Raw genomic sequence first — 72089 nt, 5'->3', positions numbered from 1 at the left:
TAGAGCTAGTTCCACCCATGCCACTACCTTCCTCTAGATCCTTTTGCACTACCCCGCTATTAGAGACTCTATTACTCCTCCCTGTTCTAAGCTTACAATTCTTCCCCCCACGCTTAACTTGTACCTTCCTACACAGTCTTACTGGTCTATGGTGGGGTGATGAGAGTGATGTCTCTTCCTCTATTAAGTCAGGTACTAATTCTGGGTGATCTACAGTCTGGTCTGCATGTACCTGTGCTTCAATAGTTACGACAGCCCCACTGCCCCCTTCCTGTCTATCTGTGGCAGCTACAAACACCAAGGGAGAGGGCAACTCTGCAGATAAGACAGAATCGTTACCTCACCCTAGAGAAGCTCTACGGGTATTATTAATTTGGTTCACCTTTTGAACAAGATAGTTCTCCATGGAACCTGCCCCCATGATGGGTTTATTCGTCTTAACCTTGGCCATCAACCGTAGCAATAATCCTTGAAACAGAGCAGGTTTACCGGGGATTGTACCAAGCGGCTAGCTTCTAGTAACGCATAAAATTAGGCACGATACAAATCACAATATAGTGAATGAACAAGTTCCACAGTGCATAAATACAGGGTCCGTGGCCCAGCCCTGTCTCCTCTGGCCTCTGAGGGCCACAGAGGGCCCGCCCTTTGCCCGGGCTTAGCCCGGCGCCGCCCGCGCGCGTCCCGCGACGCGGAGGGAGCCGCGATCTTTTAAGCGCCTCCGGGCGTGTTGGCGGCGTCAGCGGCCGCAAGGAAGCCTGGGGGCTGTAGTCTCCCCCCGCTCTCGGCCGCGAGGTGCAGTGGCGGCGGCGGGGGAGACACACAGCAAGAAGAGGCCCAGGGACAGCGACAGCAACGTTGAAGTGGCAGGGCAGCAGGAGATTCCCCCAGCAGGTAGGCAAGCTTCCAAATTTTTATGTATGTACGACTTGTTCAGTTGACCTACACGACATGCACATAGTATCCACTATTGCAATCCCGATGTCTCACAAAGGAATCCTGACCTAGCCCCCCTCCTACAAATTCTTGACAGGGAACGTACGGGGACTGGGTGACCCTCGCAAATGCCAGCACATCCTTCTTACCTGGACCGACACAAAGTGCACTGCGCTATGCACCAGGAGACACATCTAGGCCCCACTGCCCCCGCTTCATTCGCATCTCGTTGGGCGGTACTTTTCCTCATACTTCACTTACGCCCGTGGCACGGTTATTTTAGTCAAACGCACACTCCCCTATATCCCCATTTGGTCTTACGCCGACCCGCCGGGCCGATACAGCATCATATGGGGCAGGCTAGCTGCCCAATCCATAACGCTTGTTTCCTGCTATAGGCCGAACACTGATGACCCTGAATTTTTTCGGGTCCTTTGGGGCAAGATACTGGACTCTGGCTCAACGCATATGGTGTGGGGAGGAGACTTTAATGTCACCCTCGACCCGTCACTAGACCGCTCGCATCCACAACCCCATCACTATTCTAATGCACATCACACCCTTAACCACATCATCAAAGACCACGGCCTTATAGATGCCTGGGGCACCCTTCACCCACACGATAGAGAGGGCTCCTGCTTCTCCACTGCCCACTCCTGGTCGCGCATTGATAACTGGCTTCTCACTAGAGGGTTAATCCCGTGGCTTTCACACGCTTCTCACCTCCCTCGCACATATTCCGATCATTCACCGGTGCTTATCACACTTGTACCCCCTCACGAAGAATCGCCATACCTGTCATGGCGCTTGTCCCCACAGGCCCTGCTGGACCCTGTTTCCAAAACTGAACTTGAACAAAAGATCACTGATTTCTTCCCTCACAATGAAAACTCAGTGTCGCAATACTCCAAGGTATGGGAGGCTTTCAAGGTCACTGTATGCAGATTCTGCATTGCCAAAAGCAGAGGTGTCCTGAAGGACATTCGCTCCACACTCCGTAAGTTAGAGACAGAGCTCAAACAACCTGAAACACAGCTGCAATCCACATCCACCCCTGAATTACAAGCGCGTTTGAGGGACCTGCTCAATGACTACCAAGAGATGGCAGAGAGGGAGTGCAAGTTCAGGGGGAAATACCACCAGGCTTGCCGGTATGGGGAGGGAGAAAGACCAGGCCAGGCGCTCGCAGCCTTGATCCGCCCGCCTAGATTCTCTAACACTGACCTCCAAATTGTAGATGAGGATGGCCAGCTGCATAGAAACACCCAGGATATAATCGCCGTCTTCAAGCGCTTTTATAAAGCCATGTACACCTCACATAGAACGCAAACCGTCGATTTCACCCCCTTCTTTGAGGACACCACGATTGCTTGGCTTGGGGACACCCAGAGGAAATTTATCCTCGCGCATCACAAGGATGAAGAGATTATAACCGCTATAATGCAGCTACAATCTGGCAAGGCCCCTGGCCCAGACAGCCTCCCAGCTGAATTTTATAAAACTTAACGCCATATATGTATCCCTGTACTGCAGCACGTCTTTGAGGAGGTGAGCAGTCTAAATATCGAGTTTTAAATTTCGAACTACAAGTATATCGAGTTGGAAATATCGTAGGTAAAGAATATCGAAGTCAAGAATATCGATGGACAGAATATCGACCCCAAGGTAAGTATTATCGAAGTTAATTATATCGAAGTCATTAATATAGATGTAAGTAATATCGTAATCAAAAATTTCGATGTCAAGAATATCGATATTTTATTAGTGTAATGTATTTTAATATGTATTTTATTTGTATGTTAAAGACTATTGTAATGTATTTTAATATATTTAAAAATAAATGTTTAGAGATTAATAATTATGTAAAATATAATTTAGCGTTTTAGTATCAGAGCGGGTTGTGGGTTTATAGGGGAATAGGGTGGGAAGTAATTTAATTATAATTAATTAATTAATATGTATTGTTTCATTGGTATTTATGATTAATTAATTGTTAATTAATTACTAATTGTTAATTAAATATATTAATTGATTAATTAATTGTTAATTAATTATTAATTGTAAATTAATTTTATTAATTGGTTAATTATATAAGTTATAATTAGTTTAATATTAATATTTTTTATTGGTATTGTTAATTAATTAATTGTTAATTACTAATTAATTGGTGATTTAATTTCATTGAGTGATTAATTGATGATTAAATTAATTATGTGAATTTTTATGTGTAGTGGGTTGTGGGTTTATAGGGGAATAGGGTGGGATGTAATTAAATTCAAATAATTACTGATAATTTTTATTTATTTGTAATTAATAATAATTAATTGTTAATTAATTATTAATTGGTATTTAATTGTTATTAGTACGTTAAATATAGTAAATATAAATAATTTATTATTCCATGTTATTTGTTGTTATTGCTAATTAATGTATTGTTAATTAATAATTAATTTGTGAATAATTGTAATTTGGTAGTTAATATGTATAAATTTGTAAATAATAAGTATATTAATTATAAAGAATGTATTATGAATTGTAAATAATAGATACACTGATATTTAAATGTATTGTGTATTTTGTATGTGTAGTGTGTTGTGTGTTAAAGGGGGAATAGTGTGGGATGTAATTTAAAGTTATTTATATAAATAATTATTTTAAATAATTGGTATTTGATAATACATATTTTGTAAATTAATTATTAATATGCTATTTTTTTATAACTAATTATTTAATTGGTTATTATGTTTATAGAATCCCTATGCTATCCAGTGCTTTCCCAACTGTTTTACTATCTGGAGTTGGAATAGTAATTTTTAACCCTACGCTATCCAGCGCTTTCCCTACTGTTTCACTTACTGGAGTGGGAATAGTAATTTGTACCCCTACGCTATCCAGCGTTTTCACTACTGTTGCACTCTCTGGAGTGGGAATAGTAATTTTTACTCCTACGCTATCCAACGCTTTCCCTTCTGTTGGACTCACTGGAGTGGGAATAGTAATTTTTACCCTTACGCTATCCAACGCTTTCCCTACTATTGCACTCTCTAGAGTTGGAATAGTAATTTTTACCCCTACGCTATCCAACGCTTTCCCTACTGTTGCACTCTTTGGAGTTGGAATAGTAATTTTTACCCCTACGCTATCCAGCGCTTTCCCTACTGTTTCACTTACTGGAGTGGGAATAGTAATTTGTACCCCTACGCTATCCAACGCTTTCCCTACTGTTGCACTCTCTGGAGTTGGAATAGTAATTTTTACCCCGACGCTATCCAGCGCTTTTCCTACTGTTGCACTCTCTGGAGTTGGAATAGTAATTTTTACCCCTACGCTATCCAGCGCTTTCCCTACTGTTTCACTTACTGGAGTGGGAATAGTAATTTTTACCCCTACGCTATCCAGCGCTTTTCCTACTGTTTCACTTACTGGAGTGGGAATAGTAATTTGTACCCCTACGCTATCCAGCGTTTTCACTACTGTTGCACTCTCTGGAGTGGGAATAGTAATTTTTACCCCTACGCTATCCAACGCTTTCCCTACTGTTGGACTCACTGGAGTGGGAATAGTAATTTTTACTCCTACGCTATCCAACATTTTCCCTACTATTGCACTCTCTGGAGTTGGAATAGTAATTATTTTCCCTACGCTATCCAACACTTTCCCTACTGTTGCACTCTCTGGAGTGGGAATAGTAATTTTTACCCTTACGCTATCCAACGCTTTCCCTACTATTGCACTCTCTGGAGTTGGAATAGTAATTTTTACCCCTACGCTATCCAACGCTTTCCCTACTGTTGCACTCTTTGGAGTTGGAATAGTACTTTTTACCCCTACGCTATCCAGCGCTTTCCCTACTGTTTCACTTACTGGAGTGGGAATAGTAATTTGTACCCCTACGCTATCCAACGCTTTCCCTACTGTTGCACTCTCTGGAGTTGGAATAGTAATTTTTACCCCTACGCTATCCAACGCTTTCCCTACTGTTGCACTCTTTGGAGTTGGAATAGTAATTTTTACCCCTACGCTATCCAACGCTTTCCCTACTGTTGCACTCTTTGGATTTGGAATAGTAATTTTTACCCCTACGCTATCCAGCGCTTTACCTACTGTTTCACTTACTGGAGTGGGAATAGTAATTTGTACCCCTACGCTATCCAACGCTTTCCCTACTGTTGCACTCTCTGGAGTTGGAATAGTAATTTTTACCCCTACGCTATCCAGCGCTTTTCCTACTGTTGCACTCTCTGGAGTTGGAATAGTAATTATTTTCCCTACGCTATCCAACACTTTCCCTACTGTTGCACTCTCTAGAGCGGGAATAGTAATTTTTACCCTTACGCTATCCAACGCTTTCCCTACTATTGCACTCTCTGGAGTTGGAATAGTAATTTTTACCCCTACGCTATCCAACGCTTTCCCTACTGTTGCACTCTTTGGAGTTGGAATAGTAATTTTTACCCCTACGCTATCCAGCGCTTTCCGTACTGTTTCACTTACTGGAGTGGGAATAGTAATTTGTACCCCTACGCTATCCAACGCTTTCCCTACTGTTGCACTCTCTGGAGTTGGAATAGTAATTTTTACCCCTACGCTATCCAACGCTTTCCCTACTGTTGCACTCTTTGGAGTTGGAATAGTAATTTTTACCCCTACGCTATCCAACGCTTTCCCTACTGTTGCACTCTTTGGAGTTGGAATAGTAATTTTTACCCCTACGCTATCCAGCGCTTTACCTACTGTTTCACTTACTGGAGTGGGAATAGTAATTTGTACCCCTACGCTATCCAACGCTTTCCCTACTGTTGCACTCTCTGGAGTTGGAATAGTAATTTTTACCCCTACGCTATCCAGCGCTTTTCCTACTGTTGCACTCTCTGGAGTTGGAATAGTAATTTTTACCTTTACGCTATCCAACGCTTTCCCTACTATTGCACTCTCTGGAGTTGGAATAGTAATTTTAACCCTACGCTATCCAACGCTTTCCCTACTGTTGCACTCTTTGGAGTTGGAATAGTAATTTTTACCCCTACGCTATCCAGCGCTTTTCCTACTGTTGCACTCTCTGGAGTTGGAATAGTAATTTTTACCTTTACGCTATCCAACGCTTTCCCTACTATTGCACTCTCTGGAGTTGGAATAGTAATTTTAACCCTACGCTATCCAACGCTTTCCCTACTGTTGCACTCTTTGGAGTTGGAATAGTAATTTTTACCCCTACGGTATCCAACATTTTACATTCTGTTTTTGTTGGAGTTGGACTAGTAGTTTTATTGTGTCTGATATTTCATATGTTTTGTATTATTTTTGCTATTGTAATATATCATTAATAATAAAAATTATTCACATTAAAAATATTGATTATTATTTGCTATATGTAAATATTAAATATTTATTAATGTTATTTTTTATGTGTATAGATGTATTGGTAATTTTTAAAAACATTTAATAATTTATATGTTACAGAAATTATTAGTAAAATTAATTATTAAGTAAGTATATATATTATATATTATATGTATATGTTTAATTAAAGTTTTATTAAATTATATATATTAATTATACATTTTAAATATTATACAATATATTTAATTATGTTTATTTAATTTCTAAGTATAATTTGGTTTATTTTACATATATTTTTAAAGTAAAAAAAAAACGATATTTTTAATAACGATATTTTTGACATCGATATTTAATATTCGATATTTTTGTACTTACCATGTTGTAGATAGGATGTCGATATTCTTGACATCGATATTTTTGTTGCGATATATTTGTAGGTCGATTTTCTGTCTGTCGAAATTATGTCATACAACCCTTTGAGGAGGCTCACAAAACTGGCATACTGCCCAAAACAATGCGAGAGGCGCTGATAACATCCTTACAGAAGCCGGGTGAACCGACTACGCAATGCGATTCATACAGGCCCCTCTCCCTCATAAACGTGGATGCTAAAATCCTTGCAAAGCTGATCGCCAACCGCATTAGCCCCATCATGACTGCCCTGGTCCTCCCTGACCAGTCGCGGTTTGTACCAACCAGAGGCACATCCCACAACTTGCGCACTCTATTCGCTGTCCTACAGGACATTGACCCTGACATGAACGCGGTGGCTGTCTTCCTTGACGCCACTAAAGCGTTTGATTCCCTTGAATGGGATTACCTTGCGTTTGTCCTACAGCGTATGGGATTTCCCGCTCCCTTCTTAGCTTGGATTAATCTGCTATATACAGGACTGCAGGCTAGCGTTGTGGTTAATGGCGCTAGATCTGCCCCCTACGCAATAGCCAGAGGCACTAGACAGGGATGCCCCCTTTCCCCCTCCTCTTTGCCCTGGCTATTGAGCCCCTAGCCGCCAAAGTACGCCAGCACTTCCAGGACCATGCCCTCATATACCCCAAGAGGCAAATACTAATCTCCTTATACGAGGACGACCTCACGCTCTACCTCTGCAATCCGGAGGACAGTCTCAACCCCATTCTCACTGATACCACTACGCTGTTTATACCAGACTACCCCCTCACCTGGTGTGAAGATACCATCACATATCTCGGAATAGTTATTACTCGTAATCGGAATGACTTGATGGCAGCCAATTATGAGCGAGCACTAGACCTCCTTACGGACAATATCACCAGGTGGATTGCCATGCCAATCTCCCTGGCTGGGAGAGCCTCCCTTATTAAAATGGTGATCTTACCCAAATTGCTTTATCTTTTCATTAACATTCCCTACGCCCCTAGCAGACACTTCTTTAAAGCCCTAAAAACCCAACTCATCTGTCTCACCTGGGGAGGGAAACAAGCTAGACTGTGCTGGGAAACTCTCACTAGGCCCTTCAGTGCCGGGGAATTTGAAATACCAGACCTGGAGCTATACTTCAGCTGTGTTCAGGCCCACTTCGCAGCATACTGGATAAACCCCCCTCCTTATATGCCTCATTTGGCAGTCGAAGACGGTTATATGACACCGACCCCCTGCTCCGCCTACCTAAGCGCACCCGCCATCCCGAGACGCCTAGCCTCCACCAAGATACACTGCACCCCCAGCGCTTTGAGAGATCTGGGCTGCCGCCTCTATGCAACTATCCTATACTCCCTCCTACTACCCCTCCAAGGTAGGTTGGACCTCCCTGTCACACAAGAGGGAGGCTGCCGCCTACTCCTCCGGAAACTCTCCATTCAGACCTGGGGCAAACTCTATGTCAATGGAACATTCTGCACCAGTGAGGAATTCTTTGATGCTACCCTACCCACCCCCCGGAGCGATTTTTCTACATTAGGCTGCGACAAGATATCAAGGCCCTCACCCTGTGCTTCCCACAAGAACCCCCCACTATAGCACCACTACATGCCCTCCTACAGCAAACCATCCCCACACACGTTGTTTCATTGCTATACCGCACTACCCAAAGAGACTGTACGCACGGTCCCCCCCGGCTAGGTCCCGATGGAAAGAAGAACTCGGTTCCCCCCTTACCGACGACCAGTGGTTCTTCTGCTGCCATCAGACTGGCAACATTTCTGCAAGTAGCAGATTACGTATCATTCACTACAAATACATTCACCGTCTATATTACACGCCTGCATGATTGAAGCGCCTCCGTCTCCGCGACACTGACCGATGTGACCGTTGCGGATATGAAGGAGCAGACTTTCATCACTTGGCTTGGGATTGACCTCCCATCCGATGCTACTGGTCGAAGGTGTTGGTAGCGCCCGATCGAATGACTGGACTATGTGTTCCCGAAGACCCCCTGATTACGCTTCTGGGCTACACTGAGGCGCTGGTCGCTTCAGTGCGGAGATACATCTCCCTGGCGCTCCTCCTCACTAAGAGGCGAATCGCCTGCAGATCGGGTAGAGGTAGAGCTCCCAAATTCAAAAACTGGCTGCAATGCCTTATATATTGTCAAGACCAATTACATGTCTATGCCGAGCTATTGTCACCTTCCTCCCGTCCACGCAACATATGATCTCCCCTCCAGACATACCTTCTAGAGCAGACTGCTTCCGACGACGCAGACGGATGGAACTAACACATGAGGCGTGACTTGTAATATGTACGATCTCACTTTTCCCAGGGGACAAGACCTAGGGGGATAGTAACAATGGGATTGATAACGTTTTATTTATGGTGCTCATAATACTTTAAAGTTGTCAGAATGGTCAACCTGTAATGTCAAAGACACTAAGGTGCCAATTCCGATCCGGTAAAAAAATTCCCCGTCCGACTCGTATCCGGATTTTTTTCCGTCCGAATCGTCAAAGTAGCGTACAAACTGCCAAGTACGATTCGAACGGAAAAAAGTCCATACGAATCGCATTGGGAAGATTTCCCCACACGTCCTCGGGTCGGGAAAAGTCACCGACACGTCCCCGGTCGAAAAACCCACCGTGCGGAAAAATAAAGTCCGACTGCGCAAGTACGATCCCTCCCGTCCTCCCCATTTCACAACCGTACGCAAAAAACACCGTCCGAACCGAACTCCCATAGCAACCATGGAGACATGTGCCCGCATACGTGCCGAACACCCCACCACCCCCCCGCCCGCATATGTACGCACCGAACCCCCACCCCAGCAGTGCATGTACGCCCCGAACCCCCACCCGTGTATGTACGCCCCGAACCACCACCCGTGTATGTACGCACCGAACCCCCACCCTAGCAGTGTATGTACGCCCCGAACCCCCACCCGTGTATGTACGGACCGTACCCACACCCGTGGAAGTACGGCCCGTACCCACACCCCACCAGGGAATGTACGCCCCGAACCCCCACCCCAGCAGTGTATGTACGCCCCGAACCCCCACCCCAGCAGTGTATGTACGCCCCGAACCCCCACCCGTGTATGTACGCCCCGAACACCCCCCCTTCGTGTATGTACGCCCCGAACCCTCACCCCAGCAGTGTATGTACGCCCCGAACCCCCACCCGTGTATGTACGCACCGAACCCCCACCCATGTATGTACACACCGAACCCCCACCCCAGCAGTGTATGTCCGCCCCGAACCCCCACCCGTGTATGTACGCACCGAACCACCACCCGTGTATGTACGGACCGTACCCACACCCGTGGAAGTACGGCCCGTACCCCCACCCCAGCAGTGTATGTACGCCCCGAACCCCCACCCGTGTATGTACGCACCGAACCACCACCCGTGTATGTACGCACCGAACCCCCACCCCAGCAGTGTATGTATGCCCCGAACCCCCACCCGTGTATGTACGCCCCGAACCCCCACCCGTGTATGTACGCACCAAACCACCACCCGTGTATGTACGCACCAAACCCCCACCCCAGCAGTGTATGTACGCCCCGAACCCCCACCCGTGTATGTACGCACCGAACCACCACCCGTGTATGTATGGACCGTACCCACACCCGTGGAAGTACGGCCCGTACCCCCACCCCAGCAGTGTATGTACGCCCCGAACCCCCACCCGTGTATGTACGCCCCGAACCCCCACCCGTGTATGTACGCCCCGAACACCCACCCGTGTATGTACGCCCCGAACCCCCACCCCAGCAGTGTATGTACGCCCCGAACCCCCACCCGTGTATGTACGCACCGAACCCCCACCCGTGTATGTACGCACCGAACCCCCACCCCAGCAGTGTATGTACGCCCCGAACCCCCACCCGTGTATGTATGCACCGAACCACCACCCGTGTATGTACGGACCGTACCCACACCCGTGGAAGTACGGCCCGTACCCCCACCCCAGCAGTGTATGTACGCCCCGAACCCCCACCCGTGTATGTACGCACCGAACCACCACCCGTGTATATACGCCCCGAACCCCCACCCCAGCAGTGTATGTACGCCCCGAACCCCCACCCGTGTATGTACGCCCCGACCCACCACCCGTGTATGTACGCACAGAACCCCCACCCCAGCAGTGTATGTACGCACCGAACCCCCACCCGTGTATGTATGCACCGAACCACCACCCGTGTATGTACGCCCCGAACCCCCACCCGTGTATGTACGCACCGAACCCCCACCCGTGGAAGTACGGCCCGTACCCACACCCCACCAGGGAATGTACGGACCGTACCCCCACCAGTGCATGTACGGACCATACTGACGCCAAAAACACACGTACTGAACCAGGACAAACCATATTTACACAAGGAGAGTCAATTAGAGTTTCCCCACACCACCAAACATGCCCAACAACCCCACAAACATCACATACACTGACCTGCAACTGCCAAACTGCCAAACAGAGGCCCAAAACACGACCACTCCTCATAACACACCCACACAAAATTCAAACACAGCCACACCCACAAATGGACCAATAAAAATGGACCACACACACAAACCATGAGCCTTTGCAACAGACCCACTGCTGCCAGAGCCCACAGACGACCCACACCACCATACTTGAACCTCACACTTGCATACCTTCACACAACCACCTACACAAACACCCCCTCATCACATTCACACACACACACCTCCACTACCACACTCACACACCCACAACCATCCACACCCACACCCCCACAACCATCCACACCCACACCCCACGCCATGTCCACAACCAAGAATCCAAAGTTCACAAAGGAGGAGCTGGAGATCCTTGTCGACGAAATCCTCAGAGTCGAGCCACAGCTCTTTGGAACATTGGTCAGACAGACCAGCATATCCGAAAAATCGGCCATGTGGCAGAGGATTGTCGATTCTGTGAATGCTGTTGGGTCCACCAGAAGGACCAGGCATGAGTGCCAATCCAGGTGGTACGATCTGCAGAGGACGGTCAAGAGGAAGATGACTGACAATCACAACCAGGGGAACATCACTGGAGGAGGGCCGCCCCCCAGACCGGTACAATACCATCCCTGGGAGGAGAAGGTGATGTCCACGCTGGCGGTGGAGGGACTACACGGACTACCAGGACTCCCAGACCCTGGTGAGTACACAAACAACTCACCTCACATGGGGGGGATGCCATACACAATCAATCATGCACGCCACCCCCCCCCAAGCCACCACCGGACACAACCACACTCCACAAACACACACATGCCACTAGCGCCTCCATGCCCCATGCACCAATCAGGGCCATGCCAAGTCACAGGCCACACAAAACACCAACACAACACAGGATGTGGCCGATGCTGGGAGTGGGGGCATCAAAACTAACATTGAGCAACTCACAAGCACACAACAATACCCTCAGCCCATATGGCCCAGGGCACAGCCATACAAACTGTGTGTACCCACACAGTACTGTCTTGCCTGCAAACGGTGGCCGCCTTGCAGGATGACATGGGTCTGAAGGCACAATTTGCACATAACAGCAGACAATGAAGATGCATCGCTCTGATAGAGTCTCAGCACACACCGCCACAGCAGCAGCCTACACTCAGGCACACTGCCCAATGGGTGCCCGGAGAACAGGAACTAACTCACATGAACAAGCCAATGGCCATTCAAAGACCGGCTAACTGTGTGTGCCCAGGAAGCTGGCCTGAGGTGACAGAGGGTGACAAATAGAGGGAGGGAGAGGGGGAATGAGAGGGAAGGAGACAGAGGGGGACACAGGGAGACAGACAGAGGGAGGGAGTAGGGTGACAGAGGGAGACCGACAGAGGGAGGAGGGTGACAGAGGGAGGGAGGAAGGGAGACACAGGGAGACTAAATCACCCTTGGGTGGTGTGGCCATGTCCACTCGTCAGCCGGTGGACTGTGTGCATGCAGACAAGGTCTGGCAGTGCCTCAACCCCCCCTACCGTAGATGAAGACCGGTCCATGTGTCAATTTGTGCACGAGTCCATCCGTGCTGCAGGCACAGACCTAACCACACACCCAGTATACCCACCCACTGTGTCGGTAAGAACCCTGTCACAAATGCTTCAGTCACCTACCTGCATCATCAAATTGCCTTGGCAAAACACCATTTGGCCACGTACAGTGCAACACGTAAGGCGCCTCTGCATGGCTCGCTACGCCCGCACACCACACTGCTGACTGTGTACCCAAATAGATGCATCAACTAAGATTGTGTCACACATGCGTAAAGCCCTGACAGCTGTGGCCAAGGGACATACCCATGCACAAGTGCACTGTTGAGAGGAATGCAAGACAGATCCAACTACCCAGAGGAAGAGTGCCAAATCAGAAATGCATGAAACATGGATGCCACATGTAACACTGTTAACATTGTCTCTCTCACACACAGGTCAACGTCGTCGATCACCCCCCAACACTGGGGGGGAAGTCTCACAGGACCAGGACCCCACCGCCAGCGACGACTCTCACCACTCCGTGGATGACCCAGACCAACCTGGCCCCTCTGGTGTCCAACCACCTGCAGCACCTGCGTCAGGTACAACTGTGCCAACCACCACCCCCATTCCTGCCACATCCCAGGAGACGTCCAGGAGCCCTGCCCGCACACGACCACCCAGCCAGTCTGCCCAGGAGGGACACGGTCCTCCGGGCACCCAGGAGGAGGCAGGCGGCAACGCAGATGCCATCCCTCAGGGGTCCCGGAGACCCGATGCGCCCACAACGGCAGGCCAGGTGCACGTGGGCAGGGGTGGCGGGAGTGGAGGACGGCGGAGGCGCGAACCTGACCAGGGAGCTCAGGACCCGGTAGTGTCCCAGGTCAGCAACATCCTGGATACATACCGGCGTGACACCAGGGGCATGGACCAGATTGCGTCCACCCTCAATGACATCAAGGGGACCCTCGAGGAGATGAAGACCCTGCAGGCCCAGCAACATGCCTGTCAACTGCAACACCAAGGAAGGATGGAGGATAGACAGGCTGAGCTCGTGGCGGTGCAAACCCAAATGACCGGTGTACTCCGTCGGATTGCCGACAACATGGGCAACCCTCCCTGTGGCACCAGGCGAAGGCCATTACCAGACACAGGGAGGGATCAGGAGGAGGAGGATTCATCCGACGGAGCGTCACAGACATCGTCACGGCCTGCTTCCGAGGGTCCCCGCAGGAAGGTGGGTCGTCCACGAAAAAGACTGTGAGAGTCAGCAGAACATCACCATCTCCCAGGTCACCTGGCCTGGCACCTGGCCCTCTGGCCCAATAGCAGCACATGACATTCTCTGCCACATGGATTTGCTGGTCACTGTCTGACCTATGTTGACGAAGACTGTGGCATGGACTCTGATAATTTGCTACGGCAAGGATACCAACTCCCCCAGTGAACTTTGGATTCTACACTCCCGCAGTGCACCTCTTGTCATCCACACAAACCCGTACCCCACCACAAATAAATTAATCACAATTACAAGATGATGCCGTGATTCTGCATTATTACAATACATGTGTGTGTCGTATAATCAAAGCATGCCTGATCTCAGAATTAACTCCAACCATCCAAACCGTGGGGTCTCAGTCTTGCCCAGGACACACATGGGTCCCAATGTATCATCTGATACAGACATGGAGTACCATACTCACCTGTGCTGGGCCCAACCAGCTGAGTGGTTCCCGCACAACTGTGGCTACAGACACATTTAGGGGAGCAACAGTCATGCGCAGAGGTCAGGGATCATGTGGAGTGACCTGGCTTGCCGCTCCCAGGTATGTCTAGACATGTGTCCCTACCATGTCCTGCATGCTTGCGTCAGGCGGATGTTGAGAATGGTGGCTAGGCCAAGGTTGGATGCATGGAGATGCCAGAATGCAGTTTTGGATCACAGTGCCACATGGTTGTGTTGGGGTTGTGGGCTGCATCATGAGTGTGGGCGTGGATCGAGAAGGTCATCCTGTAGCTGGCTGTGAATCATTCCCCCCATCCCGTTTGGACGTTGATGTGGCCTGGTTGCCCGATGCAGTAGCAGAGCTGTGCAGATGCACTCCGGATATGAACAAGTATCATGGGAGTTGTAAGGCACATGTCCGTAGACTGCAGGGTAGGATTAGACACGGATGTTGTAGTTGCCCTGGGGGGTGGTCTCTCTTGCCTTGAGGTGGATGGAACTGTGCATCTTGTGCATAATACAGATTCCAATCCCTGACAAACCGCTAGCATCTTGCTACTCTACACATAGACACATATGCACCACCTCTGAAAACTATGCCAGACATGCCGCATGCACAGTGGCAACAGGCCACCATTGACAGAGAAGAGGCACCTTGGAGACAGAGGGAGAAATTTATTAGTCATGTATGTTGGAATGACAATGATACTCTGTCAACACATACACAGGTCATGTGGATGAACATGTGGGAGCAACACTGGCACCCCCCATTGCAACACAGATGCTGGTATTCCATTGAACTGGCACACAAGTGACGGATAACAGCTAAACACCCCCTGCTGCCACGGAGAGGCTGCTATACACCATTGAGGCCCTGATGGGGCAATCACACACCATGTCAACCCGGTGCAACCTGTATGTTTCCGAGGCCAGTGTTACACACATTGATGGCCTCATCACAATCCCCAATCCCCTGACACATGACAGTCACCAAGTCTGACCATGGCTCCAGGTGAAGCCTGCCCCATGTCATGTTCCCCATGTAGGATCCACATGTATGCAAATTGACCACACATGAACCGGAGAAGTGCACACAGACTACAAACAATTTACACACCCAAAACGCCGTGAGGCATCCCTTACCCTAAGGAGATTTCCAAACTTGCCCGTGCATGTGACGCAGAATCAGCACATGTTGCTGTGTTCATGAGGAGTAGCAGGAGCACAACAATGCCACCAGCAGACAGCATGCCCATGGACCTGTGGAAGAGAGACACACAAGGAGTCAGCCCAAAGGAGCACATCCGCAAGCATGTACTCAACACGTATCATGTTGTCAACATGACAGGTGACAATGATGACTCTCGGACAACATCCTTCCATTGCGCCATCACTCGTGTGACACTTCAATACACACCACTGACTCACTTGGCAGACATGCAGATGGACACACACATTGCAACACATGCCACACACGGCCCAATGCGTGCACACTCAGACACTGGAACTCACCACTAAGCAAAGAAGTCGCGTATGAGCCGACTCCGCATGTCCTCCACAGCCTCCTGCTCCTCCACATCACTTGCCCCGTCACCAAGCCCTTCATCCTCCACGGGTGGATGGTCCTGGTCATCTTGATCCAGTATGAGTGGAACAGCTTCCTCCACTGCCATGTTGTGCAGCATGCAGCAGACGATGATGATCTTGCACACCTTCACCGGGGCATATGGGAGTGCTCCGCCGGTCTTGTGGAGGCACCGGAATCGGCTCTTCAGAAGTCCAAACGTCCTCTCAATGACTCTCCTGGTCCGCCCATGGGCGTTGTTGTAGCGGTGCTCGGCAGCCGTGCTGGGGTTGCGGACAGGCGTCATCAGCCATGGCATGTTGGGATAGCCAGCGTCCCCTACAAGGAAACATCATGGACAGAAGTGTGTCAGCACAGGCAGTGAGATTGGAAGATGATGCCAAACACTGAACTGCCAGAGTCTACCCACCAACAATACATGCTCGCTCGTTCCGCAGCTGCAGCATCATTTCAGGCAGCCTGCTACGCCTCATGATGAAGGCATCGTGTGCTGATCCTGGAAAGCGAACACAGACATGTGAAATCACCATGTTGGACAGACACACCACAAGGGCATTAATGGAGTGATAATGTTTGCGATTCCTATACACCACCTCCTGTGCCTGTGGTGGTACCAACGCAACATGTGTCCCATCTATGGACCCAATGACATGGGGCATCCCTCCCAGGGCATAGAACTCACGCTTGACACCTGTCAACTGCTCACGAATTGGGAATTTAATGTACTCATCCAGGTGAACCAACATAGCCTCTAAGAAATCATGCAGAACACGGCTGAACATCGTCTGGGACATGCCCCCGACGTCAGCAATGGTATGTTGGAACGTACCCGTGGCAAGGAAATGTAGGGCTGCCATCACCTTCAACTTGGGTGTCAGTGCACTGGGATACCTGTGGCGCGGGAGGAGGTGTGCTTCCAGCCGGCCAGTCAACTCATCAATCAACCGTTGGCTGAATCTGTAGCGGCGTATACAGTCCTGTTCATGCAGGGCAGCCAGGTCTGGCATACGTCGAGGGAGAGGCGGAGCCCTGCAGTGAAATGGAAGGAACACCGAAGAGTGAGCACTGTACGACGACATTGTCAATGCACTGAGCACATGTTAAACAGCCAATACACAAATGCCACATTCTGAGTCAGGTCTGTGCCACATTTCCTGGACACGTACGCCAGGCAGGTGACACTCCTACCAAGGGACAGCCACTAACGGAGTGGGGCAAGCTCACGATGACATGGCATGAGACTAGCTGTGGGCCAGTGTAAGTGAACATGCACACGCATCACAGGATTCACAGACATCCACACATGTGCAGAAGTAGGATGCGTATGGTACAGACAGGTTGGTGTATGCGATATGCACTGGTCACATGTTATAGGAAAAGGACAGGCCACACACATTGCCTTGGAGGAGTACATGTCGAGACAGAACATACATACATTGAGAGCATGTGGATATGTACTTGTTTTGATACTCCGTGTAGTTGCATACATACACAAATCATGGAAACACATGCCACACACATGACATGGTTGCAGCGTGCAACGCAGCCATTCACATGTCATGTGTAATATTCCGTGTACCTGGCATCAGGGGACAGGTGCGGGTGTCCGTGACTGGGACATGCAAGTGACTCATGGCTCTACTAGTGTGTACGACATGCACACATGTCAAAGGAGTGGAGGGGATGTGTGGCACAATGCGCACCATTACACACGACATGTGTACACAGCTCATCGTACATATGCTTTGCCCACACCTCAGGGGTAATGTGCCACATCACATCCTGACACACCTGTGTCACACACATGTGGTATTGCACAGACAATGCATTGGTGTCCACCCTTGGCAAAATCTGACGCTCCATTCCTGTCTGTGTGCCGCCTGTCACCACTGACAGGTGTGGAACGCACCGTACATACGCTCTGAGGGCGTGTATAGGGTCCCTGGGCCAACATGGGCGCTGGCGTATGCGTACGCCACAGTAGTACGGACCGGACAAGCGCTTGTACGGTCCGGATCACAACATGGGCGCTGGCGTATGCGTACGCCACAGTGGTACGGACCGGACAAGCGCTTGTACGGTCCAGATCACAACATGGGCGCTGGCGTACGCCACAGTAGTACGGACCGTACAAGCGCTTGTCCGGTCCGTACTACTGTGGCGTACGCATACGCCAGCGCCCATGTTGTGATCCGGACCGTACAAGCGCTTGTCCGGTCCGTATCACTGCTTTTGGGGTGCCCTAGGGCGTGGAACGCACCGTACCTGTGTGTACATGTATGAAAACACATAGGGGACACATGAGGGCCAAGTATAAGGGCCTAAATGCATGATGGTTGCCATGGAGACCGAGTTTGATTTTTGAATTTGAGCACCAGGTGCCCAGCAGAAGTCAGTTTGCAAGAATCTACATTGTTGCAAAGTGGATGTTGACTTGACATCATCATCAAAACTGAAACCATGCAAAGCCACACACTGGGGTAGGTTTGAAGGGATTGGATGAAACGTAGGATGCAAATGTGACTGACCAATCAATCTGTACTCCTGTACATGAACAGGCCAGCCAGGCAGATATAAGCCAGCCAGGTCCCATGAGAGAGCACTTGCCTGCACATCCATTCATCCATGACCACTGCTGCTGATAGTGATTCCTCTGGCACCATGTCCAGGACTGTGGAGAGGTCACAGCCATTCACCCAGGAGGAGAACCTTGCCCTGATAGATGTGATCCTCCCACAGTACCAGAGCCTGTATGGTCGACCAGGGGTTCAGGTGAGTGCAGACTCCACTAGCTTAGACTGTGCCCCTTTTGTGTGACAGTGACTTCTGGCATTGTGTCCATGTGTGACAGACATGCACTGGTGTTTAGAGTGGGTCCCAGGGTGTGGAAGGCCTCATGTCACCCATGCAGTGCATGCTGTGTTTCCTGTGTGCACTCCTCACTTGCATAGTGCCTACTGTGACAATGAATGCATGGTGCATGCCACATACTGCCGGGCTACTCCTCCTGGGGATGTTGTTTCCACAGTCCTGATGTGATCCTGTGTTCCCCCCAGTGTGACAAGTGACAGTACCCATGGATGTGTGTTTGTTCAGTGTACCTGTGCTGTGAGTGTCCAAAGGCCGTGTTCGTCCCCTGCACATTGGTGTGTGTGTAAGTCCCCTGTCATGTGGGTGAGTGCATATGGGGAGTGTTGCACACAAGCTGCATGAGGGATGGATATAGCCTGCCCATCCGATGTGAGCAGGGAGCAGTGCTGTGTGCATGCCGTGCTGAGCCAGCCCCACACCTGTGACACCCCCCGTCTACTGGCACATGGGCAGAGTGAGGTGTGTACCCGCAGTTGGCAATGCCATGTGATTGTCCTGTGCCTGTGTGTGTCTGTGTACTCTGCTGAGGTAGACGGACCGGGAGGGTCGGCCGAGGACAAGGGGAGAGGTCTCCGGGGAGAGCCGTCTCCAGCGATCGTACAGATAAATAACTTCCCCCCTCCACAGACAGACACCACACAAGGAGAAGATTTAGAGTTCTTTATGCACTTCGTACGGTACGATGAAATAGTACAAGGAGGTCTGGACTCAGGGGTCCCCTCGATTTTAGTCTCTCAGGATAGGGAAAGGGTAGCGGGACAGTCTGTTTACCAGTCTGGTAGTTCGGATGAAATGATGATTAGCTCACAATCCTCGAGCTTGGTGGTTTAGCTGGTACGGGCCGCGGCAGCGCCAGCAGGTCCCGGTAGAGATGGTCGGTACACGGTCCACGGCAGCGCCGGCAGGTCCCGGTGAGGATGGTCGTTACAACGGGCCGCGGCAGCGCCAGCAGGTCCCGGTGAGGATGGTCGATACAACGGGCCGCGGCAGCGCCAGCAGGTCCCGGCGAGGATGGATGTTGCAGAAGGCCGCGGCAGCGCCAGCAGGCAGGACGATAGTTCGCAAGATAGGGCTACGGCAGCGCCAGTAGTCCGTCAAGGCAGAGTTCTCTCGGTGTCTCTCGACTCCAGGATACAACTGCCTTCCTGCTCCGGAGCTGCCTCAGTTATAGGGCAGGCGCCCTTTGATGTCCGGACCCTCGCACTTGGAGGTCGGAGGGCCCGGGATGAAGGTGTCCAGACACCCAGCAGGGGGTGGAGCCAGCGCCTGGGGGAGCTGGAGGCGATCGGCACCTGGCGGGGGAAGAGCCCTTGACGCTTCGTTCTCCCATGGATCTGCCAAGTGGTCCGCTCACCTCCTGGGTGGAGGGTGGTGCCGGGATGTCGGGGCCGGCCAGGCCCAGGGTTAGGGTCGGGTGGAGGCCACGCGGCCTCGTGGTGCAGGGCCCAAGATGGCGGCTTGACCCGGCCGGGGGAGCCGGTGGGGGCTGGGGCCCTGTCATGCGGGGAGGGAGCGAGCCCTTCGTGTGGCCTGTCCAACATGCGTCCCCCCCAGCTGAAGGCGGGGAGAGTCACCCATCTTCTTGGGGACTCTCCTCGTCGAGGCGGAAAAAGCGTGACAGGCCATCTGCGTTGGCGTGGTCTTGGCCCGGTCGGTGCTCCACCGTGAAGTCCATTCCCTGCAGGGAAATGGACCAGCGCAATAGTTTTGGGTTCTCCCCCCGCATCTGCATCAGCCACTGCAGGGGTCGATGGTCGGTTTGTACCCGGAAGTGGGTACCGAAGAGATAGGGCCGGAGCTTTTTGAGGGCCCACACCACTGCGAAGGCCTCCCTCTCGATGGTGCTCCAGCGCTGTTCTCGGGCCAGGAGACGTCGACTGATGAAGGCCACCGGCTGGTCATGACCTTCAGGGTTCAATTGGGAAAGAACCGCTCCGATGCCGTGGTCGGAGGCGTCTGTCTGTACCACGAATTCCCGACCGTAATCGGGGGCCTGGAGCACAGGGGCGGTGCACAGGGCGGCCTTCAGCTTCTCGAAGGCCGCTTGACAATCGGGGGTCCAGTTAATCCGCTTTGGTTGGTTTTTGGACGTGAGACCCGTGAGGAGCCCCACGATGCTGCCGTAGTCCTTCACGAACCGCCGGTAGTAGCCGGTGAGCCCTAAGAAGGCTCGGACCTCGGTCTGGGTGACGGGGGGCTGCCAGGACTGGATGGCAGCAATCTTAAGTTGCAGCGGGGCCACCAGCCCGCTTCCCACTTGGTGCCCAAGGTAGGTCACGGACCCTTGGCCAATTTGGCATTTGCCGGCCTTAATTGTGAGGCCGGCCCGCTGGAGGGCCTGTAGGACTTCTTGGAGGTGGAGGAGGTGGTCGGACCAGTGGCGGCTGTATACAGCGATATCGTCCAGGTAGGCAGCGCTGAACTCTTCGAGCCCCGCCAGGACCTGGTTCACAAGGCGTTGAAACGTGGCGGGGGCGTTCTTCATGCCGAAGGGCATGACCCTGAATTGGTAGTGGCCATCGGGGGTAGAGAAGGCTGACCGTTCCTGAGCCCGGGGTGTGAGACCGATCTGCCAGTAGCCCGCTGTTAGGTCGAAGATACTGAGGTAGCGGGCGGCCCCCAGCCGGTCGATCAATTCGTCCGCTCGGGGGATAGGATGAGCGTCGGTCCGGGTGACAGCGTTCAAGCCCCGGTAGTCGACGCAGAATCTCAGTTCAGGTGTGGTGCCGGGGGCAGCGGCCTTGGGGACTAATACAACCGGACTGGCCCAGGGACTGTCCGAGGGCTCGATGACCCCGATCGTGCGCATTTTGGCCACTTCCTCTTGTATGCAGGCCCGTACCCGATCTGGTACGCGGTAGGCCCGGTGTCGGATAGGGGGACTGTCCCCGGTGTCCACGTCGTGCAAACACCAAGGGGTGACCCCGGGGGTGAGGGAGAACAGGGTAGCGAACCGCAGCAGGAGGTTCCGGCAGCCCTGGCGTTGCTCCGGGGTGAGGGCATCGGAGAGCCGGACCCCGTCCACGGAACCGTCATTCTCCTGAGTCTTCAGGAGGTCCGGGAGGGGTTCGGAGTCTTCCTCTGCCCCACTGTCCGTAGCCATCAGGAGGCTGAGTTCTGAGCGCACAAAGTGTGGTTTGAGTCTGTTGGTGTGGAGGACCCGAAGGGGGTTCCGGGAGGTCCCCATGTCGATGAGGTAGGTGACGGGGCTTTTGCGCTTGACCACCTTGAAGGGCCCCGTCCACTTATCTTGCAAGGCACATGGTTCGGTGGGGGACATCACCCACACTTGTTGACCAGGCTCGAACTCGACGGAGGAGGCATTGTGATCATACCATCTCTTCATGTCTTCCTGGCTGGCCTCGAGGTTCGCCTTGGCCATCTCCCTGAAGCGCCGGGTCTGATTGCGTAGGGCCAGGAGGTATTTGAAGACGTCTGGAGGGGTCTTTAGGGGGGCCAACTCCCAACCTTCCCTGACTAGGCTGAGGGGCCCTCGCACAGGGTGCCTGTACAGGAGTTCGAAAGGGCTAAAGCCGAGGGACTTCTGGGGAACTTCTCGGTAGGCGAAGAGGAGGCACGGGAGTAGTACATCCCACTGGCGACGGAGGGGCTCTTCCAATCCCCCAATCATCCCCTTGAGAGTGCGGTTGAAACGCTCCACTAGTCCGTTCCCTTGGGGGTGATAGGGGGTCGTGAATCTGTAGGTGACCCCGCATTGTTGCCAGAGGGACTTCATGTATTTGGAGATGAAGTTCGTGCCTCGGTCGCTGACGACTTCTCGGGGGAAGCCCACCCGGGAGAAGATCCCCATTAGGGCCCGGCCAACCACCGGAGCTGTCACGGTTCGTAGGGGCACCGCCTCGGGGTAGCGGGTGGCGTGGTCCACCAGTACCAGGATGAACCTGTGTCCTTGTGCCGTGCGGGGGTCCAGGGGCCCCACAATGTCTATTCCTACCCTCTCGAACGGGGTGGTGACCACAGGGAAAGGTTGCAGAGGGGCTTTCAGCTTACGGCCACTTTTCCCGCTGGCTTGGCACGTGGGGCAGGACCGGCAGTGGTTCAGGACGTCGTTCCTCATTTTCGGCCAGAAAAAGTGGGTCACTAGGCGACTGTAAGTCTTGTCCTGGCCCAGGTGTCCAGCCAGGGGGACATCGTGGGCCCGGTTGAGTAGGAAGTCTCTGAAGCGGAGAGGTACCACCAGCACCCGACCGGCCCCTAGCTCCGCGATTCTCTGTTCGCTGTATAGCAGGTCGTTATCCCAATAGACCCAATGAGTTCCGGTGGCGTCCCCTGCGCTCTGGGCGCTGGCTTGCTGTCGGAGTCCCTCGAGGGCGGGGCAGGTCTTTTGCTCCTGGCGGAACTGTTCTTGGGTGGGCCCCCCTTCTTGATGCCACTGAGCCAGGCCGGGAAGGTCCTGGGGTTGCGCGACTCCTTCGGCCGTTGGTTCTGGGGGGTTGGCCTCGTCGTTGTCCTCTACTGGGGCGACCGGGGGTGGAGGTGCCGGCCATTCCGGTTCTTCTGATCGGGGGACAGCACGGGCGGCCATGGACCGGGTGGTTATGCAGGCCCAGTCCGGGAGGCCCAGCATCCCCAGGTGCTCTCTTCTCTCGACGGTGGCCCACGGGGAACTCTCGAGGTCATTCCCCAGGAGGCAGTCCACGGGGGCATCATCCCGGACCGTCACCTTCAACATGCCGGAGACCCCTCCCCATTCGAAGGGGACGCAGGCCATTTGACACAGACTTTCGGAATTGTCGGCTGAGCGGACGGGGCAGAGAATGTTCGGCAGGATCTGGTCGGGTTTCACCAGGTGACAGCGGACGGCCGTCACACTGGCGCCTGTGTCACGTAAGGCCTCGGCCCGATGCCCATTAATGGTCACCCACTGGCCGTATTTCCGGGTGTTGGCGGGTAGGGGAGCCCGCGGGACCATGTCTTTTCCCCCTAGGCACGCTAGAACCATGGCGGCCGGCTCCCACTCTTGCTGGGCCGGCTCATACTCTTCCTGTTCCTCTGATAGTCGTTCTTCCCCCAGGGCGGCGGCAGCTACCTGGCGGGGCCTTGGTGTTTGGTTCTGCGGGCAGCTCGGGTCATTGGCGTAGTGGCCGACTCGCTGGCATCGGTGGCACGTGACGTTGGCTCGGAACCCAGGACGCATCGGGGGGTTGCCCCGGCCGGCCGGGGGCGGGGTGCTGGCCACGGGCGTTGCGGGGATGGTGTCTCTCCCTCGGCCCTGGCCTCCTCCTCGAGGACGGTGCTGGCCTTGGTTGCTTCGGTTCTGCTCGTGTGGCCCTCTCCGGCCCACTCGGGTGCTTTCCCATCGGTCAGCTTCGGCGGCGAGCTGCCGGGGGTCAGTCAATTTACTGTCGAGGAGGTGCTGCCTGAGCTCGACGAAACAGTTGTTCGACAGGTGCTCCCATACCATAAGGTTAAAGAGTTGTTCGTAGGTCGTGACATGGCTCCCCTTGATCCAACCCTCGAAGGCTCGGCTGAAATAGTTAACGTACTCCACCCAAGTTGTACCCGGGATCCGGGTGCAATCTCTGAACCTCTGGCGGTACATCTCGGGTGTGAGGCCGTAGCGGGTGAGGAGGGCAGCCTTCATGTGGTCGTAGGACGACATTTGGTGATCTGGGAGCTGCAGCAGGGCATCGCGACCTTCGTTGACGAACCTCCCCCATAGTCCGGCTCCCCAATCACTCCGGTCGATCCGGTGGGAGGTCATGGCGATCTCGTAGGCTTTGAACCACTGTTGTATGTCGTCTTCTCGGACATACTCTCGGACAACATCCTTGGGGATGTGGACTTTTTTCTCGGTTGGCCCCGGGGTGTGCGGTCGCTCAGGCATCCCCGGTTCTTTATTCTGTTTCCGAAGTTCTATTTCCGCCAGTTTGCGCTCGTGTTCGAGTGTTATTCTCTTTTCCTCAAGCTCTCTCTGTCTCTGCTTTTCTTCTCGTTCTTCTCGGAGCCGCATATGCTCTAGATTTAGTTTCTGCTCGGCTAACTTGAGTTCACCGTCCATCTTGAGTCGTGCCATTTCCAACTCGTGTAATCTGGTTCTTTCTCTTTCCTGGATCTCCTCCTGCGAGAGGCCCGTTCCCCGCTCCTCGGGAGCCGTGGCGTTCCCCTCCGGTGTGACACTGTTTCGGTCGGAGGGCCCGGCGATCCATGCAGAATTCTTTTAGTTTGCGGTGGCTGTATTCTTCCAACTTATCCATTTGGAATCTTTCAGTGGAACCGCTATCTTTGGCTGACATCGTGGTTTTGTCGTGGGGTGAGCTACTCTCTGTACGATTACGCGTTGATTCGGATCGCGCCGCTGGCCACCAATGTTAGACGGACCGGGAGGGTCGGCCGAGGACAAGGGGAGAGGTCTCCGGGGAGAGCCGTCTCCAGCGATCGTACAGATAAATAACTTCCCCCCTCCACAGACAGACACCACACAAGGAGAAGATTTAGCGTTCTTTATGCACTTCGTACGGTACGATGAAATAGTACAAGGAGGTCTGGACTCAGGGGTCCCCTCGATTTTAGTCTCTCAGGATAGGGAAAGGGTAGCGGGACAGTCTGTTTACCAGTCTGGTAGTTCGGATGAAATGATGATTAGCTCACAATCCTCGAGCTTGGTGGTTTAGCTGGTACGGGCCGCGGCAGCGCCAGCAGGTCCCGGTAGAGATGGTCGGTACACGGTCCGCGGCAGCGCCGGCAGGTCCCGGTGAGGATGGTCGTTACAACGGGCCGCGGCAGCGCCAGCAGGTCCCGGTGAGGATGGTCGATACAACGGGCCGCGGCAGCGCCAGCAGGTCCCGGCGAGGATGGATGTTGCAGAAGGCCGCGGCAGCGCCAGCAGGCAGGACGATAGTTCGCAAGATAGGGCTACGGCAGCGCCAGTAGTCCGTCAAGGCAGAGTTCTCTCGGTGTCTCTCGACTCCAGGATACAACTGCCTTCCTGCTCCGGAGCTGCCTCAGTTATAGGGCAGGCGCCCTTTGATGTCCGGACCCTCGCACTTGGAGGTCGGAGGGCCCGGGATGAAGGTGTCCAGACACCCAGCAGGGGGTGGAGCCAGCGCCTGGGGGAGCTGGAGGCGATCGGCACCTGGCGGGGGAAGAGCCCTTGACGCTTCGTTCTCCCATTGATCTGCCAAGTGGTCCGCTCACCTCCTGGGTGGAGGGTGGTGCCGGGATGTCGGGGCCGGCCAGGCCCAGGGTTAGGGTCGGGTGGAGGCCACGCGGCCTCGTGGTGCAGGGCCCAAGATGGCGGCTTGACCCGGCCGGGGGAGCCGGTGGGGGCTGGGGCCCTGTCATGCGGGGAGGGAGCGAGCCCTTTGTGTGGCCTGTCCAACAGGTAGCATCAGTGTGCTGGGGCAGGTGACTGCTTTGAGGTGCTGTACATAATCCTGGTGTAGCCTGTGAGGCACAGTGTGATCCCTGGTCAGTGAGTGTGTGGTACCCCTCATGCCACCCGTGTACTTTCAATGGCACGTAGTGCATTTGGCCTTCCACAGTGGATTATGTCCCTATGACAAAGGTGCAATGAGTTGCATGCATACCATGGCCTGTTCATGAAGAGGATTGTTCTATATGTGTGTCTCTGTGTCTTTGCTCATGTGGATTAATGTATTCTCACTTTTGCATCCTCACAGGTAGGCGCCATTGCCAAGGGGGAGATCTGGAGGACAGCCGTCAGTGCCGTGAGGGGTACAGAGGGTCGGATGCGGGGCCTGTCTCAGGTGAGGAAACGCTGGCAGGACATCCGGTGCTGGACGAGGAGGATTGCACGGGTCCTGCTGGGGGACTCACCTGAGAGCCGTAAGAACCGTGGGTGCCGTCGTCTGACCCACATCCAGAAGCGTGTGCTGGCGGTGGTCTTCCCCGATATGGACAGGCGCCTACAGGAGAAGCAGCAGCAGGAAGGGGGTAGGTACATGTGTGTCAGTTGTGTGTCCCCAGCCAATGTAAGTGCGCAGTTGCATGGATACACTGCCAGGGTTTGATTGTGCAGTGCGTCAACTTCTCCCCAAAGTAGCCCAGTGCTGTTCTCACTCCCTCCCTTCCCCTCCTTGCCATGTGTTCCCTGGTCTGTCTGTAGCCACTCTTGCACAAGGTTATTTAGGCAGGCAGTTTATGCAGGTGCCCAATGCTAGCAGCATCATGTGTGGGGGTGATGTGTCACAGGTCTGGGGACCTTGCGTGTGCCCTGGCCAATTTCAGTCATTGTGGTGTCCATGTCACTTGGCACTGATTGTGAATCACGACATAGGGGTGTGTCTCCAAAATGTACAGCCTTCCAGCATGCATGTCCAATTGTGTGCCCTCTGACATGATGTGCCTGAGTGGGAGGCCTGCTAAGTGCAGGGACGGTTGCTTAATTTGCAGTCATGTCCATCCTGGACCATGGAGGAGTGTGGGCACTACTGTGCCCTGGGGCACCTCTTCCTAGGTATCATGTGCGTCATCCAACAATATGGCCATTCACTGTGTCTTCGCCATGGGTTGGGTAGGGTGGCATTGTACCCTTGTTAAATGGTAGCGGCAGTTTCAGTCGATAATCTTTCAAGGATTTGCCCGGCGGTAATCGCCTCTCATACCACTCGATGATTTACCAATAAAAGAGGCAGGCGCCGGAGACTGGAAGGCAGGAAACAAAGTTTTATTCCGTCGGAGCAGAACACATCAGATCAGACAGCAAGGTATCGTCACGAGGTGCTCTAACTGCATCTCTGAGACCTGGTCTCTTATACACTGGTTTATTGCTTTATTATACATAGTACATTCTTGAGATTCCCTTGATGTGCGGGGAAATATCCCCTGAAGCCCCGGCTCAGATCCACTCCCACACATGGTTACAGTAGAGGTTCCCACCCTACCCGCAGTGGGAGATGGCTATCGCGCAGCAGGGAATTCCGCTAATTCCCGGGGGTGTGTGCAACCGGCCGGGTCTCAGGGGGTAGGGGCTTTGATTCTACTGTAATCCCTTTGATGTGGGGTGTTTCCCTTACAGTAGGGGCAATAAACTGCATCCGCAGGGCTAGGTGATGGCCTGGGACCAGTTCAGACAATGGGGCGCAGAGGAAGGGGGTTATCAAAGGAGAGGCATGACCATGTATGGGTTGTCGGTCGGAAGTGGTTCCGTAGCAGGGTCGCGCAGAAGGAGAGGGTTTATGGCCTGTATGAGAGAGCGGGGGTGGCCAGCGCGCGGGGGATGCTTGCAGCGCCAGGGGAAAGCGCTGGCGGTCGAGAGTGAGCGGGGAGAGAGTGGGGTGCCTAAAATGGCGGCCGTGCATTCGCTGGTGCGTGGTGCTGGGGAGGGGCAAGATGGCGCAGATAATGTTCAGTTTGCGAGCTAAATTTCCACAGTCCTCCCTTTTAACATATCTCGCCAGCTTGTCCGGCCAATATTCGCCTTTGTTAGCCTTTCAGTTACAGTATCGTCAATGTTCGTCACACATTTTAAAGATACAGAGTCGTTTTAGGGTAGGCAGGAGTAATCTGACACATTTGTACATTGTCTCATACAGTTTGATAAAGTAGGCGAGGAGGAAGTACATTCAAAGTTGCAGTATAGTTGTGTACATGGCTGGTGTTGTATGAATGTTACTATACAAAGTTACATTTTCTTAACTTCTCAGTGTACAGTCGGAAGTGATTGATGCAACATCATGAAAACTTGATAAGAAGATAGTTAATATAATAAGGTGGTTGGGAGAGGATTTTCAACTTTTACATGGGTTCTTCTTTCCAGTGTCCTTGTTTATAAAGAGCTATCACTGGTAAGCTCTCAGTGTTGTTCTTCTTTCGTTGGCACTGTTGAGCACCGGCGGTGGAAGTAAGGTCCAGCTCAAATCCGATTTCTTCACGTGGCAGGGTGTGACCACTCACTGTTCTTTGATCACAGTCCTGTTCCTTAACACAGTTCACCACAGGTACTTTTGAGACAGGGTGCCGGCCTTTTGTTCCTCGGTAGTAGGTCAAAGTCATAGTCCAAATGAAAGAGGAAGGGAGAATGGGGTGGCATGGGATCGGATCAAAAATGCGGACCAAAGGGAGCAGAATCTTTTCAGCACTGGGCCCATCAATCGGGCCCGACGGGTTAAGACTTCAGGCACGCTGGTCAGTGAGCAGGGGCCTCGATGTAGCCCTTCGCGCTCATCGTTCTGATAATGGTGCCTCGTCTCACACTCTTGTTGCTTCGTCGCTTCCCCCTTGGTCGATGTCATAGATGTTTTATGATCCGCAGCCAGACTGTGCGTCACATCCGACCCCTCTCTTCCGATGGCTGCAGGTTATCCTTGAATAGGTCATAAGAAACGAAAGTCTTAGAGATCTTGGCAGGGAAGACATTTACATACTTCATTCTCTCTCCCAACCATTGAGTAGTTGCGGAAATGCTCTTATCTGTTACTACATGATTGGTGCCTATTAATTCTGATGTTAATGTGCGTGTTACTAATCTATTAATTACTGCTGTGGTGCAGGGTTCTGTGGGTGTCCCTGTCCATCGTCTGGCCTTCTAGGTGTCGGTTTCTGCGCCTTATAATACAAGGTTTGGTAGTACCCGTAAGTGCGGGGTGCTACTGTCATGCGTTCATGAGTATCCTTTTCATACAGTAGGTGACCCTTTATCAGCTTAAAACAGGGCCATCAGTTGTTTCGTTCGGGATACTCTGAGCCGGCTTAGTATAGGGCTGGAGTTATTTCTGGGAGAACAGGGTGCTTTAGACATTCTATTTCGGGCTAATTTGGTCAGGGGTAATTCTGGGTGGTGGAGATGGTGTCCTTTAAGAACAAAAACCACTGACATATAGTCCCCGTGTTGAGGGTCAGATTGGGAGACATCAGTCGTCTTACCTGTCCTTTCCTTCTCAGCCGATTTAGGCTTAATGATTGTAAAAAGGAGAGGTAGTAACGTGGTAAAGTATGGTCGTTTTTGTTTCTGTCAATTTGTTCGAACACCACTGTGTTCAGGCCAATTATACACTTACCAAAGAGGTGTATGTCGTTAATTTATTCAAGAAGAAAGAGGGCAAGAAAGAGCCTTTTGCGAGGGAGGGGGAGAGAGAGTGAGAGAGAGAGAGAGAGAGAGAGAGAGAGAGAGAGAGAGAGAGAGAGACGTGTGCAGAGAGAGAGAGAGAGAGAGAGAGAGAGAGAGAGAGAGAGAGAGAGAGAGAGAGAGAGACGTGTGCATCAAGTAGGCTATTTTGGCGTACATACGACACAAAACGAGAGAGAGATGGGTAAGATAATAGGCCACTTGGTGCACACACAACATGGAGTAGCATGGGTCTGTTCCATGTAAGAAAACACAAGCGGGGAAAAGACATAAATTCGGTGATCACGTACACACAAATGCCGGATAGGGTGTGACAGTACATGCATCAAGACGGAGACTCAGGGCTGCGTCGAGCACGGGGACCTCTCCTTTCCTGTCCTCTATTCCTATGCATGCTGCGTACCTTCAGTATTTTGTAGTCCATCTTATGGGTTGTCTGACCCTTTATTCTCCTCCCTTTGATCGGTGGACGCACACTTCAATCATACAATGACGCTCTCTTCAAGTGATCCGAACATGAAATGCATACACATTCATATCGTATAATCGTAGTACACACGCACAATCATATCATACAGTTTTTCATGTTCTCAATGGTGGTCTGTAATTTTACACACTATCTCACAACGTTTGTCTATGTTTTCCCTGATATTGAACTTGGTGCGGTCCATGTCCACTCCACTCTTCAGTCGGAACTTCGTTGTGACCTATAGAGGGGAAATAAGAGGGGAGGGGAGGTGCAGTATTCAAAATACCCCAGCGCGCGCAGACACGAAAGGTTCTACTTACCATGTACCAGGCTAGCCGCAGGGGTGGGTAATACCACGGACCCATTATTCTTTAGTTTGAGGCAAAGATGCTCTAGTTCATTCATCTCCTAAATTCGCGTTCCCTGATCGTGCATGTATTTCTCAATTGGTCGTGTATCATGGTGCAGGATACCATACCTTGCATGCGACATATACCTTAAGTTACAGTTCATTATTGATTTGACAATTCTTGAAAAAAAAAAGGGCAGGCGTGATGGGTACAAATTCCGTTAAACAAAAAGATTTTTAGGCAAATTGTGTCTGTATTATCTGTATGCTTTCGCTTAGGAGTAACAATCATTTATTCAAAAGAAAAACCTTCAACAACCTAGATGATTAGTCATGACACTGATTTCGTAATTCCTTTTTAAGAAGCCCTTTATTTAAAACAATGTCAGTATGGAAATACGGGCCTACAGCCGCCATAGACCGGCCACGGTGTGAGAGGCGTCGAGCAACATGAGCAACACTAGATTAACATAAAAATCGGTTCCCCCCTTTCCCCCACCATCATGTGTGAAAGCATCGCATACATATATATATATATATGTCTTTTTAACACAAATGTCACGTGGCGGGAACGCCACAAGGAGTTATAGGCCACTCCTACATCAGCGTCATCTTGGGGCGGGGTCGGGCCAGTGCACAGTCTAAGTCTTTCCATGAATTAGCAGTTGAACCAGAATTCCTTTCGGTAGTTCGAGAACTTTCGTTAGCGTCAACTTTGCGTCAGCATGGCGACACTGCAACCTTGTAGCAAAGCCACGGTTTGTTCTTAGGGCGGGGCAGCAGGCGGGTTCTTCCGCCGACGCTTTACTTTCTCACTGCACCAAGCGGAGGCAAGGCGGCTGCCGCCCGGGGGCAAAAGAGCAATGGCGGTGGTTTTGTCCTTACCGGAAGTCCGCAGGAGTCGAATGTCAAATGACTCCAACCAATTCTGCAAGGCTGAGGGGAGCATTCTGTCAAGGGTGGGGCCCATGCCCTAGCAAACAAGCTTTCGAGTCCAGAATTGTCTCACGGTGGGCCAGGCCTGGAACCGGAGGGGTCGACCGCCGGAGTTCAAGGGCAGCAGTAGCAGCAGCTCTTCGGTACAGTCAGCGGAGAGGAGCCAGCAGCAGTAACAGCAGCAGTTCGGGTGGTGCTGCCACCGGGGTGATTCCAGTAGCAGTGACGACAGCAGTTTGGATGGTATCACCACCGGGGTGGGTCCCCGATTACCTTGCTGCGGGGGCCCACTCCTCACGTCGGGCGCTAGCGGCAGTCCTGGTGAACCCGGTGCTTGGGTGGTTGCCTGGCGGCCGCGTGCAGGGGTGCCGGCTCAGCCGAACGGCGAATGAAGTGGCAGGGCGCAACTCAGCTGGCCGACGTGTGAAAGGTGTGGTTTGGGGTGCCCTCATCTGCTGGCGAGCCTCCACCTGGGGAGGTGGGGGAGGTCCGTCCGCGTCGCCTCCCCCCGCCAGGGCACCCTCCATTATTGAAGGAAGAAGCAAATGGGAAGATTCGCACGGCGTGCCAGGGTGAAATTCAGCAGGCCGATGAAAAAGATGGCTGGGTACAGCTTAGTTGGCCGGCGAGTCAAAGACGGTTGGGTGCAGCTTAGCTGGCCGGCGAGTCAAAGGCGGTTGGGTGCAGCTTAGCTGGCCGGCGAGTCAAAGGCGGTTGGGGTGCCTGGCAAGCCTCCACCTGGGGAGGTGGGGGAGGTCCGTCCGCGTCGCCTCCCCCCGCCAGGGCATCAGCCCTTATTGAAGAAAGAAGAAGAGAAAGCGGAAAGGCCCGCACAGCGTGGCGGGCTCCGCCTTGGTGTTGCCAGAACTTCGGCGCTTCGTATAGCCTCCGGCCTATTCGCACAATCGCTCGCCACTGATGTCAATGGATTTTTGCATGGCTTTTATAGCCCAAAGTCAACTAAGAGGGACCGCCCAAAACAGGCCAATGTTGCAATTTTGAGGAAGGAGAGGCGAGGACGGTGTCACGTGGACGTTAAGGCTTTGGGATGGAGGTTGCAGCAGACTGTTATGTAAATAGTTGTTTTAAAACGTGTTTTATCCTGTTCATTTTGCCGGAATGTTGTTATACTTGTAATTTATTAAAAAATGTTTGACCATACTATTTTGCTGGAGCGTTGTACGTATCAGCGATCTGGTTAGCGTATTCGGAAAAAAATGGCGTTTGCTCGATTGCACGTGATCCTAATCAAGTGTGGTGACGTTGATGGTGGGTATCAACAAACTTCCGGTTGTGTCTATTGGGGTCCCTATTTTTGTTCAGTTCCAAAAGGACCGGGCACTGGGATTTCCAGTGTCCGAACCCTCTACAGAATGCACATTGATTTCCATCTAAGTCTCTCCGTCCGTTGTAGGGTGTAGGTGTATGGTCTCTAGGGGGTTTTTGTCCTGGTTCTCGCTGTTTATCTACGGTATCGAGTTGTACCCAGGTATATCCGAACGGCTCAGCGTGGTCAACTTTCCGGATTTGTTTCCACACATCAGCCGGCAGGCATAGCCCAAAGAACAAGTCGATATCTGCTAACGTCATTATCGTTGAGCCTAAGGCTGTGCCTAATTCAGTGTAGAAGGCAGTCGGGTTCTTTCTCAAGTCGGGTAGGGTCTTTCTAAAGGTCAAAATATCTTGCCGGTCCCACGGCTGGTAGACCCAGTTATATACAACCCTTCCCTTCGCATCTTGGTGGTTGATGTCGTCGTGTGTTCCCTGACCCCGTGGGGGGACCCAGTAGGGGGCAGCTTCTTTAATGGGCATCATGGCATCGGCCCTTCCTCCCTGGGGCTTAGTTGCCATGGGGGTTTCCGTTGTGGTTGTCTGTCCATGTTCTTTAAGGTGTCGGTAGACCTCGAGTGTACGAGTGAAGAGGTTCGTTACATCGCCCTCTCTTTCTTCCCCAATGTCTACCTTCCTATATAGGGCCGCTAGGCCTTCGGGACCTTTATCGTGGTACCTATTCTCATATGTATTCAGGGTGCGATAACAGAGCCGTACGACGAAGTGTCGTCTGCGGCTGTCGGCATACGATTTATACACGTCCGTTATATACTCCTCACTTTCTTTTCGCTCCACCAGCGTCCCTACTATCTTGTCAATTCCTGCTCGTTCATCTTTAGTTAACCGATTCATTCTGGTGGACTCTTTCTTTCCTATCTCATGGTCGTCTAGCGTTGTAGTCGACGTTAGGTTCAGTACAAGAGGCTCAGCCGGCGCGGAGGCCGTGAGGGCCGAGGCCCCTGTACTGCTTTCGTTCGTGTTCGGGGGTTGTGGGTGTTGCACTACCGATTGGGAGGGTGCATACGGAGGGGGCATGTAAATGGTCGGGGGACCTAACAGTAATTCGTCATTCGTTTGCTGCTTGGAGGACAATACAGGGTAGAGCAGAGAAGGGGTCCTAACAGCGTACTGGCCTGAGGTTTCGGGCTCCTGTCTTAGTTTAGTTTCCCTTCTCTCTTTTATGTCTTCTTCTAACTTTTTAGCGGCAAGGTGAGCTGCCTTTCGTAATTCCTTTTCTGCTTTTACTTCTTCCCTCTTTTTCCGTTGCGTTGCTTCTTTGCGCCACATGCCGATACTGTCAAGCATAGTAGGCGTCGTCTTATTGCTACGCAGAGCTATTTCTAGTGCTTCTATCTTATGGTCGTCGAAGGATCCCATCAGTGGCCACTGACTTTCGGGGTCCTTCTTGGTATATTTATGCCACAGCTTGCTATAAGCTACGGCGACTAGTCCATATTTAGTGAACATGTCCTTATTAGGGGTGCCTTCCAGTGGAGCCGGATGGTTCACCTCTAATAAGCGGTCCGGGCAGAACCAACTACCAATCAGTGGGGAGAAGATAGGCATGACGGGTTTCAACGGGGACAAAAGTCAGCACTACCTATCTTTTCACTGCTTGCAAAGACTAGACAGAATATCTCTATTCTTCGTTATTTGTAAGCAGAGAATACCTCCAAAGAACCAATATCGAACAACTAGTGTTCGGACAATCAATCAATCAATCAATGGGGAGATAAAGATAGGCACGACGGGTTTCAACGGGGACAAAAGTCTGCGTTACCTACCCTTCACTATCTGCAAAGGGAGAGAGAGAGAGTATTCCTACTCCTCCCCGTTTGTAGACAGCGAATATCTCAAAAAGAACAATCAATGAGCAATACTAGTATTCAAACAATCAATCAATTATTTCGCACTTTTGTCGTATTTCACGACCTTACCCGGACCGCATGGACAGTTTCTCGTCTTCCGCCTCCAGCGCCCGATCGTCCTCTATTCTCCGTATTTGCCGCGGCACTCCTGATGGTTCCCAGTCAGGACCGTAGATCACTCGAGAGAGGTCTGCTCGGAACCAGTGAAGTTCGGATGATCGGCTGCCAGACGAGGGTCTATTGGGCAGGAGCTCTCCCGATCGTTGCAGTCGTTCACTCTGTCGTCGGGACCTCTCCCACTGGATCCACGTGTCGCTGATGGGCCCCACGTTTGGGACGCCAATTGTTAAATGGTAGCGGCAGTTTCAGTCGATAATCTTTCAAGGATTTGCCCGGCGGTAATCGCCTCTCATACCACTCGATGATTTACCAATAAAAGAGGCAGGCGCCGGAGACTGGAAGGCAGGAAACAAAGTTTTATTCCGTCGGAGCAGAACACATCAGATCAGACAGCAAGGTATCGTCACGAGGTGCTCTAACTGCATCTCTGAGACCTGGTCTCTTATACACTGGTTTATTGCTTTATTATACATAGTACATTCTTGAGATTCCCTTGATGTGCGGGGAAATATCCCCTGAAGCCCCGGCTCAGATCCACTCCCACACATGGTTACAGTAGAGGTTCCCACCCTACCCGCAGTGGGAGATGGCTATCGCGCAGCAGGGAATTCCGCTAATTCCCGGGGGTGTGTGCAACCGGCCGGGTCTCAGGGGGTAGGGGCTTTGATTCTACTGTAATCCCTTTGATGTGGGGTGTTTCTCTTACAGTAGGGGCAATAAACTGCATCCGCAGGGCTAGGTGATGGCCTGGGACCAGTTCAGACAATGGGGCGCAGAGGAAGGGGGTTATCAAAGGAGAGGCATGACCATGTATGGGTTGTCGGTCGGAAGTGGTTCCGTAGCAGGGTCGCGCAGAAGGAGAGGGTTTATGGCCTGTATGAGAGAGCGGGGGTGGCCAGCGCGCGGGGGATGCTTGCAGCGCCAGGGGAAAGCGCTGGCGGTCGAGAGTGAGCGGGGAGAGAGTGGGGTGCCTAAAATGGCGGCCGTGCATTCGCTGGTGCGTGGTGCTGGGGAGGGGCAAGATGGCGCAGATAATGTTCAGTTTGCGAGCTAAATTTCCACACCCTGGGCTCAACTGTTAGGACCTACAGGTTGCTACATGTGTCCACTGTACAGGGGGACCCATTTTGCATGTGCATACTCACAGTGGGCATTACCTGTGTGTGTTGTTAAGACAATCTGATGATGTTTGCCTGTCAATGATGTGTGGACAGGCGCACCAGGGGCAGTGTGTGTACAGTCATGAATTAGTGGAGGCCATGTGTTTTCATCCCAGAGTAAGAGGTGTACATACTTTCTCCGTCTCAATGAGATTGTCTCAGGTGTGGGTGGTTTGTGCGTACAAGGCCTACATGTCAGAAGCTTCATCCTCCTTGCTGGGTGTGGCCTGTGTGTGATGTTTGACTGGACATACGCTCAAGGTGCAGTGACCCAGTCATGTTTGGCATGGTTTCATGTATTGCCTTTGCAGCATGTGGCAAGAGTAAATGGATAGGATTCCTGCTCATCCCTTTTTGACGACGCAGTGTGGTGCAGATGCTGTGCACATTTGTCCCCAGAGGCTGGCTCCTCTGTAAAAATGTAGGTGCAGTGATTTGCTGTTGTGTCATGCTCTCCATTGTGTCTCAGTGGCATGGTGGGTCGACAAACTGTGTGTTCCATGGCCTACATGTGTACATTGTTTTGTAGGTGTTACTCCTGTTGCTTTTCAGGCTATGCAATGTGACCTATGTATATTTGACTCATGTGACATATGTGTACAGGTGTCTGATTATCTCCTGTCTCTTCACCTTGCCCACAGCATCGCCGGGGGACACGGAAGGAGACACTAGCACGGACCGGGAGGAGGGATTGAGCACCAGTGCCAGCAGTGCTGTCCTGTCTGGCACATGGAGTGGCACGGAGGCCGAAGGGAGTGAGGCAGAGGACCTGTCGACTGCCAACACAGACTATGACGCAGACGGGTCCGAGGCTGAGCTCCCAGAGGTGGCGGAGTCTGCCCCCCCAGCTGATGGCAGCCCTCCACATCCCCCCGCCACCTCAGTTTCCATCACCGGCCTCCCACCTGCTCGTGGCCCTTCCCTCCGTGCTCAGTCCCCACATGTCTCCTTCCTGACAGGCACCGCACCCCCTGCCCCTGTTACCACTGCTGCGGTGAGTACGGAGTCTGTGGACATCCTGAGGCAGTTGCAGGTTGGTCAGACTGCGATGCTAAATGTCCTCCATGCCCACACCCAGGTGCTGACCCATATGGAGGCATACATGGAGGGCATGTCGGCTGCGCAGTCTGACCAACGGCAGTTGCTGAGGTTAATAGACTCCACACTGAGTGCAGCACTGGATCTCCTGCAGCGCTGCCTACCCCCCCTACCCCTGCCCCATCCACAATTCCCACTCCCGTGCCTGTCCCACGCACATCCAGACGTCAGCGTGCACGCACCCCACCAGACACAGGCACCACACCACCAGGGAAGTCGAAGCGCACACCTCCTGTCACGCACACACAGGGTGAGGAAGGCACACCCACTGGGTCAGGGGGGGAAACGTACAACACGCAGCCACAGTGGGAGTCCGCAGTCCACACAACCCACTCCCTCCAAATCCACTCCCCTTAGCTCTCCAGGCCAACAGTCGGTGACAGCATCATCCACTGCAAGTGTGCCCCCCCACCCCAGGAGGACACCACCCCGCAAGCGGTGGAGGCAGGACCCGGCCAGGGGAGTTGAGTCCCCCACCCTGTCCACACCCTCCCCCAGTGGCGCTGCGACCCATCCCTCTGCCCCCCCCCCCCTCCTTGGGGCCTGTGGTTCGATTGGGTGCGGGGGAGTCGCTGGGGGACCTTGCCAACGTGTGCAGCGCCATTCTGTCCTCCACCTTTGGCGCTGGCACCCCCCCTGTGGCGGAATCATCCCTCCCTGCACCCACAACACCTACCCTTGCCCCTCCTGTCCCTGCGGTGCCTGTTTCCACCCTCCCCCCTGATGCCCCCTCTTCTGTGGATGAAATGGACATGTGAACTGTGCAGGCAAGCTAGGGGACACACGTCCCGATGTGTACCCCCCCCGGACTTTGCTGCTGGCCTGGCCCATGGCCCTTGTACATAGTGGACATTTTCTCAGAGATATTTTCCTGCTGAATAAAGCATTTTCTTTTGGTTTTGCACACTGATGCTTTCCTGGACTTGCTGTTGGTGCTGGTGCTCCCTGAGTTGGGGTGGTGATAATGTGTTAGGGGTCTGTGAAATGTTGGAGTGTGCTGCTCATGGGGTGTACCCTGCCATCTGCGTGCCATCACAGAGGTCTCTGCCAATGGTATTTGGTCATGTTTGCTCTCACTGTATGGTGACATTGTCCAAAGGTGTGTTCCATCCTCTGTGGAGCCGGCCATTTTCCCTGCAGGGTGTCTCCCATATGCTGTGCTGTGCTGTGTCTACATTTCCTGGATGTGTGAGGGTTGCCTTTCAATATGGCCATGCTGGCTCAGCGATGGCTCCACCTGCATCTGGGGTATCACCCTTGTTGGTCACTGAACTTGTTGATGGGGTATATTGTCCTATGTCTGGGCACTGCTGGGGGACTCTGCACCCACCCCTCCTGTCTCTGGGCACTGCTGGGAGGACCCTGCACCCACCCCTCCGGTCTCTGGGCACTGCTGGGAGGACTCTGCACCCAACCCTCCTGTGTCTGGGCACTGCTGGGAGTGATAGGCACCCACCCCTCATGTCTCTGGGCACTGCTGGGAGTGTCAGGCACCCACCCCTCCTGTGTCTGGGCACTGCTGGGAGGACTCTGCACATACCCCTCCTGTGTCTGGGCACTGCTGGGAGGACTCTGCACCCACCTCTCCTATTTCACAATATGTACGCTCATGACATACACGGGTGTGGGTTCGCTCCATGCATACGCGGGTGGGGGCACGTGTCATACTTACACTGTTGGCGTGGGGGGTACGCTCCTTGCATACGCGGGTGGGGGTATGTGTCGTACATACACTGCTGGGGTGGGGGTTCGGTGCGTACATACACGGGTGGGGGTTCGGTGCGTACATACACGGGTGGTGGTTCGGGGCGTACATACAATGCTGGGGTGGGGGTTCGGGGCATACATATACGGGTGGGAGTTCGGGGCGTACATACAATGCTGGGGTGGGGGTTCGGGGCGTACATACACGGGTGGGGGTTCGGGGCGTACATACACGGGTGGTGGTTCGGTGCGTACATACACGGGTGGGGGTTCGGGGCGTACATACAATGCTGGGGTGGGGGTTCGGGGCGTACATACACGGGCGGGGGTTCGGGGCGTACATACAATGCTGGGGTGGGGGTTCGGTGCATACATACACGGGTGGTGGTTCGGTGCGTACATACACGGGTGGGGGTTCGGTGCGTACATACACGGGTGGTGGTTCGGGGCGTACATACAATGCTGGGGTGGGGGTTCGGGGCGTACATACACGGGTGGGGGTTCGGGGCGTACATACAATGCTGGGGTGGGGGTTCGGTGCATACATACACGGGTGGTGGTTGGGTGCGTACATACACGGGTGGGGGTTCGGTGCGTACATACACGGGTGGTGGTTCGGTGCGTACATACACGGGTGGGGGTTCGGGGCGTACATACACGGGTGGGGGTTCGGGGCGTACATACACTGCTGGGGTGGGGGTACGGTCCGTACATACCTGTACCCACGCTCTGCATGCCTGGGTACGGCCCGTACCCATGCCTTTGGTGGGTGGGTACGGTGCGTCTCCCCATCGTACCACGCGTACCCCTACATGACCCCAGCAATGCTGGTACGAGCCGTACCCAGGCCTTTCTGACGTGGGTACGGGCCGTACCGCCATTGTTGTAGTGACGTAGGGGGACGCGTGGTACGTTCCGTACCCACGCTCTTGCGGCCTGGGTAGGGTACGTACCGGTTCGCGTGACCATCCACTTCCGCTGTGGCGGACGCATGCGTTGCTGGCCATGCCCCCACCCCCTGGAGGTGACCAGGCCCTGATGGTCAGGTATGTCCAGGCCATGTATGATTTGGTACCATGTGTTGGTGTTGTGTGTCCTGCCCCCCCCTTTGCCCCTGGTTGTTGTGCTGACCTTCTGCGGCGTCTGCGTCGGTTCCTGTACGCCAGGTGGACTGCTAGGAGGGCAGGGATGGCACGTAGGTTCGGGTCCATGTCTGTTCGTCGCGTGCAGCTGCTCCTTGCGTGTGTCGTCCTGATTTCCCGGCAGTTTTTGGCAGCCGGTAAATATATTCCGTGCGAGATGACGTCGGTTCGAATCGTACTTCCTGGTTCGTGAAACGTAGGCTGGATGCGTACCGACGTCAGGTCGGCGCTTTTCCGGATCGGAATTGTGTTTCGATTCTGTTCGGTCGGTGTTTTGTTCGATTCGAACGGAAATGGTGTTTCCGTCCGAATCGTACTTGCATTTTCGGATGGATTTCGCACCGGGTACGAGTCGGACGGAGAAAAGGCTCCGTCCGACGGTTCGTACCCGCTTTTTACCGGATCGGAATTGGCACCTAAGTGGTAATGTGTATCTCTTAATGCTTGTCGTTTATGCTCAAAACCCAATAAAGAAATAAAAAAAATAAAAAAATTATCAAGTGGTTGAGAGTTGATGTTTACTTAAGGTGCATTCCGGTCATGTTTCTGAATTACTTGTGCATGTATACTTCCTGCCCAAACGATTGCTACCATATTTTGAGACTCAAAGTACACTATTGGAGTAACTCATGAATTTGGGCTCTTCTGGATGAAACTGGATTTTCTTATGTCAATGGGACCGCTCATAAAGAATGGCATACAAGGCGGGTGTTCTGTATGTGCTTATGCTACTTATGATACCTCTCAAACTTGCAGTTGTTAAATGTGCTGCCCATCAGCACCCTCAGGAAAAAGTGTCCAATGGTTAAGCAATGGTTTAACTAAAAAGGCAAATACTGGATTTCATACTGAGGTTGCAACATGGTGCAGAGTTCAAATGGGGGGTGAAAGAGGATTTACCCGATCAATAGTTACGTCGAATGGATTAAAGAAAGGCTGTCTTCTAGCCCCCATTTTATTTTCCCTTTATATAAGTGATCTTCCGGATAGGTTTTTACAAATATACAATTTTCCGCCAAAAATGGCATCCATTAATATCCATATTTTAATATATGCCGATGATGTTGTTATATTAGATCTCACACCAATTGGCCTACAAAGAAATTTAAATGTGCTAACTTGCTATGCAGAAGAACATTTCTTAGTGCCAAATATTTTTAAAACAAAAGTTGCACCCTTTAGAGAAAAAAAGCTATTTTTTCATTTTAATTGGACACTCGGTGGCAAACCCATAGAGGTAGTTAAAGAATACACCTACCTGGGGCGGATTTTCTCACAAACTATACAAAATTCCTCCCATTTTCAGCACACAGGGCTTAAGGCAGACGCCCATGTTGGCACACTACAGCGGTATATTCTTTCTCCGGTAATAGACATTTTCACTCTTTACTTGAGGTTTATTGTATGAAAACACCTCCCATTTTATCCTAAACCCTAGAATATTTTTCAATCAATAATTGGCATGCAGTAAAAATAAGAGAAGGGAACTTGCTACGCAAATTGATAAAAGTCGACCAAGCTGACCCAGCCCAAGCATTACGCCTAGAGTTATCTTTAGTTAGCTCTCCTGCCAGAGCCATTTCCAACATAATAAGATGGGCGAATAATCTCTTACATGCTGACTCAGGACCTCTAAGGAACATATTAAAACTGGAGACCTTTAGAAATGAGTCATCACAATATACTTTTAAAAAGAACCTTGGTATTGCCCTAAATCTTGTACACCAGCACATTTGAAGTTCTTTTTAAAGAACTTGACACCAAGAATAGGTTACGACCTGGATGTTGAACACTGTTCTTAATTAAAACATTATGCACAATATGTAGAAACTATAGAATATAAATCGCCACAAAGATAAATACGTTTTTCTTTAGTCCACAGGGTCCAGTGCTGTATTAATTTATTGCATTTAGGGATTCTACCATCAAAAGTATTCACATCTAAATCCGACCCTGGTAGAGGACTTATGCCGGTATTTAAAGTCCATCTGTTTTAGATATGTCATTACCTCAGCACATGGATTAATTATGCTTTGCAAATCGCCACCTGCTGAATTTGTCCGTCATAATTTGTATACATTTTTAAAGAGTTTCTTTAAATTGTTTTAAAGTAGAAATATCATAATTGTTTTTAACAAATTGTACTTTTTATTTGTTGTCCTCAATAGAGGTCCAAATCAAATTAAATAAAAAAATCTTGGCTCTTGAATACTGAGGTTTAGGGTACTCCTTCAGCTATCCTGCGACAAGGGCTGTCAATTTGTGTCATCAGTAGTTCAGGAAATATGCAAGGCTTTAGAAATCAAGCAACACTTATGCAGTGCATAACACCCAGTCATCGGGGAAAGCTGTGTGCTCTAAAGACACATTGACAAATAAATTAGTGAAAACCTTTTCTGAATCTGGCCTTAGCTGGCCGGTTGCGCAACCCTTGGCACTTTGGTCAGTTAGAGACATACATATTCAGAAAACTTAACTCTTTACCTGCATTTAAATGATGACTTAATTCTTCAGGACTGCTAAATCCCCTTCATACCAAGACACCCACATGTATCATTCAACCAGAACCAAATACTCCACTAATCCAGATTAAGTCATTATTAAATTTACAAACTAACAATACTTTTACAAATGTGGTCGATCTGGTCATGAATGCTCAATGAGACATTTGGTATGTAAGAACAGCTATAAGAACATACTTCAACAGCTTCTGTTCTCAGGTTTAAGCTGCCTTGCTCATTTATCTGACCATAATCTGCCAGAAACTAGACTGGAGATTGGGTCCACATACACCGTGGTGCTGTCCTTTCTAAATCCTGCTTATTAATACCTTTCTGAAACTATTAGAAAAATACAGACAGAACCTTAAGCTTCACACTTGCTGATTTTGCACCCACATGCCCCCTGACACAGAGGAGGTGTGCCTATGGCCCTGTTGGGGGCGGCAAACTTTTTGCCTTTAAAACACCTGTATTAGCGGATTTCATTTTTGCTGCCCTTAGAACTCTGCGCACTTTACCACTGCTAACCAGTGCTAAAGTGGTTGAGCTTTTTCCTTCAAATACGGTAACATTGCCTTATACCCAATTGGCATGTTTAATTTACTTGTAGATGTTAACAGAGGGTCTGCAGCACTGATTATGCCACCCACTTATGTAGCCCTTTAAACATGACTCATGGCTACCATTGCAGAGCCTGTGAGTGCAGTTTAAATTGCAATTTCGAACTGGCAAAATAAACCTTTTGCTAGGCCCACAATTTTATTTTTCATACATATGTCACCCCTCGGGTAGGCAGTGGACAGCCCAGAGGGCAGGGTGCAATGTATTTAAAAAGTAGGACATGTACTTTTAAGCTTTACATGTCCTGGTGGAGAAACACTCTTAAATTCATTTTTTACTATTGCAAGGCCTATCTCTCACATAGAATAACATTGAAGCTGCCATATTACATTTTATAAGTGTAATTTCCAAATGGGAAGAGATAACTTGTTCATATTTAAAAACCTAACTCTGTGGTTCCCAAACTTCTTCAGTCCGCGGTTCCTTTTGACTGCGGCTCCCCATTATGTTATTTCTTTTGGCAGGTGGGGGACGTAAGCCCTGCCTGTGTAGTACTTACATTTTCCAGCCTGAAAATAACAGGAATGATGCAGATGAAGATATTATCATCATAGATGTAACACAATACAAATCTAACAAATGTTTGATAAAAGAAACTTTAATTGGTTAAGTCAGAAACAATACAAGGGAAACTGTTCAGCACTGGGATCTGCATATGGAATCATGGGTGTTCATTTTAAAAAAAAGTATTTTTTATTGTTAACAAATGGGGTACAAACTCTCCACCAATTTACATACATAAGAAAACAATACAAGCAAAAAAATATCAGCAAGAGAACATAGAGCAATGACTAGAAAACAGGGGGAATAAGCAACATTATATAATATAAGGACAATGACAAGAGAAAGCATCAAACAAGCCAACAGCATATACCTCGAAGTAACATTATATGGTAGCTTAAAACAAAAACCCCCATATTGCTTCTAGCTTTGTAATAGAACGAGTACCCCTTGCCTTGGCCAAAGCTTTCTCCATTTCATACGTATCCTTTACCAACTGCCACCAATCGTTTATAGAAGGTGGTTTAAAAGAGATCCATACAAGGGCTATTGCCAATCTAGCAGCAACCAGCAGTATTGAAGCTAATCGCATAAGTCTAGCATCCACTATCTTACATCCCAACATAATTTCTGTAACCGTTATTGATGTCATTATCCCCAGCCTATGAGAAAATTCTTGGCAATCTGCTGCCAATATGTCTCTAATTCAGGGCAGGTTGCAAACATATGAGTAATATTTGCAGCATATAAATTAGGCCTGGGCTAAAATTTTGTTCAGTTCGTGGAAATTGCGATAATTTGACATTTTTGCGTTCCGCGGAAAGCGCGAAAATGTCAAAATTTCCGCATTTCGCAGCTTAGCGATAATTTGGTTCTTGCCGCGCTGTAAAATAATACATTCTCGCCCGCGCGCGATCGCCTTACCTGAATCCCTGCGTTCGCCGACAAGTTTTCTTGATCCGGTCGCGTTCTCCATGAGATGTTGTATTATTTTTAGCCATTTGCGCTGTCTCGCGACAGTTCGCGCCCGCAGTGACGTCATGCGTCGCGCGATCACGTCTTTCTTCTCGCGATCATGCACCGCGAGACAACTGAAAACAAGATGGCCGCGCCCGCGAGAAACCACATGGGAAAGTTGGCGAGCCGCAACCATGCAGAAAATCTCGCGAACATGCGGGAAAAAAAACTTCCGCATCTTCGCGATATTTCCGCGTGTTTGCGATAATTTTTAACATTTTCGCGATAATTTGCGAAAGTGGATTTCGCAAATTCCGCCCACCCCTAATATAAATCACATCTGGGGCATTTTATCCTATCACTGCCCGAGCCAGGCCTAGCCCATTTAGATATTCTTTCGGGCGTGTAATATAACAAGTATATAGTATGAAATTGCTGCACTCGCAGATTGAGGAAATGCACTGACCTAACTACAGTATTCAGCGCTTGTTCTATGGCGTTAGATGTGACCTCTGACCTCAGCACTGTACTCCAGCGCCCCACTAATCTTTCAGAGTCATTTTTCCTTAAATTCTGTAAGCATTTATACATTTCACTTATCCCAGACTTTGTTTTCCCACTATATAAACATTCCGATATCTCTGAGCTAGTTGGTTTAATCAGATTTTACTGTCTGACCAAATATTCTCTAATCTGTAGGGATTTTAAAAACAAATGCGATGCAGCGCGCGCAACGAAATTCGTTTTATTATTTTTTTTCGTAACTTACCTGAAATCGGCCGTTTGCCGCATTTTGCAACCCCCCACCCTGCCCCTCCTCTGCGCCACGTCACCGCCCCGGTAAAACGCCCTACACGGGCCGTCACTGTCCTGCTGCCTTTTCAAATTTCTGCAGGCAGCTCTCATCGCCGCGACGTCATCAGCCAGGAAAGCCAGCCTCCCTCCCTCCCCTCCGCCACTCACAATGTGTGAGGCGAAGCGGAGCACGCCCCACCAGGGCCATTTTCTCTATGTAGGCTGATGCGTGCAGCAGCATGCAGCAGCCTGCATAGAGAAAATGGGAGAGTGGGCGGCCCTGCTCGAGGGCAGGGGGGGAGTGGCTTGCTCACTGTTGGGCATACTGACTGTTTGGTCGGCACCCAGGCCGGCCAAACAGTCAGTATCCACAACTGTGTGCAAGCCACTCCCCCCTGCCCTCGAGCAGGACCGCCCACCCCCAACCAGGCACTTCTGCTTTCTCGCCGTGCGAGAAGGAAGAAACATAAAATGGTAGTTATTACCATTTATGTTTCTGCCTTCTCGCACCGCGAGAAAGCAGTGAGGCAACGCCCCACGCCCCAATGGGGGAGCCGCCACTGGAAATTAATGTTTTCCAGTGCTTCTTGAGAGGAGGTGGGCTTTGGAAATGTCGCTATGGCTGCTGCCATGCCTTCCTATTGACATACATCAAGTAACAGGCAGGAATGATCACATTTGCAACACTAGCAAACAAGGTGAGTTGAAAGAGAAAATAAAAGGCACGCCAGCAGCTGTCGTATACCAGAGCCCGCTTCTCAGCACTGAGCATAGCGTAGGAAGGAAAAACACAGGCACTTTGTTTAGGCTATAAATCCTGCAAGGAGAAGGCGCATTAACTTGAACATCACTGGTGTAGGGAGAAGGCTTATGCTAAATTAGCTCTGGTTAAGCGTCCTGAGCTATGATCTATTGCCACTCAAGGTAAACTCAGCACTAGTAGAAAACATGCGAGCCACTGCCCAAGCCAGAGACTGTTTTTGATACACAGGAGAGACGAAAATGCATGCTGCAGTGTGAGGTGTTGAAATGCGTCAGTAAGCACTGAAAAGGAATGTGTGGGAAAATCAAGAAAGAGTGCAGGATGTAGAAAGGCAGCTCCATACAATGGAACAGCTGGAAATATGGGTAAAAAGACTAAGTCATATATGACCATATTGGAGAGTGAAGATCTGGCACATAACAGGTAACTGCGAAATTACCTTACTATATTTGCTCTTGATGAGACAGACCATTGTTATGCAGGGGGCATGTATGAACGTTTAATAAAACTGGGGTCTTAGAGGACCCCCAGTTGTCGCTCTGCAATGGTGTTGGGCAACTCCAAATACTAACCAGCGAAGACTGAAAGCATAAGTTGGTGAGGGGCTTGAACAGACACAAAGTAGCTGTGATTAAGTAACTTTTACTGACAGGTGGAAGAGGGTGTCATTAGGCAGCGGTAAAGAAGCAGTAAGGTAGCTAGAAAATCTATCGGCACACTAGGTGGGCAGACGTTATGGATCTGCAAATACTATCTATTAAATCGCAAAACGGGTGGTGCTGGATAGGTATTTGCAGATCTGCACAGAACAGTTTGGTTCCGCCTCTGCAGTCACTGATGGGCACACATTGCAGCAGATGTGCGGGACAGGGACGCTGCTGTCACATCTGCCTTATGTCGGGTTACAAGACACAAATTGTGCACTGGAACTAACAAGTTATCAGGTTGTCTGGGATTGATGTAGTGGAGGGTTCTCTGGTCTCCCTGCCCTCCAGCGGCTGCTGCCGGGACAGCTGGTGCAATGAAAAATATATGCACACCCTGCGTATTTCTATACTTGGACTGACATAAGCCACCTACCTGGATCTCAGATGATTCCAATAGGGCGGTTACACTTGTTCACTATTCCTCCCGAGACTTGCCCTTGGTTTACTGGAGTACACAGCTCTAGTGGCAAATCGAAGGGGAAGAGTCAAAGTTGCTGTGGCTCGTCTACTCAACAGCAACACTGCAGCAGGCATTCACATCAGTCTGATGAAGGGTACCTGTAAACAAACAAATAATAAGGCTTAAGTCTAGTTTTAACTCTATGTCTTAAGGTATCTCCTCATGAAAGCTTTTCAAATCTCAACCAACCTTTAGTTTTGTTGTTGCTTTGTTTTCATTTAGATTGCCCGTAGAGGCTCCTTTATCAACATTTTCGAAACTGTAGTGAGTATGATTTCAGCATCAAACCCACAAGCAAATTTGGATGGGATTAGTTTTACTCACATCCTCTCTGGCAGAGCCCTGCCAACAGCATGTACAAGTTGAACAAAAACACTGGTTACCTATGTTTGCAGCACGATGTTGCGACTGAGCGACCGTTTAGGTGTGAGACTAATGAAGGACTTTCTTTGCAGTGAGGTTGAAGCGGGAGGATCAAGGGAGCTGGCAAGACAGAGTTCTGGAAGCCAGGAAACAGGTAAGTGGCAGACAAAGAGGAAAAGGGGAGGAGTGTGGACAGTCTTCAAATAAGACTGCTTCAGAATGTTAATAAAGGTCACATTCTAATTTTTTGTGACAAGGAACAGGTGCAGATAATTAACTTGACAAGGATGCCTTCTAGAAGGTGCTATAAAATGTTTACAAAGGTCACGTTCTAATTGCTTATAGCAAGAAACAGGTGCAGATGATTCATTTGATGAGACTGTCTTCTAGATGGTGTTTTAGAATGTTAACAAAGGTTGCATTCTAATTACTTATAGCAAGGAACAGGTGCAGGGGATACATTTGATGAGGGCTGTCTTCCAGAAGACTCATGGGGAGGTAATCTATGCCAGTTGCTTGATGCTTATTTTGGTGGGTTTTCTGGATGTTTCCATGGCACCTGAAACCTGACCTTGCATATGCATGGTAAAACGCTAATAAGCCTTTTCAAACAAACCGGAGAATACCAGCTGCAGCTAGCTATTGCCAACAGCATGTCATTGGTCAAAAATACTCATGGCACAAGACGCTTGTTCATTCATAAGTGTTGGGAGTAATTATATGAGTCATGCCGGTATATTGTGATAGTCAAGAGAGGTGAGCTGTGGCTGGAATCCTGACATGGACTATCTACCCTACCTCTGCAACATTTGTCATATTGAAGGTCACATTGCTGGTCACCGTGAGAGCCCGGATGCATAGAAAACAGCACATCAGAAACAACATGAGTGACTGCGAAAGCAGGCACCAGGGACAATTCGTCGGTGCCCCGTCTCACCCAATGGGAACATATCAGAGGCAGGCTGAAACATTCTCACAACTGATGGCAGCACTAGAGGGGACGGAGCAAATTTAGTTGAAGCCAATGGAAGTGCTGAACAAAAGGTGAAAAACAGCTGGGCCAGTCGAACAGGGATACAAACATGTCACAACCAATGGCATAGCCGAAAAGAGACGTCAGAGGCAGAGAATTTTGAATGGGAATATAATGAGCCACCATGGCTAACAGAAGTCGCATTTCCAACAGGATGATTTCAGTTTCCCACATACAGTACACACCCAATTTGCACACATTCTGCAAACGTAGTTCACTGCGAGACCCAGTACAGATTACGTGAGGTCAAAATGTTCATATCTCCATACATTCCCACTTTGCCTCACTAATCCACTTATCCAACAAAAACTGCAAAGCATGTGCATTATAAAGTGTTGCCCTATTGAACATGTTTTCTTCCAGTCACCACAGTATGTACTTGATTAGTTCAGTTGTTTTAACTGTAATGTCAAAACGTGATCGATATTGCTGTGCCTGGCTTTCTGTCTGCTTAGGGCGCATCTGTTTGTGTCGCCCCTTGGCTAGTATTGACGGTGCACCAGGGAGCCACAGCGCACAGTTTGGGAACTGCTGCCCTAAATGATGGTGAAGTCGGATTTTAAGTTACAATTCTGAAAATGTCACTGTAAGAAAGTTGGCATTTTCTTGCTTTAGGCATTTGGTGCCTGTAGCTGGTCTTTGCTCACATGACTGGGTGCAGCTGACAGTTGGGCTTTGTGTATTCCTCCTAGACAGCCACACACAATACGAGCTTAGGTGTGACTGGATGGGCCATCACTGGCAGGATGAGAGAAAGGAGCTGGGCACAGCCCCACTTACACTTGAATAGACTGTGTCCTGTCTCCACACAAAGGGCTGTATACCCCCTGTATCTAGCCTTGAGCCAGGGCAGGGAAGGTAGCGCATTTGTGTACCTCAAACGCATGCCTCTAGAAGCTTCTTCCCACTTCAAAGGAGGCACAACTCTGTATAAAGGAAGGATGTCAAACATCAACCCTTCAGTACACTTCTGGACCTGAGGATACTCTGGCAGGAAGAAGGACTGCTGTGCTGCTACAAGGAATACCACTCTGCTGCTGCTCTAAAAGAAATGCTACCCTGCTGTGCTGACCTGCTGCCTGCTGCCCTCTTACCTGGGGAAGGACTGGACCGGCAACTTCACGTTGAACCCAGGACTCCAGAATGACTCAAAGGGCTAGTCTGCTGGCCTCCTGATCTGAGCCTCGGGGATCTAAAAGTCTTCCCAACAGCTCCTGAGCCCGTCTTCAGTGGGTTCTGAACACCCAAGTGAAGTCTGTCTGGTCCTGAACCCTTGGTGGGGCTCACAAGCTCTTGAAATCAAGTATTTGGGCTCCTCACAACCACAAATGGGCCCATTCGCACTGGAACCCTGCCACTCGCACTGAAATTCAGCATGAGCTGCAGCCAGACTATTTCTTCGCACAGCAGCATCATCAACCTGCAGGGGACTGCCAACGTGAAGCTCCAGCCCGTCTGCGATACCCTGCCAGTTTTCGCACCATACCAACTGCCGAATGCCGCCCACAACGCTCTCCTTGTGACCCTCTCTAATGTGAACGGGACTCTTGGCACAAATCTTGAAAAGGTAAAACATCAGCTGGACCAGTCTGAGACTGTAGTAACCTGTGCTCCGTTGCGGTCAGCCTGAACTTTTGACTTTGACCAAGTCCAGCGCCACCAGATAACTGAGGTTAGCGCTTTATGCTTTTAGGCTCTATATTGCAGTGTATTCTTTAAAAATTCATAACACCTGTTCTACGGATTGGATTTTTGACAATTTGGTCTTGTTTTATTAATTAAATGTAGCTCTAAATTTCTAACCTGGTGCGGGAATTTTTGTGTGGTGTTTTCCCTGTTAGAGGCAATATGTGAAGTTTTTGTGCAATGCTTCAAAGTTAAGCCTGACTGCTATGTGCCAGGTTACCAGGGGGTTGAGCACAGGTTAATTTGGGGTTTACTTGTGCCTTACACTGACTTGGATTGTGGTTGCTGCTCGACCAGGGCTCATACCCCAGTCAACCATTAACCCAATTTCTAACTATGGTGATCATCAGTGAGGATAGGACTTGTGTTTGGGTAGTGCCATACCGGGATTTGATGCACATCACCATCCCACATGTAAGAGCAATTCAAATTTTAAATTCTCCATTGCCTTTTTTGTTTTTTTCAAAATTATTCCCGACTGAAACCACACCTGCAAGAATGTAATGAGAGCTTGCCAACTCTGTGGTCCTGCTCAAGGAGTTTTTCAAGGAGAGGGGATTTCCTGCTAAGAGCACCACTAAGAAGGTGTTGCTGCAAAAGGCACTGAGTGTCTGGGCAGGAGCCCATCAAACTGTGGTTGAAACCACAAAAGAGTATGATATGATGTATGGACAAGGAGAGGCCCTCCCAGAGATCCAACCACCAATTGAGAGGGATGACTTGGCCCCTGGAGTGGAACCCCCAGTCATGACAGGCTGCAGTGTATCTTCCTGCAGCCTGTCACAAGAGAAGTTGGTGTAGAGAAGGAAGGAGAGAAAGTTCAGGCTGGCAATGACCCAACTAAGGATGGAGGAAAAGAAAGTAGCCATAGAGGCCGCAAAGGAGAAGACTGAGAGGGTCTTGGCGAAGGAGAGACTAGCCATGGAAGAAAGGAGAATGGCCTATAAGCTAAGTCTCAGAGAGGTGGACATCAGGACTAAGCAGGTAGAGTCCAGCAGTAATGGTGTCAACATACCCGCAGTGCCCTTTGGAGACAAGAGTGTCCATATTCCTAAAGGTCTGGTGCCTAACTTTGTAGTGGGAGCCGATATTGACAAGTGATTAAAGGATTATAAGATTGCCTTCTAGACTCACAGGATCCCTTAGGAGGATTGTGGGGGACTTTTCCTAGTGAAAGGAGGGACACCCTATTGGCCATAGAGAAGGGAGACAGGATGAGGTATCCCCTCATGAAGAAAGCCCTTTTCAGGAAATATGGTCTGACCCCAAAGAAGTAGAGACAGAAGTTTTGGGACAGTTATAAACTGGCCAACAGACTTGTGTGGGTCGTGTGCATTCCTTGTGCAAGGCACTGGATGGTTGGGTGAAGGGCAGTGAAGTAAAGGATCATCAGAGGCTGTACAATTTGATTGCAATGGAGCACATGCTCGGTCTTTGAATAGCAGATCTGTGCAAACACCCGATTGATAGTAAGCTCTCAGACCCTAGGGAGCTTGCTAAGACGGCAGACCGCTGGGTCAGCACTAGGGTTCACACAAAGGTATCGGGGGAGAGCACCACAAGGGTAGGCAGGGTCCCCATCAGGAGATGGAAAGATGGAGATCAACTTTAAAAAAAGGAGCTCTCCAAAGCGCCCCAAACTAGTGCTAAGGATCAGGTCTCCCAATCCACATCTGAGCAGCAGAAATTGAGATGGTTCCCTGACAGTATGGCTTAGGGTAGGCACTCCCCAATCGCTATGAGTGCCAACAGGAAGGGCACTTCAATGGTGATGTTAACTGATGCACAGCCCCCCACTGGCAGACAGTCACTGGGACTGGCTAGTGCTTTGGGAGATTGTCCCAGTTGATGTAGAGAGGCAGTGAGAGGTTACCCAAGTGTCCCAGGGTGACTGAGAGATGGTGCAGAGAACTCTCATGTCTACTAATACTAGGAAGTACAGGCAGTGGGTCACCATCAATGGGCAGAGGGTGGAGGCTCTGAGAGATACTGGAGCCAGTATGACTAACGTCAGTTGTCATCTGGTGACTTCAGAGCAGGTCCCTGAATCATTCCACCAAGTTGTTACAGCTTACAACCATGAGAGTAGCTCTGGTTCCCTCTGAGTGGGAGTCCGGTGGGGGTCTTAGGTTCTGTGAGGGTAATTGGGAGTCCGTTCATGCATGTGGATTGTCTGCTTGATAATGACCTAGAACACACCATACGGAAAGACGTTGTGCTCAGGTCCCACTTGGAGACGTTAGGGTTGCCTGAGTGGGTATGGCTTACTACACAGTCCATGGCATTCTGAAAGGATAGTCGGGAGGACTGGGAACCTGGAAGAATGGCCCAAGCAGCTGCCAAAAAGAGGAAGGGCAAGGGGTACAGTAAGCCAACTTTTGAATTCCCACGGCCCGGGAGGAGGCTTAATCTGAGGGGGATGTCCCAGAGCCTATGGAGGTGATGTTGCCATCCTGGAGAACCTACCTGAGCTGGTCAACTATCAGCAGGAAGGGGGTCCCACCAGGGAGAAGTTTTGCAAGGCGCACAGAGGGAATGCCCTACTCTTGTGGGCCTATGGCAGGAGGCCGAGGCTCAGGAATCTGGAGACATCTCTGGTGATCACCTGATTTACTGGGAGAATGGTCTCCTGTATAGTGAGCCTATTGTTCCTGAGTCTAGTGAAACTAGTGTGCTGGTAGTTCTCCAGTGCTACAAGACCTTACTACTGGAGCTGGCTCATGATATACCCCTGGTAGGTCATTTGGGATAGAACAAGACAAGCTTGTTGTTGGACTTGGCCCTTCTGGCAGGTTCACCCCTGAACTTTTTTCCTTTATTGGTGACCTGGTGGTAGTGATTTTTGGTTTCTGCGCACTTTACCGCTGTGTCCCAGGGTAAAGTGCGTGCGTGTAGTGAGATAGGCCTGCCCTCCAATAGGAATGCATGGGGGATGTATGTGTCCCTGGTAGTTCCTGATGTGTGGGGTAAGCAGGCTCGAGTTTGGTATGTGCGGACTCGTGTGATGAAATGCTGCGCGATGATGTGTGCAGCATGCATGTACCTAGTGTGGAAGTGCCACTTCTAGAAGTGGGCACTTCGGTGTGCAGTGTGAAATGTGTGCCTGGTCTAGCGATTGGCTGGTTGAGGTCATGTGACGGGCTAGGGAATCCCCAGAGTCAGGATGAGTGACCCAGTGGTGAATGGGGAGATCAGCAGCTAGATGGGTGGGAGGAGTACACCTGGGTCCTGAATAGGGCTGGGTTTTCCCCACATAATGCTGGCTCCGCCCCCTGTGGTGCGACTGATGACCCTGGCCTGTTCTCTGAATAGGGAGAGGGGCTGAGCAAAACAAAGTGCTCAGGAACCAGTTGTAACTGGTTCGCCCCTTCCCTGCACCTTGAGACAAAGGGTTTCCCTGTATAAAAAGGGTCTGTGTCCCCTTACAATTTGTTCTCTCTTCTGATCCTAACTTAAGGGGGGCCTGCTGCTGCTGGGCGCCAGGAGAGACCGCCACTGGGGACTGCCTCCCTGCTGGAGAGCCCTGTGAGCTGGCCCCTGGGCCCAGTCTTTGCCCCCTGCTTCTGAGACTTTTCCTGAAGACCTTGACTGAACCTAGCGCCTGGAAGAGCGCCTTATGTGGCCTTCTTAGGGGAGAAAAAAAACCGCTTTATTTATGGCCAGCAGCGCTGAGCTGCGATGATTTGCGGGGGAACCCCGACGTAGGGATTCCCTCGCTCTTTGCTGGGGTCGTGGCGGGTGCCCACCCCGCACTGTGGCGCTCGTTGGCGGGTGCCCACCCCGCTTATTTGTTTTAATTTCACCGCGGGTGCCTACCCCGCTGTTCTGCACCTCTCCGTTATTATTAGCGGGTGCCCACCCCACGTTTATGTGCTTAAAGAACGGGAGCCTACCCCTTGTTGTGCCGGCGGAAGCCTGGGTCCCGAAAGAAGCACCACCACCGGCCCGGGAGCTTCCGTGAGAGGTTTGCGCTGCCATTGGTGGAGGCGCTCCTGAGCCTGGAGGCTCGTCGCAAGGGCCGCGCTGCCATTGGTGGAGGCGCTCCTGAGCCTGGAGGCTCGTTGCAAGGGCCGCGCTGCCATTGGTGGAGGCGCTCTGGGCCGTGCTGCCATTAGCAGGCCAGCAACCCTGCACCTCGAGCCAGGGGAGCTTCCGGGAAGTGAGGCTGCGCCGCCCGGAGTCGAGACCAGTTGGAGGTCTCCCCTGCCCCGCCGGAGTGCTACCGGCCACAGCGAAGGAGCGGAGACACCGCAGGAGTCCCCAGAGAACAGCCCGGTATGTTGTGAAGGGCTGGGGGACTCCGTGCGGGTATTGTGGGTGCCGGTCCCAGACCGGTCTATTTCCTTGAGCCCACGAGGCTCCAACTGCGGGGGCATTTCTGTTGTGCCCGAGCAAGGCACCAGGGCATTCCAAGTGTCGGGCGGCCCCGGAAGGCAGCGGGCCGCCCCAACGTTGTTTGGGGACCACATATTTGTCAAGAGTCCCCCGAGTGGGACTCCAACCTTTTGGGGGCATTAGTATTGCAGAGCCTAAAAGACTCCAACGAGGCAGGCATTCTGTGTGTAGAGTCCAGAGGGACTCCAACGGGACCGCAATATTGGCCTAGAGCCCGAGCAAGGCTCCAGCACCTGGGGGGCATAATTCCTTGGCTGTCTTGGGGTCCAGAGGCCCCATAGTGTCGATGCCAACCGTTTCAAAGCAGGTGCCAATGGCAAGAAAAGATTGCAGGGGAGCCTTGCATTTCCCTCCTGACTTGCCACTGGCCTGGCAGGTAGGACAGGACCTGCAGAAAGCATTGGAAGCCCTCCTCATTTGTGGCCAATAAAAGTGGCTGACAAGTGTTAGGAATGGGATTTCTGGTTGGCTACGGCTTGCGCCAAAGCCAGGCAGAAACCACCACTCTAGTCAGGGCGTGGGAGTTACACACTGAAGATAACCCCTGCTCACCCCCTTGGTAGCTTGGCACGAGCAGTCAGGCTTATCCCAGAGGTAATGTGTAAAGCGTTTGCGCAACACACAAAGCAGCAACACACTAGGCACACTATAAAAGAAACTCGACACAAGGTTATATCAAAAATAGCCTTAGCATTGTCATAAACACACTAGAAACATAGTCACACATTTACACTGCGCCAACTGGCACTAGGCAATATTCACAGGGGATTATATACAGGACCAGGCCAATCGGGCCACGGTCAGAACCATCAGAACAAGTAAGTAACTGTAAAACACAACCAGTAACTACTGGTACAATAATGACCTCAGCATTATCACATTAGGCATAAAAGACATTAGGCACAAACCTCATTAGCATAAACACATTACGCAATAGGCCTCACCAGCATAAACACATTAGGCCTAAACATCCTGAGCATAACATTAGCCTAAAACACAGTATGTCACAATCATATTAGGCATTACATTAGCATAACCCCTTAGGCATACATCCTAACTTACTGATGCCCCTTGATATGAAGCACTATGCAAAACATCATAATTGGCAACAAGGCACCACAGTAATCACGACACACAGGGGTGCTCAGCACAATACATATGCCGTAGCAACAGGAGCAGAGCACCACAGCAAACACTGGTAAACGGGGGCACACCTTCCTAAAACCCCCACAGGGTGCAAGCTGTCACACAGGGGTGTCCAGGTTCCCGTCCCTGGCTCTCCCCCCCAAAATGCTACTTTCTCAACAAAGCCTTACAACTGGCCCCCTAGCTGCCTCTGTAGTGAAAACAACGTGCGTGATGCACAGGGAGTGGAGGGTTCATCTCACCCTTTTCTCTTAACGGACCGGCAGTCCCGTAGGCAAGCGTGGGGGGAAAGGACTGTCCACAACAGAATACAGCCCGTACCAGCCCCTTCTTAAAGGCAGGGCTTAGGCCAATATTTGCATCCCTTGCGCAGCTGCCCGTGATCCGGCGGTGCAGCTGCAATCACTGTCCCCAGGCTCCCTAAACCCGCAGTAACCAGGATAACGAGGGAGGGGGGCTCTGTCGTGGTCGTGCCCCAGCCTAACCCCACAAACAGTGTCCCCGGTGCCCAGTGCACCAAAACCGCGGTAGGGGGGAGTGCAATATGCCCCAAGTAAAGCCCCCGGTACTCCCTTCACTTGCCTGGGACGCCTCATTTAAATGCAGTCACCAAGCAGCAATTTTCTCATGGTGCAGCTAGGCCTGACGTCTCTCCTCCCAGCGCGGTCCCTCTGCCTCAGGACTCCTCCAGTCTCTGTGGAATTATGGTGGCTCTAGACTGCACGCGGGGCTCTCCTCACCACACGGGAGCCCTGCCTCAGGTGCAGTGCTGCCTGTTTCCCTTCGCCTTCGAAGCTCTGGACGACTTCTGTTGCCGGTCTCGTGGCTGTGGGCTTCGCCGACCGTCAGGCTGATTCTGCCTGGCTTCCGGGTCGCCCCGGAAGCGGCCCAGCGGCACCTCTCTTAATGGCTCCTCAGTGCGGGGTGGGCACCCGCTCTTCAGAACAAAAGGCAAGTGCGGGGTGGGCACCCGCGAGAAGAGCATAGAATGCGGGGTAGGCTCCCGCCACACCGGAGCACAAAAAATGTGGGGTGGACTCCCGCCCTCCTCTTGGCGCCACCAGGGAATCCCCGCCAGGGATCCCCAAGGGATTTGGTGCTTCCTTGCAGCCGGGGGCCACGTAGCCAAGCCCCGGCTGCCTAAAACTGGAAGTGTGTCAGGAGGCACGGCCGGGAGCGGGAGAGAGCTTTCCTGGACTTAGCTCTCCCCTCCGTTGCTCTCGCCATCAACGAGAGGGAGACGCTGCCCACGCTGCAGGGCACCAAGTGCTCCTCTCCCATCCTGGCAAAGTCAGGAACAGTCCAGACCTCTTCCTGTGATCTCGTGGGTCCCTGAGACTCCCACCAGGAGGCCAGCACGCAGGGCCTCCCAGCAGAGGAAGGCAACTGGGTCCCACAGCGGTTCCTCCGGGCAGAGTCTCCCTCCAAGTAAGCACACAGCACACCTTTCATGGGGGTCCCAGCCCCAGTAGCTATACACCTTTCCCTTTGTCTGCGCCAGCACAGGGCTTTAGGGTAACCAGATGCAACTGGTTCAGGGGGGATATGGAGCATTCTGTTGACAGGGCTCCTCTTCTCCATTGTTAGGTGGGGGCTCGTCATTAGACACACCACTGGGGGGTGGAGCCAGCATTCACTAGGGCAGGCACCATCCTATTCAGGGACCAGGGCCGGACTGGGAACCAAAACCGGCCCTGGCAAAGTGCTCAGCCGCCTCCCCCCCCCCCCTCGGGGCTTGGGGGTGCCGCCGAGCTCTTTGCCACGGCTGGTTTTCGGCTGATTTTGTTACAGGGCCGATTTTGCTGCAAAAACGGCCCTGTAACAAAATCAGCCCCCAGGGGCACAAAACCGGCCCCCACCCGTGCGGGCACCGGGGAATTGCCCGGTGCCCGCTACGGCCAGTCCGGCCCTGCCAGGGACTTCTCCTCCCACCACTCAATGCAGATGTCCCATTTAGCCTAGCGCTGACTCACCCTGCCCCTCCTGGAGCCACACACACACCTCACCAGCCCCTGTCACTCACAAGCCAGACATGCAATCCACATCAGGCAGGCAGACACGTAGCACACAGAAATGACAACTTCTAAAAGTGGCATTTCTAAAATAGTTATAATAAATCTGCGCACACCATTGCGTAGCATTTATTATCACTATTCCAAACATACCAAACTTGACCACGCTGCGCCTCTCATATCAGGGATTACCACTGAAATACTTATCAGGGAATTCCCAATGCATTCCTATGTGAGGGCAGCCCCACAGTAGTGAGAAACCAAAATGGCTGTTTGTCAGTACCAGGACATGTCACACACTTAAGGTACATGTCCTATCTTTTACCTACAATGCACCCTACCCATAGGACCAGCTAGGGCCTACCTTAGGGGTGACTGATATGCAGTAAAAGGGGGGTCACGGACATGGCACACACTTTAGGTGCCACGTCACAGCGATAGTAACATTGCACGTAGAGGCCCTGCAATGGCAGAGGCCTGGGATAGGTTTGAAAGGCTACTTTGGTGAGTGGCGCAATCAGCCCTGCAAGCCCTAGGTATAAGATACCACTTTACAAGGGACTGACAGGTAAATTAAATAGGCCAAACAAGTGTAGACCAATCTTACCATGTTTTTCATAGAGAGCACACTCACTTTACACTGGACAGCAGTGCTAAAGTGCCCAGAGTCCTTAAATCATCAACACCTTGTCAGAACAACCATTTACAATGCAATGGTCTCGGCATTGTTAAAGTTAGAGCTATTGGCATTGCTCATAACCCCCACCACAAATCTTCAACACAACACTTAACCAGCACTCTTAACCCCCCCTTTATTCTCCCGATGTAGGCAGCAGTAGAACGAAAACACCAGCTGGCAGAGTTATATATTTATATGGCGCGAACTCGACCGGAAGTTATTGGAGCGCTTTACATAACCCCGTATTTACATTACATATTCAGGCACGGGAGATTTGTAGCGCCCCGCATGAGTGCCGGCTACGTTACACATTCAAGCACGGGGAAGGATGTGGACGCGACCCCGAGGGACGAACTCTGGCTTCTAGCACAAAAGTCGTCAGTCTAGCCGACGGGCAAAGTAATGATATAGAGTGAACTCGCCCGGAAGGTATTGGAGCGCTTTACATGGCCCCGTATTTACATTACACATTCAGGCACGGGGAGATTTGGAGCGCCTTACATGAGTGCCGGTTACGTTACACATTCAAGGAAGGATGTGGACGCGACCCTCAACACAACACTTAACCAGCACTCTTAACCCCCTTTATTCTCCCGATGTAGGCAGCAGTAGAACGAAAGCACCAGCTGGCAGAGTTATATATTTATATGGCGCGAACTCGCCCGGAAGTTATTGGAGCGCTTTACATAACCCCGTATTTACATTACACATTCAGGCACGGGGAGATTTGGAGCGCCCCGCACGAGTGCCGGCTACGTTACACATTCAAGCACGGGGAAGGATGTGGACGCGACCCCGAGGGACGAACTCTGGCTTCCAGCACAAAAGTCGGCAGTGTAGCCGACGGACAAAGTAATGATATAGCGTGAACTCGCCCGGAAGGTATTGGAGCACCTTACATAGCACCGTATTTACCTTACACATTTCGGCACGGGGAGATTTGTAGCGCTTTACATGAGCGCCGGTCACGTTACACATTCAGGCACGGGGAAGGATGTGGACGCTACCCCGAGGGACGAACTCCGGTCTCCAGCACAAAAGTCGGCAGTCTAGTCGACGGCCAAAGCAATGATATAGCGTGAACTCGACCCAAAGGTGTTGGAGCGCGCCACATAGCACTGTTTTTTCATTACACATCTCGGCACGGGGAGATTAGTAGCGCCTTACATGAGTGCCGGTTACGTCACCCATTCAGGCACGGGGAAGGATGTGGACGCGATCCCGAGGGACGAACTCTGGATTCCAGCACACGGCGAGGCAGAAAACAGGCACACAGGCAGCATCTGGATACAGAGAGGCTTACTCCCAGAAGAAAACAAGGACACCACTGCCTTTCTCCGAGGTGAAAGCAGAAATGCCTCGGAGAAAGGCAACGACGTTTTCGGATTCGGGGGCGTGTTTTTCTCGAACAACACACCCAGAGAAAAATCGACACAAAACACGCCCCCGAATCCGAAAAGGATGGGGCTTGTTTGCGACCCCGAGGGACGAACTCTGGCTTCCAGCACAAAAGTCGGCAGTGTAGCCGACGGACAAAGTAATGATATAGCGTGAAGTCGCCCGGAAGGTATTGGAGCGCTTTACATAGCACCGTATTTACCTTACACATTTCGGCACGGGGAGATTTGTAACGCTTTACATGAGCGCCGGTCACGTTACACATTCAGGCACGGGGAAGGATGTGGACGCTACCCCGAGGGACGAACTCTGGCTTCCAGCACAAAAGTCGGCAGTGTAGCCGACGGACAAAGAAATGATATAGCGTGAACTCGCCCGGAAGGTATTGGAGCGCTTTACATAGCACCGTATTTACCTTACACATTTCAGCACGGGGAGATTTGTAGCGCTTTACATGAGCGCCGGTTACGTTACACATTCAGGCACGGGGAAGGATGTGGACGCTACCCCGAGGGACGAACTCCGGTCTCCAGCACAAAAGTCGGCAGTCTAGTCGACGGCCAAAGCAATGATATAGCATGAACTCGACCGGAAGGTGTTGGAGCGCGCCACATAGCACCGTTTTTTCATTACACATCTCGGCACGGGGAGATTAGTAGCGCCTTACATGAGCGCCGGTTACGTCACCCATTCAGGCACGGGGAAGGATGTGGACGCGACCCCGAGGGACGAACTCTGGATTCCAGCACACGGCGAGGCAGAAAACAGGCACACAGGCAGCATCTGAATACAGAGAGGCTTACTCCCAGAAGAAAACAAGCACACCACTGCCTTTCTCCGAGGTGAAAGCAGAAATGCCTCGGAGAAAGGCAACGACGTTTTCGGATTCGGGGGCGTGTTTTTCTCGAACAACAGATTCGGGGGCGTGTTTTTCTCGAACAACACGCCCAGCGAAAAGTAACAAAAAAACACGCCCCCGAATCCGAAAAGGACGGGGCTTGTTTTGCGAGACAAGCCTCTTCTCCAATGGCTGACCAGCATTTAAGAGGCCAGCCAATGGAGAAGAGGAGAGAAGAGGGGCGGGTTCAAGCCCCTCTTCTCCAATTCATTAGATCTCTCGAGCGAGACTGCACAAGCGCAGCCTTCGCTAGCCGAGACCTAAAAAAGGCCAGGAGAAAGGCAAAAAGTTTAGGGATGACCCTGCAAAAAGGGCTAAGTCCAACAGCAGGAAAATCTAGAAGCCAGCCATGAAGGCATAAAACAACGGTATATCCAGAATGCCACTCTGGTCGAGTTTCAGTCTGTCCAAAAAGTGTGGGTTATGGAACTTGTGGAGTCCAGGGCCCCTACAAGACCACTGGTCTGAGCCTTATTAGGTGAAGGGTCACAAGAGTGATATCACCTACCTGGTGGACCTCAAGATTCCCAAGAACCCTTTGTCAAACTATGTGTAAATCACCTTAAGCCCCACTTCAAGAGGTCTGAGTTGACCATGTTCCTGGTCATGGATGATGGGGTGGAAGAGGACCGTGAACCTTTCCTCGACCTCGTTCCTTCCAAGAAGCAGGAGAGGTCAGTAAAGGGTGCCAGCGTCTCCCCTACCCTGACCCAAGTACAGCAGAGAGACTGCTGCCAGTTGTTGGGGCAGTTCGCCTCACTTCTCGCTTACCTCAGGGATCACTATACGGAGTCCCCATGATAATGACACTGAAGACAGCATGCCTGTGAAAAGCCTAATCTACAAGCTGTCTCATAAGGTGAAAGCCAGCATTAAAGAAGAGGTCTACAAGATGCTGGAGTGAGCTGTTATTGAACCCTCAAACAGCCCATGGTCCAGCCCAGTGGTATTGGTCCCCAAGGCTGCCCCTCCAGGTGAGATTCCAGAACTTAGGTTCTGTGTGGTTTACCATGGGCTCAATTCAAGTCACCAAGACTGACACACCCCCATCCCCAGAGCTCACAGATCAGCTAAGAGTGGTCAAGCTCCTCAGCATGTCTGATCTAACATCTAGGAACTGGCAGATTGCTTTGACTGAGGGGGCCAAAAAGATCTGCGTTCTCTACCCCAGAAAGGCACTTCCAGTTCTGGGTAATGGCCTTTGGATTGAAGGATGCCCCTCCCACTTTACAGAGGTTGGTCAACCAGGTACTGACTGGGTTGGAGAACTTCAGTGCCGCCTATCTGGATTACATTACGGTCTTCACTTCCCCCCATCCAAAGAACAAGAAAGAGATGAGAGGCTTCTTAGGCCTCATTGACTACTAGGCTACTACAGGAGATTTGTCAAGGGATATGGCACCTTTGTTGCACCCTTGATAGAGCTGATTTCTAAGAAGCCGCCACATCAGGTGATCTGGACAGAGGAGTGGCAGAACAATTTTGACACCCTGAAGGAGGCACACATGCTCAAGTCCCTGGACTTCCCTCAATAATTCATTGTGCAGACAGCTGCCTCAGATCATGGCATAGGGGCCATGCTCTCACAGCTAAACCAAGAGGGCCTGGATCAACCTGTAGCCTTCATCAGTAGGCGGTTACTTACCCTAGAACAGAGGTTAGGCACAATGGAAGGAAGCCTTTTCAGTGGTCTGGGGGCTGGAGAAGCTGAGACGATACCTGTTTGGTTTTCACACCTGGGTTTAGACAAATCACAGACCCTCAGATGGTTACTGCAGATGAGGGGTTATAATCCCAAACTGTTGAGATGGTCCATCTTCCTACAGGAAACGGACAATACAGTAAAACACCGTCCTGGAACAGACCATGCCAATGCTGATAGTCTTCCCAGGTTCTTCCATCTTAGTGAAGAGAACTCCCAAGGAGTTGGGTAGCTCTCTCTACTTTCAGCTGTGGGGGTGGGGAGATATGTGTTAGACCTGGCATCCATGGCGTGGTTTCCCCCTAACATTTTGCGTTCAGACCTCCAGTTTTTGCCGACTTTGTTTTTGCTGGCCTTAGTACTCTACTCACTTCACCACTGCTAACCAATGCTAACGTGCTTGTGCTCTTCCCTAAAACACGGTAACATTGGTTTATACCCAATTGGCATATTTAATTTACTAGTAGAATGGCATTACATCTGCCCAGGAACTGTAAATTAAATGCTACTAGTGGATCTGCAGCACTGATTGTGCCACTCACTTAAGTAACCCTTTAAGCATGTCTCAGGCCTGCTATTGCAGAGCATGTGTGCAGGATAAACTGCCATTTCAACATGGGAAAATAAACCTTTTGCCGGGCCCAAACCTTCTTTTTTAATACATATGTCACCCCTAGTGTAGGCCCGGACAGCCCAGAGGGCAGTGTGCAATGTATTTAAAAAGAAGGACATGTTCTTGTTTACTTGTGATCTTCTTATTGAAAAGCATTTTCACAGATAAACAGAGCGATCGAAACATGAGACTTGTTCAGATACAATGCCCTCAGTCACATCATATCTCAGTATCTCAGTACAGGAGTATGATACTAACTCAGCATAACTTCACAGATATGTCTAGCAGAGACAATACAGCATCTCACATAGTACATTAGCAGGGGAGAATCAGACGAAAAGGATGCAGGTATGAGGATGGACACAGTACCTGCCCATCTCATACACATGCAGGATGCCAGCACAGAAAGCTGTGTGTAGGCTGCCCACATCTACTATCCAGTTTGTGGGTGAGCAAGACATACATTAGATAGGGAATTATGTTGTGGGGAAGACTCACTGTGTCCAACACTGTGCAGCCCTCAATGTCCTTGACCTGTGAATGGCTCACTGTGTCATGGAGGTCATATTTAGGGACATGATCTTACAATCTCACACCTTTCTCACAAGGCCTGTTGTGTGCAATCTTCAGGGTTGAGATGGCTCTTTGATGGATAGTCTAGTATACAACCCATATGTTTCACTCTGTACATTCAGTGATGTGTCCTTGTCAGATTGGGCAGTGACTGTGCAGGTCAGGTGGGCTCACACTGAGGTCCAACGTGGTGCATCAGAAATGTCACATGAATGGACAAATTGAGAGCGTAAACAGTGCCCACACATGCGAGTCAGTACACATGCTGTTGGAAATGGAAGGGGGTCTGTACAGAAGTACGACAATCTGCTGTGTCATAGGTGAATTATCACCAAGAGTGTCACCCTCTGGCATTTAACTCCTGAGCATAGTGCTGACCTATACATGATGACAATTTAGCGTCAGACACACTTCCATTAGTACCCACTGGACATAAAGCCTTGGTAAGGCCACAGATGAGCCTGTGATGAACATCTAGGACCCACACATCCGTTCACACAGGCAATCTCTGTCCTGACTCCTGCATAATTGACTTGCTGCGTCACTGTTTGGCTGACAAAACAATACATGTCCCTCCAATTTTGATGTGCCGGCAGGGAAATGTGTAAAATAGGCTTAACACCCCTATCCCCTGGGGACAGCATGCTAGGCAGTGTATGATACCAATCCATACTCTCAGGCACATACTGCAGCAGATCAACTTCATGTTTGCACTCCCTGCACTCTCACTTCCACTATGAAACACTTACCATGACATCTGGAGCACCATACAACCTCGCTTACTGTGTGAGCACCTCGTCCACCAGGACCTCCAGCTCTTCGAGGGTAAAGGGACAGGCCTCGCCATCACTGGGTCCAGGAGACAGGAGCAGCAGCAGTTGGTGGTGAGGGGTGTCAGGCAGCAGGCTCTGTAGACAGGAGCAGCAGCAGTTGGTGGTGAGGGGTGTCAGGCAGCAGGCTCTGTAAGCAGTAGAAATGAGAGGATGTCTTCCACACATATATAGCCCCCTGGGGTAGTTTCAGTGGTCCTGGGCTTCCTGAATTGGTGTTCCATGTCAGCTTTTTTCAAATGCATCCAATGACCGGTCCCGCGGTGGCGGAGCACGCCTACCGATATTTTAAAAAATGCATTAGGCTACCGCGATTGCGGATCCCATTGGCTGTAAGGGCTTGGGCATTGGCGGTGACACACCGCAGGGGCCAGGCGGTCGCTACCGCGATATGGCTGCCATACATTGGTGCCAGTGACCGTGATTTGGGGGGCGGAGCATGCCAACCGCCATTTGGCAATACAAAAAAAATCTATCACTACTGCAAGTGTGGTTTGGGCATTGGCGGTGACACACCGCAGGGGCCAGGTGGTCGCTACCACTATATGGCTGCCATACATTAGTGCCAGTGACCGTGAGTTATGTTGCAGATCACTTTGCAAGCACCTATGGACACGTCATGTTGTGTGAATGGCCAATGGCCTGTTCTCAGCAGTGCACACTAGACACATGATTCATGGCACAAGATTGTGCACTCAATGCCAATGTAACATTGACCCCACTGCTGACTACACATGCCATGTTGTTGTATATGATTGAAAACATTGGCATGTACTCCCTCACATGTCACAGAACAGTGTTGTGATGGACTATCCAATGGGTATGCATGTAAATGTGTGAAAGGGCTGAGCAACTCACAGTGATGAATGTCTTACTAAACAATGTGCAGATTTGGCTGTCTACTTTTCTTGGCTCATGCACATACTTGTTAATAAATGCACAGACTGGGTTCATTGTGTGGTTGATGTGTGCCCTGTTTGACTTACGCAAAAAGGTGTGGCAGCTACAGAAGCTAGGTAGGAGGCAGTAGTGTTGCCGTTTCACACATATGCTGTTGGAACTACTCTCAGGTCTGCTCACGCAAGATGTGGCCATATCCCTTTGGGCATTTTGCATAGTCGGATATTGTTTGGGAGGTTTCTAGCTGTATGAAAAGTGGACAGGTGTACGGATGGTGCAGCTGAAGGTGTCCCTAATTGTAAGTTGTGCTGTAAGATGAACTGTGATGCTAGTCATTGTTGGCATTGTGTCAGTCAAAACGTAAGATGACGGACACATCTCTTAGTGGATTGCATTGGCATGTGTCCGCTTTCATCTCATATACACAAGAGTCTATTGCCGGTTATAGTCACATATTATGAGCTAAGATTGAGTACAATAGACTTTATTATGGACTGTAGAACAGTGAATTGATTAGTGAGGACATATTATGCAGTCTTAAACTGTTTGCATATTTAAATTCAGCTATGGTGCGTGGCTGTTGGAACTTAGATAGTGTATTCAAGATCCGGTTTACCTTACTGGCTATCGCTTTTATGAATGTTGGGTTTCCAATCCCAGTAATAATTGCATATGTTAGTGACCTTATTTTGGTTACATGTACTTTAGCGTTATCGTGCTTACGATGTATTTTGATACACATATATATTATTTCAGAACGACATACTGGATACATAATTGATTTTTCATTTAACGAACAGGACAGAATTACCTATCACAAGGTAGATATGTTCGTTACAATACATGCAAACTATTACCGTTACTTGGCTTTGGGACTTCGTGTTTCACTTTTGGATAAACTGTCATTATACACGTTCTAGGTGTATTATATGCTATCTCTTCTTGTCCTTTATGGGACATATTTATACTGATGTCACTCTGTGTTAGCAACGTGGGTGTCTAGTACTTAGGTATACATGTGGAAACTTTCATGATGCTTATAACATATGTCACCAAATTGATGTGCTCCTCACTTTGGGCTCCACCGATTTTTCACCACAGGAGTGATTATGGAGTGTGAGATATATACACATTGATTATGATACAGACAAACAAATTATGTGTATTTGTTCATTTTCCAGCCCTGAGGAAGTCGCGGGTACTCCCAGGCGACGAAACACGTGTTGGCTGGAGCGAGAATCAATAAATGAAGACTGGATATCATACCTCAACATATCGATTCATATGATTACGAACATATTGTTGTATATTTGATGGGTGTGCTCAGGTTTTGTTGCATTGTTTGTGATCTCTAGGGATTACCAGTTAGAAGGGTGGATGACCCTTCCTCCTTTGAGCACCCTTAATATTTGAATAGAGTACACATTGGAAGTGGCGAGCGCCAATACCGACCAGGGATCCATCATCCATTATTCTTTGAGTCACAAGAGTCTATTGAAAGATTTTTTCATTGCCTAGAGGGTGGAGAGGATTCTGGGTCAGAGTAATTCCTCCCAATTTTAATTAATTAATCACACACAAATTACTCTAACTGACCATCCAGTGGTCGGTGTAGGTGCACTATGATGGGAAGATGTGAAGGATATAGTAAGGGGATGTTTGACTTCACCAATAGGCGAGCAAGGAAGCACTTCCTTTTGGTTTAGTTACCCTCACACACCCTAGTGGTGTCATGCTTCATCATCGGTTCACCTCGACGCCTATAAGTCGGGGTGAGCTCGACCACAGTGTTGGGAGCTCTTTGAAGAAACTAGAGACCAGGGGGGGCTGAAAGATTAAAAAACCTCAGGCATATCCCCAGTTTCCCTTTATTTTTGGGTCTGTCTGGGTTACTAAAATTACTTAAAATATGGGTCTTTTTGGGAGTATTATGGTCCTAAGACCCTTGTGCCAACATGTTTCAGTCTGTGCGAGGTCGTAAAGGTCCAGGACTTTCTTCAGGGCAAAGTAGGCCACCCTGGGTAACAGAAGAGGGAATTCCCTATCCTGTCTGTGAGACAAGGGCAGAGTAGCTGCTCCTTGTGTAAGTGACTGATTATTTAATCTGTCATACGTCGTACTCCATCTGAAAAGAGAACAGAAAAAACAACAACATACACTTGTATGATTGCTCCGTGGTATTTCCAAAATGCTGTGTCCCTTAAACGTGCTTTGGAAAGAGACCGACACCTACATGTGGCAAGTGAGTCTATGACATTGTGGTGTACTACTCTTTCCAAACATGTACCACTCGTATCCATATCTGTAAACAATTAAATTACGTGACAGATATATCGTGTGGTGGCGATTTTGCTCGCATACTGACTGATGATTCATGCCAGTTGGTGCGTACTATCAAAGTAAAGATCTCCGTATCTCGCTCTCGTACATCACTCATACCGTATCCGTGAAGAAACATAAAAACCGAGGTCATGTGCGATTGTCGTGAACACACATTTATGAAGTATTAAAAGTGCACACATACATTAATCCTTACCCGAAATTCGGAGAGTTCCCGTGTCTCAGGGGATCGCCGGGCTTAAACTTAAACGATGCCAACTGAAAATCCTACTACACGGAGCGATTATGACAGAATACCTCCGTGGCAATGCAGCACCCACAGGATTACTAGTGACTAACGCACCAAGGATCTTCCTTGATGATCCACAATTTAAAAAAGAGTGGTCTTATTCTAATTATTAATACAGCCAAACGCCTTTCTGACGCGCTAATGGTAAAAATCTAAATCAGCGAGGACTCACTGGTAACAGAGATCAAACTAACCCTATACAAAAAGAAACTTGAGGAGGTGAACAAGGAAATAAGTAAACACAAGGATTACCTTATGCAGAATAAAATTAACAAATTACAAAAAGATCTGAAGAAATTCAGCCACGAGAAGGTATATCCCTATATCAGAGATGATTACAAAAGTCAGGAACATTCTGACTCAGGATCAGCACGCAGTGAACAAACAGTATCGTCTGACTCTGAATATGATGACTGGTCAAGTGACGGATCAAACAAAAGCTGGCGAGGAAGGGCAAGAAGACCACGAAGAGGAAACTACAACCAAAGGTACAGACATCAGCAGATGTGTCCTTGGCCCGGCCCTTTTGGTCCAATCCAATTTCATGGTCCCCCCCCAATTTCCCACAGGCCCATGCTATCAGCCCGACTTTAACCAGCATTTTGTAGGTCAGGGTGGAAGGAGAGGCAGACGAGGAAGCAGAGGGAACAAAAGAATCCAATGGGAAGAAGACCGGAGCTCAATGAACACAAGGAGCAACACCAGAGGTCAACAGCCGGGCACGAGCAATATGAAGGACTAGTGGTGAACCTGACAGATATCACCCTAACCACAGATGAATAAACAGTCCTGGAGAAGGGTTTGGGTTTTGTCCCAACCACGCACCTGGACAAATTCCATCTCCGTTGTGAACTGGGGGAGTTTTTCAGAAAGATTCGGTTGAAGACCTTCTTTATGGGTAAAGAAAGACCCACAGAAGACAATACCCACACCGACTTAAGACCAAGAGCGACTTTTTTCCCCCCGCCAACATGATGCCCCCGGAGGTAATCTCATTTGAAGAGGCAGTAGCCAAGGAAGTTGAGTTACTCCAACCCAGGAAAGATGGGTTCAACAACCTGAGCAACAAGGAACGCACAGCCATGGTAACCCTTCAGTCCAGAACAGACAGAGTCATTAAACCAGCAGATAAGGGTGGGGCCACGGTCATTCAAAGCACCAATGCATACAGGACTGCCTGCCTGAATCTACTAGCAGTTAAACAAATAATGGGGTGACCCAGTATCCCTCAGAACCTGGGCAGTAAGTTATAAGGTAAACAGTGGTTCCGTTGGGTGAAAGAGTTACTTTACGCATTGGGCATAGTCAAGCGTTATTCAGATAATATACGGGATTAGAAGCGCCTGCATTATAGACAGCACTTCACATGAAATTAGATGCAACTGTGGAGCCTCGAATGCTACGTGACCAGTGATTCAACTGCTCTCGTATGCAATATAGGCCCAATACCTAACTGGAACCCCATCCTGAGATTTATGCTGGATGTTTACCAACTCCACAGGCCCAGACCATTTTGAATTTCTATCATACTAAGGCCGTCACCTTCTATCCAAGTCCTGATGAAGACCCGCACTGACCTATCAGTAGTGCAGTACCAGGGTTGAAACGTCGACTATTATGTGGACCATTACATAGAATCTGCGCCAAAAGGAACTCCTCCATTACGCAGCTTTACTATTGAACCCTCTGGCCATTTTTGAATATTCTCAATTTTAAACTATTGTACATATCACGCACATTGTCACTGAGCACTTACTATTCACTGTGTCACTTTTATTATTACACTATTGCTTGACGGCCTTTCATGAAATATCGATGCATATATATATGAATGACGTAATTTATATATAAAGAATTTGATTTACATATGAACTGTTTTGTGTGTTGCTTACAGTAGAATATCGTATATTATCTGAATAACGCTTGACTATGCCCAATGCGTAAAGTAACTCTTTCACCCAACGGAACCACTGTTTACCTTATGAATCTACTAGCAGACACGAGATACTACAAAAAGATCAATAGAGATCCAACACAACGGATTAAGACAACTATCGTGGCACTCACAGCAGATGCCCTGACAAAAGAATGGATCACTAAAAAGGAACACGACTTTCTGAATCAAGAGGATCCTAGAACCCCCTTGTTCTATACGAGCCCAAAAATACACAAAGGAAAGATTCCTCCACCAAGCAGACCCATAGTCTCTGGCATTGGGTCGGTCCTCGAACCACTATCTAAATATACAGACTGGTTCTTACGTCCTTTGGTGACAAACATTAAATCCTACGTCCAAGACACTAAACACCTCTTTAATCTCCTAACGCAGGTTGAATACAATCCAGATGAGAACATCTTGGTATGTCTGGACGTAAAAGCGTTATATACAAATATACCTCAGACAGAAAGCATCAGAGTGGTTCAAGAAATTCTCAAACAAGAGGAGTGGATGTGGGCAGCACCAATTGAGTGGATCATTACACTCATACACTTGGCACTCACAGAGAATTTCTTTAAATTCGAAAATCAACTTTATCTACAGGTACACAGCACTTCAATGGGCAGCACATTCGCCCCAAGTCTAGCCTGTCTGTATATGAGTTTCTTTGAAGACCAACATATATGGACACCCAATCCATTCAGTATCAACATATGTAAATGGTACAGATATATCGATGACATTCTGATGATTTGGAAGGGAGACATGACTAGTCTCGACAACTTCAAAATATGGATCAACACTCTGAATCCTCACCTTCATTTCACTATGAATATGCACAAAGAAAGAATCTCCTTTCTGGACGTTTCCCTTACAGCTAAAGGAGGCACCCTTGAAAGCTCTCTGTACACAAAACCTACAGATTAAAACAGCTTGCTAAGATTTGATAGCACACACCCACGCTGCCTAAGAGAAAACCTCCCAGTAGGCCAATTCTTGAGGGTGCGTAGAAATTGCTCTAATCTTCAGACATACAAAAAAGAAGCGGCTATCCTTACCACCAAAATCAAACAAAAGAAATACCCCACCAGGATTATAGAGAGAGCCAACAAAAGAGCACGCAACACACCAAGAGAGGCCCTTTTAGAAACACATATAAAAGAACAGCCGTACCAGTTGATATGCGTCACTACATACAATTCTTCATATAATGACCTAAAAAAGATAATAAACAAAAAATGGTCCATATTGACATCTAATAAACTATCCTTCGAGAAGCCTATGTTTTCATTCAGAAAAAACACAAGTTTGAGAGACGCCCTAGTACATACTAATACATTTCCACCCAGAACCACAAATCAAATGACACTATGGGGAACTCCTTCTGTCACGGGACAGTACCCCTGCGGGTCATGTGTGGCCTGCCCATTTACAGAACACACAAAGACATTAGAACTAGGCTTACACTCACTGTGGGAACAAAGATCACACACTAATTGTAACTCTGAATCAGTGATCTACCTGATCAAATGCCCGTGCAATATGATGTACATCGGAATGACGAGTCGCAAAGTGAAAGTTCGCATCAGCGAACATAGAAGTACAATACGACGAGCAGTGATAGCAACTAGGCTCACAGTACATTATCAAGAGAAAAATGGGTATATCGTTTGAAGACCCACGAAAAGGGCCTCAATGATTGCATACCCTGGAGTCAACTAAATAGGTAAACTGTCCGCTTACCTTTACCGACTTCTATCTAGGTCCCCTTACAATGACTATACGTCAGGAGGGCGGTTAGTAACATTAATTACGTGTTGGACAGTATAGGTAACCGCAATCAGTACATCGCAACCTTTTTGTCCGCCATCAAATATAGTTGTGTCATACTATCCTAACAGACC

At 50.3% G+C, this 72089-nt stretch overlaps 1 long non-coding RNA gene across 1 annotated transcript; it reads right to left on the bottom strand.

The window, feature by feature from the left end:
- Positions 1-27490: 27490 nt before the first annotated feature.
- LOC146783993 (uncharacterized) lies at positions 27491-56883 on the bottom strand. The gene is made up of 3 exons (XR_014970346.1): positions 56595-56883; positions 47303-47487; positions 27491-29144 (listed from the first exon to the last, which is right to left on the bottom strand). It is a non-coding gene; the product is annotated as an uncharacterized LOC146783993 (long non-coding RNA).
- Positions 56884-72089: the final 15206 nt, after the last annotated feature.

This window comes from Triturus cristatus, chromosome 11 (assembly GCF_964204655.1).
Source record: "Triturus cristatus chromosome 11, aTriCri1.1, whole genome shotgun sequence".
NCBI classification, from domain to species: domain Eukaryota; kingdom Metazoa; phylum Chordata; class Amphibia; order Caudata; family Salamandridae; genus Triturus; species Triturus cristatus.
Note: the sequence above shows the minus strand (reverse complement) of the source record. Positions and strands in the feature narration are given on the sequence as shown.